Here is a 72,089-nt window from a genome sequence, read left to right as displayed (position 1 = left end):
TGGAACTCAAACTGCTGTAGAAGTTAATACTGGTTCTGATGGAAAGGTGCATAGCTACACTGCACACCACAGTGTCTTATAAAGAGGCGGAAACAATGGGGGACCTACATTATGTTAGGCAAGATGTCATACTGCTTTTGGGATGAGTGCATTTGTATTTTGGGAACTAGGTATAGTGTACCTCTCCACAGTACTGAATACTTCTTCTGCTTCTGCATAAAAAATAATTCTTAGGTATTTTTTCAAATAAAAGTTGTTTTTTTCTATTAACTCATTTACATATGTGTTTTTAGATATTCAGAAAAATATATATTTGTTTGAGCTAAATCATATGCCTTGCTTACCAAACACTTTTGTAAAAATAATAAGCTTTGCTCTGATCTAACTTGTCAGTGTCAGAAAATTACACGACAGTTGATCTTTAGTTAGATAACACTCAAATGCATCAACAAGGGATGATCCGGGCGAGCTAATTGCTTAGTTGACTAAAACATGTTTTATTTGGACTAGTAGTTTGGATTCATTTTATATGGTAAATGGATTACACTTATGTAGTCATTTCATTGTCACATACAAACACACCAGTTTTGAAAGTAGTAAGCCCATGTCTATCTGTCTATAAAGAGCAATTTGGGGTTCAGTGTCTTGGTCAAGGGTATGTCCAAATCTGGAAATGAAAAGACATGGGATTGAAAGTTTAACCTTGCAGTTGAAAGACAACCCACTAACAACTATACTACAGCCATCCCATAACTTCTTACCAATCTTAGTAGGTCATTGTCATGATGAACTGTGTTATTTTCTCAGGTTGGACAGTGTCAAAATGTCTCCGGTCAAAGAGGTCGGATTGGCCTGAATGTGGTTTTCTAACATTCACTCATACCACTGCTTTTGTAAGAGAATATCTCCAGTTTTTAAAACTGCGAGCTAATCCAACAGGAAGGAGTACTCCTGTCTGACACCAGTCCAGAACTAAGGACCATCTTAACTTTGGTCATTAGACAGGCTGCTTCAGTAATACCTCATAAAAAAACATTTTTACTCATTGGTTTTCAAGTCAGCATGTGACTTTGCTCTTGCTTTTTGTCATGTTGTTTGTGTCTTTGAGTCTTTAAAGATCATTTATGTACTGTAACCTGTTATTAATGTACCGCACTTTGTTTTCAGAGGTGTGTTAAAACACAAATCCCAAACGTTCAGAGATACCTACAGCGATAGAAGGAAAGAAAAAGTACAACCCCATACAATGTTTGACACAATAAATGACTTTTTAAAAATGATTAACTATAGCAAAGGCCTTCTGACATTTCTCAAGATTGAAAAATCTCTAGAGATTGAGCATTAAAATCCTTAAGCTCACCCAAGAGAATCAGCTCAGACAGTTTCAGCTCCCATTGGAGTCGATTTCTGGGTGATGTAGAATAAGTTATAGAATAAGATAAATCTGTTTTTCCTCATCCTGTACCAACACAAACAGCGATGGTATTGTGAGCCTTGGTTTTCAGGGGTGTCTTTAAGCAACGTGTAGGTGGATGAATATGTGGGCAGTATGCCAAGAATTGATTTATAGAGAAATGTAAAAGTGTGTGTAAGGATAGTGATGGCTAACTGACCAAGGAATACAAGGTGCAATGATAGATTGATCCTAGGACTCTCTAATAATCTAATAAATGAAAAGAATATGGTGGGGTATTTAAGTATAAAATATAATCATAAACGTAAACAAGGAGAGAGATGGCAGCAACAAGCAGAAAAACAAAGACATGATTTGTTTCTGAAAAAGAAACATAATTTTAGTCTCAACTTCTTCAAAAGATGACCAACATGAGCATTAAAGGTCACGTTTTCATATTAATACTTCCAGCTATTTGTGGGAAACTGCATGACAATAAATCAACACCTAATACATGAATGAAACACAAGTTTAACCGATTAAGGCCCTGTTTAGGCGACAACGTTTTCAAGTGAAAACTAAAAACTGTTGTTGCGTTTTGGGTGTGACTCAAAAATTTTGCAAATGCTCTGTCTCCATGTAAACAGGAAAACGCAGCTATTCTGAAATGCCGCTATTGGACATGCGCACCACCACTGTGGTAAATAGTTGTCACTTTTCCATGTAAACAGGCATTGTTTTCAAAACACTGCAGTGTAAACACCAAACCTTTCAGAGATGATACATTTTAACTTGAAATGTAATCAGGCCCTCATATGGTTTATTTGTTCAGCCAACTTATTGAATTGATCTTCAACCGAGCCGACAAGGTGGAGGAGAACGTTATAATTTAGGTAATAGTACCAATAAATCCCCTGAGCTTACTGTTGAAACGGAAAACTACAAACCATTCATTCAAGTGGCTTTCAGTAGTTACTGGAGTTGGACTCTACCACCACTTACAGTTTCTATGGGACTAAATAATCCTGACAATGGTCTATTATGTGGCCTGACAACGTTACCATGGTACACGATTAAACTGCAATTTCAAATATAGATGGACATATAATTCAAGTATGAGCGAGTAAGTGTGTGCAAGTGTTTATAACAAGGCTTTCTCTGAGATTGCGTGGTTACAGAACGAGTCTTACAGGCTTTATTATGTAAAGTAAAAATTTTGCATTTGGTCCTAAGAATGTGTTTGGGTGAAGGTCAGTTTGTTTTTTGTAATACTGTGTGTAAATGTGTGCACTTTGTTTTTCTCTCCCACCAACGTACATTTCATTCATGGCCATGATTAAATATAAACACAACGTTTTAATCATTCACGTCTTCACTATTAATTCTTTAGGATTCCTCGCAAATCCTCAGGGAGAGAATTAGTGGCAGCAGATGTCCTGTGATTGTAATATCCAGGAACCTTTCTGAAATAGCAGTCATCTTGGCCTTGCTGCAATGTTGGGAGAATCCCAAATTGCAAATTTACTCATCCAATGATTCTAGGTCTTTCCAGTGCACAAATTAACATTTGAAAAAAATAAATACGTTCCACTTGTGGCTCACTCATAGTATTGCTAAATGTGGGTTTCTAAGAGCTTTGAAATATCACAAAAATCCATCCATCTTCTTTATCAACTCAGATCATTGGGGACTAGAGCAATCAGCTGACGATAGGTGTCAGTTATGGAGGACATGCAAACGCCACACAGAAAACCTCCAAATCCCAGATGTGATACTTAGACCTTCTCCTGGTTGTGTGGGTCTCAAATGTATGATAAAACCAAAAAAACAAACATTTTTGCAGTTGGTTATGACACATAGATTACTGGAATCACTTTCCCTGAAAGCAGCAACGAGGCACAAACTCACCTCCATTACTTTGGCAGCAGTAAACGATAACTCCAAGCTGAGCAAATAAAACTGTAAATGACTCAACATTTGTGCCAAACACAGCTGGACCTCAAACAGAAATCACTGATCTCCACGATCTATGGCCAGTGATCAGCTAAACAAAATATAGGGGAGCATTTACAAGGGGGCGGGGGGGAGTGGCTGTTGATATATTACATGTATATATTCAAACCTGAATATATGAATTGACCAATACTGACCACAGCCCTTAGCAGTTATTACTCTTTAGTGATGAAACATTTCTTTCGTTTGAGCTGGAACGAAACACAGAACTATTGGATGTGTTTCGTTGATGCAGGAACTTCGAGGAAAAAAAAAATGGGATTCCACTATTATGAAAGTAAACAATATGTATCAGGTGCTATATTTGGTGTTAATATGACTTTCCTTGACTAACATGTTAGAAAGTTTGAATATACTGTATTTCACCTTACTTGTTTATAGTGTTACAGTATAAATCATGATATACTGAAGCACAACTTCTGTACAATTTCACTAGATTGATACTGAACCCTGTTGACAAGGCACTGAAATAAGTCCAAAGTAGAAGACTGGTGTGTCACACACCGAGGCTGTCCGTGTAAATTTACTCATGTTGTAAATTCAAGAACATTTTTTGAGAGAATGTCAGAAAAAACCTTATTTGTTAGTTTATTCAGCTCTAGTTGTCATATCATGAATTGTCCTGTCATTATTTATGTTTTTAATACTGGACTGACAGAATACATCTCCCTGGTATCCCAAAATGAAATATGCATTAAGAGGAGTGCCCTAAGGTGGAAAGACTTTCCCTTATAACTACAAATAACAACAGGTAACTTAATCACAGTATCAGAAATAAAGATGTTAGCACTATCAGACTGTTTCAATTTGATCATATTGAAGGCACAAAAACTGGTACATAAACAGTAAATAAAAGTAGACAAAACCATTCAGATTTGTGACATTTATATCACAAATTACTTTTTCCATTTTAATCGGGTCACTCCCTTCTGCAGACACACTACTGAGGCTGTTGTATTACTGCAATGTGAAATACATAGTCTCCCACCTCAAAATGCTCCACTGCCTTCTCAATATTTGCTAATTTTGTGTGTCAGTCGCTTGTCTCTTTGCAGGTTGCATGCTTTTATAGATTTCTCTCTTCTTCTTCTTCTTTTTTACTGAGATCAGCTGTCTGAAGCTGGAGGCAGAGTTGATGAGAGAGGTGAGATTAAAACAGAACAATAAGTGACTGAAGAGTTGAGCAATACTCTGAGTGACTCCAAATACTCTTGATCGGGAGTTATAAAAATAGCCTTATAGCTACAAACTGAAAAAGCCTCTGCCAATCATCACCTGAATAGATCAGAATCACAAGGTTCTGTCTGAGGTCTTTATGATCGTTTCTATTGGTGAGTATAGTTCTCACTGACACAAGGTCTATTCCCTGTTTTTGATATTATGAAAAGTTTGCATGAGCTAGTTGAAACTGGAACAGTTGGAAAGGAAATATTCTCCATTACTATTAGGTTCACACTTGATCATTTTCAGTTTTAGAAGAAATGTAGTGGAGAGAGATACACTTGGCTCCGGTTTCCATGGCCTTGAACAGTTGCCGATAAAGCAGCCTGTTGATTGTGCAAGCAGCAAATATGACATATATTTTGTACATATATTCCGGTCTTCAATGGTCCCAGTAATTATTACGAAAGGAAAGAGCACTTGGTGAGTTTTTTCGCAATAAAAAGTGAGTTGAAATATATAAAAGAAGTCTATGGTAGTTGAAACTGGTGTTTGAGTTCTGCGTTGAATATACTCAAGACTACTTCGACAAAATCTCCCCAGATTTGAAAAGCTCCTCCTTTCTGTCCAAGGCTACACTGTCTGTACAGTGGAGTCTTTTACATTCCTGGCTTCCTTCAGCTGGCAGGATCTAAAATGGGAGTCAAATACAAGTGCCATCATGAAGCACACGCTGCAGAGGACGTACTTCTTGCGCCAGCTCATGAAGTTCAGACTCCCACAGGAACTCAGCAGGACATTTTACAGCATTGCTGCCATGAAGTCTGTTCTTTGCTTTTCCATGATTACATGGTTTGAATCTGCAAGCGTTAGAGAAAAAAAATGAGACTTTAGTGAACTGTGAGGAAAGCCAAAAAGACATTCAGTGTTCCTCTTCAATCTTTTCAAAGCCCCATTGTTTAGGAAGCGTGCAGGTAAAATCCTTTCAAACCCCTCAGACCCTACACATGATCCGTTTAGACTCCTCTCAGGCACACATCGTAGCTCTCTAAAGATCTAAACTATGAAACTTAGAAACTGCTTCCTCACTGTCGATCCGAACAGGACCATCAATCCGAGGAAGGTCACTGGACCCGACGGTATACCTGGACCGGTACTGAACAACTGCACAGACCAGCTTGCTGGAGTCTTCACCAGGATCTTCAACCAGTCCCTGTCCCAGTCCACCATCCCTCCCTTCCTGAAATCCTCCATCATAGTCCCACTTCCCAAGAAATCCCACATCACCAGTTTTGCACTCACGCCTGTGGTGATGAAGTGCTCTGGTCCAGGGTCATATCACATCTTTCCTCCCTCCAACCTTTGACCCACACCAGTTTGCATACAGGGCAAACAGGTCCACAGAAGATGTGGTAGCTACAGCCCTCCATGCTGCACTGACACACCTGGAGCAGCACGGGAGCTGCGTGCAGCTGCTTTTTGTGGACTACAGCTCTGCATTCAACTCCATCCTCCCTCACAAACTGGTAGACCTGGGTCTCCCTCATGCTACGTGCCTGTGGATCATAAGCTTCCTGTCTGGTCGCAGTCAGAAGGTGAAAGTGGGCCCACACATATCTACAGCCTTTAACCTCAGCACCGGCTCCCCACAGGACTGTGTCCCCTGCTCTACACCCTCTACATCATAATCTTGATGTACTGGTGATACTGGTGATAATAACATTTCTATTCTATTCCATTCTATTCTATTCTATTCTATTCTAGTAGTCACCAACCTGTAGGAGTGGCCCTCTTGAGCTGCCCTAAAGGTTTTCAAGATTTGTCCTTTGAGAATTAGTCTTTCAAAGTTAAAGAAAACCATGAGAAGACATCTAGGAAGGGGGAACCCAGAACATTGATCATTGAACAATAGATCACAAAGATGGTGATGGCTCAAATTTCTTAACTGATTTGTGTCGAGTGTTTGTTATATCACAGGTATGACAGAGCCAGTGTTTCATTTGTGCTGGTTTCAGTATGATCTGCTCAACGTCTTCAGATGGCTTCGGTGACTGCTACATGTAGAAGCAGATTTTAAAGACAAGAGGAAAGCAGTAGTACATGGACAGATAATTTCACCAGTTTTAAGTAATTTACTTCTCAAATTTAGTGTTTATATCTTATATTTGTGCTAACATTTTGTGCAGTGTGAAAACCCAGGCAGGCACTGCAATATCTTGCAAACTCACAGCAAAGACACATCAGACATTTTAGTTAAAACGGCATTAATATATAAATCCCCCATTACAAACAAATTAATATAAAATTAATCCTGTCTGTAAAGCAAGTAGTAATAAATAGATAGATAGATAGATAGATAGATAGATAGATAGATAGATAGATAGATAGATAGATAGATAGATAGATAGATAGATAGATAGATAGATAGATAGATAGATAGATAGATAGATAGATAGATAGATAGATAGATACACTGGTATGTTTCTTTCTCCTAGTGGTGGTCTATCATGTAATTCCTCATTTGTGCTGTGATTATTGTGAGCTGGCTGAGAAGCAACTTGTTTAAACCATTTATGAACAGTGTTACAGCTCACACAATGAGAGCAAATGCATGTGAGGTGATGTAAGGTAAATAATAAGAGAAAACAAAAAAAGAAACACATTTCTGTAATGCACAAATGTGTTCTCTGTTGTTCTCTAATCTTCAAATATTTTTGAGATGTATTACACATTTGTCGAGAATAAACTAATAAAGATGTTTGGTAGAGTTATTAAACACAGGTTTTATTTTTGACGTCCAATCTTAGGCTGTAGAAGCTCTTTCAAAAGAATGTTGTTGAGAAGAGGGAAACAATGTAAGTACGCCATGATACAAGATAGACATAGTTGGGATAATACAGGTACCGGTAAAAGCATTTATATCTGAGACCAATATACTGGACTGAATGTATCTTTTTACTTGTTCCTTTGTTGTCTGGGTATGTGGTATGCATCTGGGAGCTCATTCATGTCTCTTCCCTGTTTGATCTGTGATGTACATTCATCAGGTCAACAACACAATCCTACATGTTGCCAGGCAACATCAAGGCCACGGTGCGAGCTCTGAAGGCTGCCATGTACTGCAGAGTAGTCTAGTGTGAATGAACTGTCAGGGCTAAGGCTGAGCCGAGTATCACACGATTTGCATCCTGTCATGAAGATCTGAAATGGTAATGTTCATAGACTGTGGTACTCGACCTGCTGTCATCATGCAATGAGATAATTTCATTTTGCCGTGTCACACTAAGACCTTTTCTTGAGCTCCACTGAACAGACTGTGCTTCCTCTAAAGGCACAACTCCAGGCTTAGTTACTGCAGTCTGGCCTTAAAAGACCACCAATAGTTTCCTTTTTTATTTCTCTTTTCCTTACTATCTGCAACTTCCTTTGACACATTGACACTCAAAAGCACTGAATTTGCATATCTGTTCCAGAAGTAGCTCTCATCTCTCTCTCTCTCTCTCTCTCTCTCTCTCTCTCTCTCTCTCTCTCTCTCTCTCTCTCTGTATTTTCTCTGTACATGACAATTTAGAGAAATTCAAGGTTTTATTAGATTCCTCCCCTGCTATTCAGCCTCACATGTGGCACTGCACACGCTCCACTTCACCAACTGCCACAATTGCTGCTCTGAGGGAAGGAGAAAACTACTGTGGCCAGTCAGCGGGCAGAAGAAAACCAAAATAGCATGTGATGAGAGTGTGGACTATTTGATTGAACTGTAGCAAAAGCGTGTAGACAGTTTGATGTCCATCAGTTCCTTTGGTCTGAAGATAACTAGTGTTAAATATTACTAATATTGTCAATCATTTTTAACAGCAGCACCTTGATTAATTTTCTTTTACCAGACTTTTCATTGTTGTTATGATAAAAGGTCCATGACAATGCTACAATGACAGATATTCACTGGGTCACATAAGATAATATGATAATACCAATATTGCCATTCAAAAGTCATGAATATATTAACCTACCTTGGAATAACCCCAATGATTATTACCTGTGCTGACCTGGGATCATTTAAAGCTCCCTTTATCATCTGAATTTGATTGTGTTCGTATGTACAACCAAGCTTGTGTGTATGAGGAAAACCGACAGAGCATACATGTGCAGCTCGCACAACCGTGCATCTGATCTGCTCATGCAATAAATGTTGAGGTGAGGATATATGGTTAACGTTTCTGAGGGGAGGGAGGGGGGGATTGTGAGCCTGCGGGGAGACCAGATACCCGGGATGTACTCTAGCATCTCATCCGGTATGGGAAAAAAAGCTTGCTCAGGGACTTGTGGACCTTTCACCTTCCAGTTCACTTCCACAATGTGTGTGTGTGTGTGTGTGCGTGCGTGCGTGCGTGAATGTGTGTGTGTGTTCTCACAGGCTGCAGTTCAGCCTGCTCTACATGAGCATGAGTGGTGTAATAATTAAGCGAGGCCTGGCCCCTCCAGTCCTGGTCAGCGTGTCTGTTATTGGTCCAAGCTGTGAGTTATGTCTGTGGCAGTGGACTAGAATAAGCGCTGATTCAATCAGACAGGAGACAATTAATCATTTCACTTTGATTTATTATTTCACACAGATGTTTTTGCAAAATTAGGTTCCTGAGATTTTGAAGGTTTCAAGTAAAGTCCTTTATTTATTGGCTTTATAGTCAGGCCTTGATCAAAATGCTTTCAGCGAACCACTCCAAGTCAAGAGGTCCTATTTGAAATGAATACATTATTCTATACGAGGATGCAATGACAACAGTATGACATATTTCTACTGTTTTACGATGTAATGCTCCTGTTTTTGCTAGAAAATGCTTTGTTTTAGTTCAAGTCCTGCATCACTGCACCAATAAGTCCGTCAATTAAATTGTCCTTATGACCATCAGTATTTTGCAGGATGGTGTGGTGAATTGTCTCAGAGTTTTAGGCCCCGTTCACATGACAACGAATACGAGTGTATCCTCAAAACTTTCTTTACTTTTGGGGGGTCCGTTTACACCTCACCGGTGTGCGGATCCACTGTATCCGCAAAGTTTTAATCCAGCTCCCAAGGTGGAAAGATTCTTTCACAGTCGCTATTCCCTCCTGCAGAGACTGCTGGAGGCTATGGAGCCTGTTACTGCGCATGCGCATCACTCCCCCTCCCTCCCTGTTGAAAATGGTTCCTTCTGCTCATCCGCCTGTAAACAAAAACGGCGGACCCGTTGTGGAATGACTCGAGGTCCATATTCTAGTTTTCTATTCCATATCAGTAGTTTTATAGTTGAGACTCATCCCTGATAGCATCCGATTCATCATCAGTCCATATAAATGTCGGGTACTCTCGATTTTGTTTACGTTTATAGCGTATCGTTCACTGCACACAAGTCTGTGTGGTTTCATTACAAAAACAAGCAACAGCGCCCTCCCGTGGCCCGGCATACTAACCTCAGTTGGACAAAGCAGGATGTCCGTTTTTAACAACCACAACACTTTCAACGTGCTCCTATCATGTTAATCAATTACATAAAACCATCATTCTATAGGCTTGGGTTATTCTAGATCAGTTTAATTAGGTCTTTGATTTCAAGTATTAAATATAATAGCAAATGTGATCTCTTTGTGTATGTAAATGCACAAACAACCTTTACAATTCTATGTAAAATCTTCCAAAGTCTCAGATATTTAAGGATTTTTGGGGGAATTCACTCCTATAAAGACTTTCTTGCGACTTTATTAGTCTCCAAATGCTTTGCATGGACAGCCACAGTCATGTTTACATAAAAACCTCCAAAGAGCTGCCATACAAGGTGCTCATCCCCATTGGGAGCATTAACAGACTGATAGAGATGGAGCTCAAACCAACCTCTAAATTGGAGGACACCACTTTGAGCTCTGGCCTGCCCGTGCTCTGATTAAAATGTCAGATTTACATTTGGAATACATTCAAATATAGGCTCATTTCATTACCCTTCATGTTTTGTTTTCTGCCATCTTTGGTAGATTTCTGTTTTTAATGATCATCATCAAGGGGGAAGGGTCACTTTTTAGTTTGCTGTCAGCTCTCAGGCAGATATAGCCATATTATGCCCAAGCTCTCTTTGATATGATGCAGATTTCACAGTTGAATGAATGGCATTAGGCTGCCCAGTCCCTGAGGCACTGAGGCAACTCAAAGCTTGAGTCCTTGGTGCACCATGCTTCACAGCTGGTATGAAGCCCTTTTTCGTGACAACTTTTCTTTGGTGTGCAGCAAACATGTCTACTGTTACTGGCACCAAACAACTTTGTCTCTATGATTCATGTGTCCAGGGCAGGCGGTATTAAACCAAGGCCTGCTCTTTGTGTCTGACAAACTGTAGTTTCACTCTGGTTTTCTCCTTTGACATAAAAAGGTTTTTCCTGACATGCCTGTCATCTAGGTCAGATTTATGCAACATCTTTCTGGTTATGGATAGATGCACTCCGATACCAAGAGCTACCTGCAGTTGTAATATTTAAAATGGTGCTTCTTGCTGACTTTTTGTATCACACACTCTTTTTGGATTGAATCTGGTTGGCACTTAGTCTCAGATGAATTCACACCACCCACCGATCATATTTCTTACAGTGAAATGAATCAGGTGTATGAACAGCCACATACTTTCTTTCAAAGATCAAATAGCACTATTTTAAGCATAATGAAACTTCAACAGCAAAGAGAACAGAAATGATCTGAGTTTTAAATAGGACCACTTCAACCTGTCACCCCCTGACCAGATTCTATCAATTTGCATCTCACCAGTACTATCTAACTCTGTATTCAAGACATTTCAAACATGTAGTACTTGTAGTATTCGGAGTAGCTCCCAAAGGTGTATACATTTGTGCTGTTAGACTCGTGTAGTGTTTAGCATCCTCCCCTCACAACCAAAATCCCATCCCCATTTCACTTTCCAGCATCACACTGTGCATCTATAGGTTTTCTCTTGTTACTTTTGGGTCAACCCAGATTTAAAATTGTCCTTCAATTTCAATGTGAGTGTCTGTGATTGTCCATCTCTCCTGCTTGGTGACAGGCAACCTGTTGAAGATGTACTCTGTAATATTCAGCTGTGAAATTACCTTTAGCTGTTCACCACTTATCTTACCATTTCAAGCTATTCATAGGACTTAAATGACTTGAATTCAATAAATAGCTGAAATTGGGGAGTCCAGAAAGTTTTGACCAGTAGCGTATATATTTAAAATTTACAACACATAATGGTAAGCTAAAATATTTCAAGCCTTTTCTATAATTTTTGTTTGGAGGCCATAACTATCAAAATAAAACCCCAAAAATCTCTTAAACCTACATGTTATGAGTGTAGAATTACGAACAAACCAAATACGTTTTTGGTCATGTTTGGGACGTTCCTCTATTTATAGCTGATTTAGTCTTTTTTATTTTTGTGCAGATGCATGCAAAATAAATGAAATATGACATTTCACAGAAGGTAAAATGTTTGATATCAAGCCAATCTGTCAAAAATGGCAGTGATTTCCTTTTTTTGGAGGCATACTTTCTGATGCCTTTATTTTTCTGCAGTACTTTCACTTCTAGTTGTTCCTCACATTGCAGAATTGGTATTTTTACTGACCTTTACCTCCTTGGGATCATCATTCAAACTTCGATCTGAATTCAAACTTTTCCAATCCTGGCCTCTAAACTCCTAAGTACAGTTTATAATTATAAAGTCTCTGCACACCCACAGAGGTATTTTCACTTATTCCAGCTGATTAGATCTCTGTTTAAAGTTGATTGAAGTTAAACTGATGAAAATGAGGTCACCAGACTCCATATACCATTAGGAATGATACGGGTGTAATTTGCTTCACCCCGAGGTGCAAAAACACAGTGTGTGTGGTGTGTGTGTGTGTGTGGGGGGGGGGGGGGGGGGGGGGGGGGGGGTGCAGACATGTCTATCAAGCTCAGACATTTGTCTGAAATCTCCCACTACACCATATATAATGTACTTTTCTTGTTGAATCATCATTAGCAGGTGTAAGTGTCTCACCACTGTAATGTCTGTATTCATAAAGTGTGACATATTATAGGATTATCTGCCTACATGTCTGCAATCCAGATTACTGTTGAAGAATCCATCTATTTTGTGATTTGACTATTATGTCAGATTTGGCACGGACACACGGGGTTATGTTGAAGGAAAGATCAGAAGGTATTTCAAAGAAGAATAGTCAGGTCATAAATAAATGGCTTCGACCATCATTGTTCCAATTACAGTATGTCAAGGCAGAAAGCCATTGTGTTGTGTTGTGTGTTTTGAATCCACCGGTTACTTGGGACATCATATCCTATATTGTGTTAGTCTACTGGCATCATGCAGATGAGGTTTATTGTCTCTCGGTTGATGACAATCATAATTTATAAAAAAATAAAATAAAAGAAAGCAGCATCTTGAGATCTCCTGACATGAATGACGAGATGTTGGTGAATGACCTCTGGCATGAGGAGTAACATCAAAAGAGTGATGGTAGAAATTACTGCTATTCTAAATGACCAAGAACTGAACCATACTCTTTGCTGGAAAAATAGCCTGATGCTATCTTTTTATTGCTCCATCTTCAGTAAGATCAAACTCATCCTCATGTGTCGTCAGAACTAAAATTGGTTTGACAAACGCGGGCCTTCATAAAGGCCCGCGTAATTTTGCAATCCAACTATATTTAGATAACAGGAAATAGAGATTTACAGGATCTTGAATAACACAGGCAGTTACATGAATTATACAGAAAAGCAATGACAAAAAAACTGAAGACTGGGGGATTTTTGACTGAAAGGAAGGCAAATCTAATGAAAAAAAATGTGCATATTTGTTTGTGGTTAAATTTAGACAGGCCATTACTTACATATAAGCTTCCTCAAGACTAATTGTGGGAATCCTTCGTCTCGAATTGGAAAAGGATGTTTTCTTTGCCCATCAGTCCTCAAACATCACCACTCTTGAACCAATTTCATCCTTTATCCGGCAACTAGAACGTTTTTGATCCACTAGTAATCCCCTACATTTCCCACAATGTACATTTCTTCCCCCGAGGGTTTGTGCAATTGCCTGGAGTTTGAGAAAATAAGAAACTGTGTCAGCAGCCGGCAGTCTGCTGCACATGTTTACCATTTTTCATCCAAGCAAACTTTGAAGAGAAGTGTAAACGGACCTACCAACCATACATTCATGATGTCCACAGCTGTCCATATATACATTTACCAGAAAGTAAATTCAAGCCATTCCTTTACTGTCCTGTCAGTGTTTTTCCTTCATGAATACACAAACCCCCAAAGATGGCTTTCTCACTTGAAATTCAGCAGGAAGCTGGTGAACAATTACAACTTTTGGTTTGGTTTTTCAGAACATTGTAGTGTAAAAAACCCAAAGGAAACCATTTCTGGAGTGATGTGGTGGTTTATGGGTCTAAAGGATGCTGAACTCTGTTCTTGGAGAGTCCCCGTCCTGCATGTTTTAGCTCTCCATGCTTCAAAACACCTGAATCTAATGGATATGTCATCATCAAGCTTCAAACAAAGCCCAGTCATGAGCCTATGCAATCAGGTGTGGGGGGACCTAAACAATGTAGGACAGGGGTTCCTGCAGGACTACGATTGGGGACCTCTTTTTATGCTCTAATGATTTCTCCTGAGGAAATTATTGCACGCATTTTACCCATCCTATTTCTTAGAGTATGCTCAATGAGCTGATGGGGTCAAGGGTCTTGCTCAGGGACCCACAGTGGTGACCTGTCCACTGACCTAGATGATGAAGCGAATACACCTACAAGCCCCGAACCCTTGTCATAGCCCTGTTGTTTCTCTCTGTATTTTGCATTCAGAGTTAGTTTCAATTATACTTTACTTCATCACAGTTTCTTGTGATTTTCTCTTGATTGCCTGGCCGATGCGTCTGTTCCTGTCCTGGCTCATGTTTCATGTTGTGTTTGATCTGCTCCTGGCTCCTCTTAGGAGGCGTGTTGCTTGAGACAGTGGTGGCCTAAAGATAAGAGAAGCAGTCTTCGAATTGGAATTCCACAGGCTCATATCCCACTGCTGAAAGGTAACCACTGTGGGTCCCTGAGCTAAACCCTTGACTCTGAACACTCTCCAGGTGCCATACTGTGGCATCGCACTGGTCATAGTATGTGTAGTTAAGGGTTGTTGTTTTTTTGCCCCTGTGTCTCATTCAGTTCAGTCTGGGTTTAAATCCTAGTTTTTGAAACCCTGGCTTTGTGACTGTTTTTGGTTGAATACCATCAATAAAGACCACTTTTGTTTCCATGTCAGTACTTGAGATCTCTGTCCCAGCCCCATACGACCCTCGATTGCCAATGGTGCTTATCAAAAGTGCAGATGGTACCTCCTCCCCGCAGAGCACAATGACCGCTCACAGACTGAATTGTTGTATCTTGTGGTGGTACGCTGTGTCCAGTAAATCACAATAATTAATGTTTCTACTTTGATTCATGAGTAATCATTGCTCTGATTAAGATGTTGCACACTGATTAAGTATTTGTTTGCTTCCCACTTAGTTTAAAAAGCATGAGTGAGAAATTTGATTACAGACAGAAGCTTTGCACCCAGCTCACTGTGTGACGTTGAAGTTATCAAATACGGTGCGGAGGAGGTCCTCCTCGGTAGAACACAGCGCTCACAAGAAAGTACTTCAACTTCATCAGAAAATGTTTACTGAACTTTGGCTGTATGCAGACATTTAGCAGAGGTGGAAGGAGTACTTAAATGTGGAACTCAAGCACAGCTACTTTTGCATTGATTAAATTGTACTTGGATAACAATTGAAAGTTTTGTGAAATAAATATTCAAGTACAAAGTATATCAGTTCAATTGATTTGGGTGAACTAGACTCAATCATATGTATTGGAATACATTTCACACCCTTATCCAAAAGTTTATATCAACTCACTATAGGAACAGCATGAACTGATGAAGCCACGTGAATAGTAAAGGGGTAAAATGTAATCCAAGACATCTGACGAAGTCCAGTTAACCAATTCAGTTACTTTGAGGTGTCTCCTTCTTGGACAAATGAGAAGATGCATGGAAAGGTACAAACGACTGTCTTTGTTTGTTTGTCTGAAACAACTGAATGTTTTATAAAACTGTCAATAGCAGTCAATTTTATTCTATAAATCTTTATCAAGTAACATTTTTTAAAAAGAATACTCAATGGCTTATTGTACCTTTTGTTCTTTTGTTGTATTTTATTCCAAACATAATTAAAAAGCAAATGGTGAACATAATTGAAACAAAAACTTAATATTCTCGACCTTTATAAGTAGCAAAGTAGATTCAAATTCAAATTTCACCAAAGTATGAGTAAAATATAAGCTTGAAGACAATACTCATGAAAGAACAAATACCACTCAATTACAGTATTGTGAGTATTTGTTCTGTTCAACACAGATGTTTCAATCATTAGACACTGATTTGGGACGCATGCAGTCTGTCGGACTGTAGTAATCAGATAAGTAAACTCATGAGTGTAAGACGGCAGCGGGTGTGCAGTCTTCTTGCACAGCATGGTCTCTCTATTAGTCCATGTTTTCTCTGCCTTTTTCTTTCATTTATATCTTATATTCTACTGAAGTCATTATAGCTCTCTTCAAGCTTTTCAGTACAACTTTCTTTACCAACTTGTTCACAGTGGACGGAATGTAATTATAAAGTTACTCCACCACTACTATTTTTGACAGTAATGTGTTTGTAACTGATTACTATTAAGGAATTAGGAAGTTACACTTACTGAGGTTTCTGTGAGCCTACTAATCATCATCAAATCTATACTATCTATATAAAAAATACTGGACTTTAATAATAAACAGTGGCCACTCGGTGAGCATTGATTTGATACCAACAGCTTGCTTCGCTTCGGTGAAATGTAAATTCTTTGTTGCACATTCTTACACAGTTGTGCTCTTCTTATCCACACTTACCTTCTACAGATTTTTAAGCTGTAACTTTCTACACACTGCTGCTGTTCTTAGTCGCTTTCCACAAGGAGGTTTTTGGTTTGACGCGTCTGGTGTACTGGCATTTTTAGTGTTCCCATGCCACGTCTCGAAACTCTGACTGGACACACAGGTAAACCGAAGTCACTCAAGACGGTCAGAATAATGTAACTATTTACTGTGACAATTGGTAATAACTGCGCTACAAAAATCTGAAATTAAAAGGATTTTAAATTCTCAGCTCAATATTTTTGATATAAAATGTTAAACTTTTATACAATGTAAAACGTTAAATACTTGAATGACAATTTTCAGAAAATGTACAAAAAACATTACAGAATCAAAACACCAATATTGTGAAGAAAATAAATGTAATCAGGCAGCGTGAGATTCATCTTTTTGAAGACATTATTCACCTGGATTTCACTTACGCCATTGCCAAAATCTCCAATTCAAAATATTTGAACATTAATCTATTTGGGAAAGGAGCGAGTGTTGAAATTACATCCTTTGCTTTCGCTTTCCTCATACACTAAGCGTCGTTTTTGATCGGCCCTGAATTAGCCAGGAAGTCTCCAGAGAGAGAAGAGAGAGATCCTCACCAAGGCTGCTTTTTCATTTAAATAGATTCCATTTCAATTCCTGGTTGGCTGTGAAAAGATTCATTTTATAGATGCTCGCTTGAACAAAATGGGTGTAAAACACTATTCCAAGCAGCAGGGGACAAAATATTAAATTCACCGGGAGAGAAAGATTAGCTTGGAAGCAAAGAGCAGGCTCAAAGAGAACTCACAAAATGTGTTGCAATGACTGAAAATGGAGGGAAAAGTGAAAAGGAGCCAATAAATAAGACAAGCTGCAGCCATAGAAGTTGCAATAAGCCCAAACCGTGAAACACACACATTTGTCATCGCAAGATAATTTTCTCCCTCTTAACCGCTGTATTAGATGATATATTTTGCACTATATATCACATTACATTTTCGACAGTGTTTTTAATAAGTTGAACCTCAGCTCTCAGATATAAATGAGGACTCTTACATTTTCCTCTGCATACAACTGTGTGATATCCCAGTAAAACACAATCTTATTTCCCGTTCGTCTCAGAACTGCACATGAAGGCCACGATGTGTCGGACGTCAGTTTACTGCAGAGAATCAATCACACTGTTCAGAGTGCGCCACAAAACTTTTTACATGCATGATTGTGCATTTACAACAAATTTAAATACTCTTATACAGGCATCTGTCACAAGGCAAAGCCAGGAAAGGATAGTGCCACAATGTATTTCAAACAAACTCGCCATCTCTATGTAAAACCTTTATTATTGTTGACTTGCAACAACAACATAGCTGAGAAACTTTATGCTCACATTATTTTCCGTATTATTTGGTTGGTTTGGCTCAGATGTGACAACTTCATACAGCAATTTTTCATCCGTCTCTCGAGTACTACTGTTAACACTTAGTATTTCTAGTTCATAGTTGATCATCCAGGACATATTTATTTTTTTATTTATCTTCTATATTACGCACTGATCAGCCAAAACATTCTGACCACTGTAAAGTGAAGTTGATAAAAGTATACCTTTGCCATGGCATTGTTAGTTTGTGGGGTATATGAGGTAGCAAAGAAACTCTTTGTTGTCAAAGCGGGTGTGAAAAAGCTGGGAAAATTGACAATCTTGACAATGTGAGTGAGTCTGACAACAGCCAAATTGTGATGGCTGGATCGGTCAGAACATCTCTAAAACTGCAGATCCAATGTGGGGTTCCCAGACCGCAGTGGCCAATATTTATCATTAGAGATCCAATGAAGGAATAGCAATGAACCAGAACCAGGGCCATGTATAGCCTAGTGACCAGGGCTCATTGATTCACAGGGTAAGCAAATAATGGCCCTTGAGAAGAATTTACCAGAAGTACAACCTCCCCACCTTGGAAATACCCGGATGTGAATAATCTACTGCTAACATCCTGCGACCAGATACGACAGCTTAGATAGTGGTGTGAATAGAATAGAATAGAATAGAATAATACAGAAATATGTACGTGCATGCTTGTGTGAGGGATTGTGTCTTCACATGCATTTGCACCGCAAAAAAATAGAATCCTGCTTTGAGTACCCTTTAACCCTGACCTGGTAAAGCCGGTCTATAGAATGGATGAATACACTATATACCGGCAGTGACCAATGAGCCACAACAGTGAAAAGAAACATATATCTTGCGTCACTGAGCTCCTCACACATAGAGCTAACACAGCAATTCTTGAGCTTTTGTATGTTTTATTGTATTTCATATAAAAGGAATTCAGTGATGAAAATGCTGCAGGCCTGATCATCATCCTGAAACACACTTCTACCATCAGTAAGTACAGTTCCCATAAAGGTGCGTACGTGGTCTGCAGCAATGTTTAGTTCTGTGCTATGTGTCACAGTAACACGCACACGAATGCCACTTTTGTGTGCAGAAACTGACATAGCCCATCAGACTTTGGGTTCTCCTTGCCACCGTCTTACTCTCAGAGAGCTTTCTGTAGCCATCTTTTCCTTGGCTAAAAGATTGACGCAGAAAACAATACTCATTAGACCTGGCTACCTTCCTCTGCTGCGTCATCCTTCATTTCTGACATTCGTGTGCCCAATTTAGGAGCTTTCTGCAGCAGACTGACTTTAAGAGGGACACTCTGACTGGTGTGCTGCTGCAAACTGTGATGTACGGTGTGTTCTGAAGCATTTTTGTCATCGGCAGTGAAAGTTTTCAGCTTTTTGTGTTTTTTTGCTGTTACATGGAGCTGGACAACACTGACCATCCTTTTAACTCCCCACACACATCAATGTGCCCGAGGCACCCTTGATGCTGTTTCTAGTTCACAGTTTTTCTGCATTGGAAAACACTTGCTGAATTATAACTACAACACGTATAGTTATAGAGATACTGTGACCGAGTTGTCCAGTCATCACATTTTGGTATTTGTGAAAGTTGCTCACGACATCACACTGCCAGACTATTACTGGACACATGGAGACACATTGAGTTTTTGCCTCCATAGCACCCAAACACACTTACTGCCAATTCTACAGATTGTCTGAAAAGTCACACACATTTGCATAATGTAATTTCATTTTCTCTCTATTTGTTGTTTTTGACTCATTTTTAAATATGTATGTCATTGCTTTCCTTCCAGCTTATCCACTTCAAGAACAAACTGTTCTATTGTAACCTGAGACATCATTATGACCGCCGATAGGAATATTATTGATTGTCTCTTCACCTCAGGTAATCATGTCTCTAGTTACACATACGGATCAGCCTCACCGCAAGTGATTTCCTTTGCAACGATTATAAAGGCTGACAATTGCTGGATTCTTTTGGATTAGGCCCCATTCACACAACATTTTCAAGTGGAAATGGAAAACTTCCATTGCCTCTGAAAATGCAAATTATTTAAATCAACTCCCAAAGTGGAACTTTTTGAAAACGCTCAAACTCTGTCTGTCTGAGAACAATAAATGGACGATAACAGAGGATGATAAATTAACAGACAAACAGAATTACTAAATATAACTAGAAACTAGAAATGAAGTCCTGGGAAGTAATGTCCGTAATCCTCTGCGCTGTCCTCCGACGGCTTTCACACACTCCACAGCCGCTGCTACGTTATATTTGGTAGGTCAGGCTAGTTAGAGCATACAATGGCAAGTCAACAACGGCTACAGAGACACTTCAGATATGTGACACGGAGCAGGTATGTGAAGAAGTTGGGAGTTAATTGATGGATTAGATGCAGACACAGTTACACCTGCTGAGAGCAGCTCGGTAAAGTTCCGCCATCAATAACTCTTTAACGAAATGTTATCAACACACAGATGAAGAATGCTCATTTTCCTCAAAATTAGTTGTCTTCGGAGAAGCAGAAACAACATTGTTCGCAGCTGCTGTGTGACCACAGTGCAGGAACCGTCTGCAAATTACAAACCGCTGCAAACGCGAAGACGGATACTACAAAAATACCTAATAACGTGACTGGTGTTCAGTGGTGTCACCAAATTCACTGCAGCTTTCACTTGAACATACCACAACACTTGGTTTGATGGTGATAAATGGTTTGTAGTGTCTGTCTTCACTGATTTACTGGTTTTGCAATTTGCAGACAGTCCCTGCACATATTTATGTATTTCACTTTGTCATTTCATGTCTGTGTGAGAAAGGGAGTTTATTTGTCAGCCCAATTTGTACGATGTGGCTCTTTGTAGTACCACCGTAATTTTTGTGGCTTTTGGTCTCTAACTGGTTGGCCACCCCTGGTGGATGGAAGATAGCAAATACGAGACCAAATGAACAGAAATAAATCACAATCAATCATGTTGCTGCTTCTCTTTCAGAACTGGAATCTGCAAACAGAGAGTAGCTCTAGTTCAGCTTCATTCAAACTAAATATGGCAGCATGCCAGCAGTGAAGAGAGTGCAATCATTAGAGGATGTTTGATAAATGATATTTCAGAATCGCCGCACTATGAGGCCATCAAATCTCATTCTATAGATGTAAAACTCAGATTGAGACTCAAATGCTGGTTGAGCTGCTATGCTTGAGGGCTCCATTTGAGAAAGACAGATTGGGACTTTAAATTGAGAAGTAAAAAAAAAAAAAAAAAGAGCCTAATAGATCAATTGTGCAAGACGGAAGAATTCATAGAGTTTGGAGCGAGGTGAAGGTGAGGTTACCTCAAGGAAACAAAAGAACTAGCGAGATTTTCAAAAGGAGACCCACAAGGCTTCAACAAATCAATACATTTTACACAGCGCTAATAAAATCATGAGCAAGATCTTGTAATCTTGTATGTAATTATTTCATCCCTATCTCTGGGCTTTAAATCACCAATTTAAAAAACATTCATTGATTGGATATTCCCTTTTTTGAACTTCACACAGCTCATCTTGCGGCCAATGACCTTTTGAAAAAAACTTTTTTCTCTGATCATTTATTTTTGTCTTGGTTTCTTCCCTTTATGTGTTAATCATAGAGGGATGCTGCAGTGTGCGAGAAGCTAATATATGAGGTGCAAGGTGCCAGTGTTTCCCAAACACAAAAATGTGGCGAAAGAAATGTGGTGTTGAATTAAGCTAGAGTTCATAGCTGTAGAAATAACAAGTTATTAATATAGACAAAACCAAAAATAACACAACTGGGTGACAAAAAAAAAGATTGCAGTTGTCACCATAGCAAGCAACAAAGTTATTTTAAGTAAACTATTAATTCAAGTTGATAGTTAAGTTTGTTATTGCCTAAAACTAACCGAATGTTATAATAATCAAAATTTTCTGTCCATTATTTATCAATACTGCTTTTATCAGATCATCCGTCATGGGACAAACACAAAGAGACAAGACAGTCACACAAACTCACTGTTACATATGAGGACAATTTAGGATTACCAGTTAGCATCAAATGCATGTTTTATTGGCTGTCGGAGGAAATTGTAGTACACACTCACAGGGAAACCAAGCAGACTGCACACAGAAAAGCCCAACTGACTTCCATTAGAGCCAAAATCCACCATGCGTTTCATTAACACTCTCCAGTTTATCAATATAACAACAAAGCATGTACAAAATAACAACCTACTGTGCCACTGCTCTAAAGTGGAGTTTATAAAACACCGTATCAATGGGACTGTTAAAAACTAATGATAGTGTCAGTTCAGGTGGTGCCATTGGAAGCAGGCCACTGAGATATCATGGAAAGCAATTCATCTGTAAGAGTTTTCAGTCTGAACCAACTGACGGGCCCGCGGTACTATCCCTGAAGCCATGCCGCAAGCATAGCTAAAAAATGATCAAGTAGCTGTCTGACTGCGTGTCTTTTTAACAGATGAAGTAACTCACATCAGAGCAAGTGGCTCTTCAACTACGCACATGTGACTGACTGACGCGTCGACTTCCATCAGCGCGAGCAGCCGACTAATGCCCCGTGTGGGACGGCGCTTGTCCGCACATGCGGTTGCACCCAAATAGGACCGCACTCTGCAACAACTTCTTTATCAACTGCAGCAACTTCCTCATAAATAATGCACAGTGTTTTTATGTTAGTGTCACTCTCCTGATTTTGCCCACGCACCAACAGGAGACTGCGCTACATCACATAGACAAGCCTCTGAACTAAACAAACTTGTGCCTCGCTTGTAGGTTTATGAGCAGAACATGCAAGGTTCATTAAAGCAGCGTTCAAACACGCAGCCTCTGTCTTCATTATGAGACATATCTTCTCACAACTACAAACCCAGGTTTCCTGATGAGTTACTATCCACCCCCAAATCATGAAGGCATAATTGACCAAGTGAAAAATGTTGAAATGCTGAGCAATAGTTTGACAATAATCCAACTGAGGCTTCATTCTTAGCTAGAAATCTCAATTTCAATAGCAATTTCTAATTAGCTTAAGGTCGTAGCCTTTGAATTAATGACATGGAGCCTTCAATCTTGTTATCAAAGGGCAATTTAGGCTTGTTTATTATTTTATCTGACTGTGACACTCAAAGTTTTCCAAGCGTTTTGCGTCACAGACAGCAGTCTAGCTGCCTGATGAGGCATGAAATATAACGTGGATGACGTAGATGAGTCATATATAAACTGTATATAACCTTTGAGCTCAAGGTGAAATTTACTCAAGTCAGAGGGAAAGACTGTTGCAGTGCATGCGAATCCAGTCAGTGAATGTCAGCTTCCGCTGGCTCGTCCATGTCCACAGATGGCAGAATTTGTCCAGGCTGACACTCTGTGTCGATTCAGATCCAGATTTTTATAGTGTAAATGGATGAAGGAGGTTATGGAGCCAGAATGGAGGCCACAACGGCAGGGAAAAGCAAATTACCTCTTAATTTGGTACAGCTGAGCAATCTATTGCAATGTGATGCCAAACTACAGCTACAAAACCGGCGTCTGTGAAGCTCCTAATCGCTTTCTCTTTGAGCTTCTAATGCCCAGTTAATGTCATGAGGGATTGATGGGAAACAGGAAAGATTCCCAGGTTTTGTCAGCATTAGCATCACGAGACGACTTGATATGGGTGAGTGATGACAGGGTTAGCCGTGTGAGAATGATGTGTGCCGACAGTATGCACACGTTCGGGCCCCAGCACACGCACACAGGTGTTCTCAATTACACTGACAGATTAGACCTGTGGTCAGGTGAAAGTATGCGAGGGATTGCATCGTCTCAACAGACCCCGTGTGCTAATAGTGATGAAGATGAAGGCTGCCCAGCCATAGCAGGTGAGTGAAGGATAAGCCAGTGAAGGATAAGCCAGTGAAATACGCGTTCAAATGGTCTTGATAAAGAGATCTAATCATCAATATAGGTGAGAATAGCTGTGGGAACGTGTGGCGAACTTTAATTTTACATTCAACATACAAAAATGTTCATGCTGTGTGTGTGTATATGTGCTTTTTTGTAAGTCACACTTTAGCAATTTGTTCACATGCAAATCAAAGCAGGTTCCAGTCACAAACATTCGGCACAGAGCTGACCTATGTGGGGAAAAGAGACCTGCAGAGAAAGAAAGCTTTTATGGTGCATTTAGCAGAAAGGCTTTATTCAGTAAAGCTCCCTTTATGTGGTATGTCCTTTTGTTCTCAAACAAAAGGACATACCACACTCAAAGGACAAAAGTTGCTGTGAATTGGAGTCTTTGAAATAATTCTTCATCTAATCAAAGATAAAACAATTTCCACATGCACAATAATGTGCTTGTTTCATTGTAAATGCTCCAGAGACATCCTAGTGAGGTATTCAATCTGTTTTACAGCTCAGGCTGACAAGAAACACGTCGAAGCATGATAATTTAATTTAGAACATCTTTAATTTGGATTTATTCTCATTATGTTGTTTATGCAAATCTTCACACGCCTAAATCTACACCCCAAGGGCAGATACTTAATTTCACTGTTGGGGGGACAATAAACAGAGAAATTTCTCAAGGGGACTCTGAAGGCCTGTGAAATATACTGGTGTACTAAATTCCCTTAATGGATACACTCAATATTAATCTAACAGAATTAAAACGAAAAATAGAGATGCAGGTTTTTTACAGTAGTGGATAACATGATCATGCAATAACTGAAGAAATGATTCTACTTGCCCAATTTATAATATTTACTTATCTGTTATGTTCTGTTGTGTGAAAGGTCACTATTACGCTGTCAGATACTTATTGATCTTTTCATAAACATATTTACATCATGGCAAAACCTTTCACATGCGGTAAAAGAAAATCTATGTGTGGAATAATTACTACTAATTATTAACAAAAACAACCATTGTGCAACCGATATAATGCAACGTTGTATTGATTGTAAATGTGAACTACAGCTCTTGAATTTGAATCAAAGTGCATTGTGGTCACAACTGTACCAACCAGTAAATTAGCTGTACAATTGTGCTGTTTTAAAAAATAACTCCTGATGGATCTTAGGCTTTAGTTATTGGAGGTCAGCTTCCACTGTTACACTCATTGCTCCACAAGCATTTTACCACATTTAGCTAGGAAGTTGGATAGTTAAGTTTGAAAGCTCCAGGTTCCTTGTTGACTGTGTTCACATGGCAACAAGCAACATAGCCGTCTCCAGGAGTGCTGATTTATTGCTGCTGTCCAGAAAAGAGACACGCTGGTCATCACACAGATCAACCAGGAGGGGGATGAAATGAAGCTCAGCAGGCAGAATTTGTCTTCACACTAAATGTATGCACATTTGCTCTACAAGGTTTAGTTTCTCCTGTTAATATATGTAACCAATATTCTAACACGTGGTAAAAAGCTTTATAGTTAGAAACTAGAAATGAGACGAAATTATTAACACACACACACACACACACACACACACACACACACACACACACACCCCACACCCTTCTCAAGGTGTCCTTCAAAACCTCCTACTTTCTCAAGGTGAAGCTCCCAGTTTGATTGAAAAGCATTTTTCCTTTGGGAAGTTAGATCTTTCCCACCTCCTAGTTTAATTGTACATTTTCAAAACCTAAATACTTTTGCTTTGTGTGATCTCCTCAATAGTAAGCTTGCATTCCATCCTATTTCAATAAACGTCATGCTATCTTTATAAAAACGTGTTAAATCATATTTACTCCAGCCCCAGCATTTTATGCCTCTTTTCTAAATTCGTGCAATTCAACAACAATTTGTCATGCGCAACCTGTCACAATGTTTTTTAAAAGTATCAAACACTATTTAATAAGATTTTCCAAGCCTGTATACCAGCTTCCTGCTGGCTCTCCATGCAATACTCATGATTGCAGCAAGGCACTAGAAGCAGCTTTTTTCCGCAAGGACACTCAGGTCATCTGCTTCAAATGATGTCAGCCCAGTGAAAGGGCCATTGTTAGCGCTTGACAGTCAAACAGATATGGGATAGAGCTGCAGGGGCAGACTGGACATCTGGAACACCAGGGCTTCTCTTACGGGAGATTTGGTTGTTTTTTTTAACACCGCGGCCTGTGCTGGGGACGAAGGGAAGCAGCATGATTCCTGGACGCTCAGTAAAGATGTGCTGTCAAAACTGCGGGACACGAAGTGGGAATGCTGAGAATAAAACTGGAATACTGTGAAATCAGCTTTCAGTTTCGACTTGTGTTCAAATTGCATCTGCCAAGAAAAAAAATAAAAATTAAGACAGGGATCTCTTGAGAAACTGTGCAAACAAACATAATTTATTGACGCTCACCTAAATCAGAGCTCGACACAAAGATTAAGGCTATCAGCTTCATGTCCTCGCTGTCTTTTAAGCCAAGCTGTCTCATATGTTATGTTTGAATGGAAAAACTGATTAATTTATCAAGTCTATCCAGGCAGAGCAAGCAAGATATCTAAATTCAGCTGTCGGTAAAAAAAATAAAAAATTCAGTTAAATGAAGTGGCAACACAGAAACCCGTCTCCATCTCTGTGGAAATATAAAACAAACACTCCATTTAAACTCTAAATGTTGGCTGTACAGTCAAAGGGAAGGCGTGCAACCATCCTAATTCAAACAAACAAAACCTGTAATTTTAAACCAAACATGTTTTTCGGAAAGCCACTCAACTGATTCACTCTGAAATAGCCCGGTGTCCACTGTGTGAAGCGATCTGTAAAGCTAGAAATGGCGTCATTGCAAACTGTTCATTTATTTAAGGGAAGACCAGTTTAAACTCACAGGAACTACACAAACTGAATGGGGGTTTTTTTCTTCCAAAAAAAGGATTTAACGACAGCAGTTAATGCAAAACACGTCCTTCGTCGTGACAAACTTCAAAGATCCTCACAGCTCATGATGCATTTACCATATTTTCTGGACTATTAGTTGCACCTGACTATAAATCTCATCTGAGGAAAAAAAAAAAGCATCATGAAGAAGTAAAGAAAAATGAAAATAAGAGATGCATTTATTTTTCCATGCACAGATGAAACTTGTTCTGTCTGAACCATCTGTGAATTTGTTCCACCAGCTCTTAGTCCATGATTAGTCTTCTTTGTTTTCTTCATCATAGGAACAGTTTTTCTGTTTTTCTCACAAGTTTCTCACACATGATGAACTCTTTTTGCTACTCTGTTTCCATTTGCTGCTGCATATTTGATCATTTCCATCCATCCATCCATCCATCCATCCATCCATCCACCCACCCATCCATCCATCAATCAATCATTCCTGCTTAGTTTGTATGGGGTTGCATTGGTAGTATAGAGAGAAAAGAAGCCAAGACATCTCTTTCCCCCACAACTTCCTCAACCTCTTCTGGTGGGACACCAAGCTGCTCCGAGTTCAAACCAAAGATATAATCTCTCCAGCGGGTACTGGACCAACCTCAGGGCCTTCTCCCAGTCATACATGCCTAGTAAACCTCTAATCGGAGGCGACCAGGGGGCAACCTGATCAGATGAACCACCTGAAATGGATCCTTTCAACGTGGAGGAGTAGGGGATTGACTTTGTCTTTCCCGGATGGCTGAGCTCCTTGCTCTATCACAAAGAGGGACGACTGCCATCTTGCGAGGAAAACACATTTCCCCTGCTTGTATGTGTGATCTCATCCAGTTCGTGCCCATATTTTATATTTTTCAGTTTAAACTGTGCTGAGTAGCTTATTCTTTCTGAAAACATTAAGTTTGCGCTCAGTCGAACACGGTACGGTACGAGAGGTTATACAGCGGCACTGTAGCAGAATCCTGTTGTCATATGGTGCCAACTCGTGGTCCTATTAGTATATTTTGATATTTATAAGTTGCTTTTTTAATATAAATCACAAGACATTTAAAACAACAAAAGAAAATACAACTTATAGTTCAAGAAATACGGTATGTCTGGTTTGGGCTTGTTTTCACTGTTTTCATTGATCATGTCTAACCACAGCTGGATTAACTACACAATAAAGTTCAGTTAAGATAGCCACAGAATAAGCAGCAAGAGAGATACTAAATAGAGATCTGGAATTTTCCCTTTATAAGAGACTAAGACAGGTTCTAAAAAAAACTGCCAATTATGATTCACATGACAAGAGAAATTCGAAAATCTCTTAATGTTTTACCAAATGTGTAAACAGTCAATTGGTTGATTACACATTCATTCATGAAACAGTTTGATGATATCTGATTTAATGTTGTGTTCACAGATTATCTGCTACCCGAGTTATCAAAATGATATTAGGCGTATTAATTTTTTTCACGTGTGCAGGGATTTTCCGATTCTTTCACCCCGAGCACACCAACTAAAAAGACACTCTGCTCCTTGCATATTCACCTACAGTTTGTAATCTGAAACGGCGTAACACAATGTAATCCACAATTAACCATATGAATTTATTCATGTTTTTCTTGTTGTTGATGCTATTGTTGAGTTGGATAGAAGGCATCAATAAAAGATCATCCACAATTCTCATCCTGCTCTTATCTTCCAACTTATTATGTCATTGTTCAGCATTAATTTGCATCTTTATACTTTGTAATATTAAAACACACAACAAATAACATACAAATGTTTACAATTTGCTTGGTGGTTTGGTGACACAGATTGTGACACTGTCTGGTGTGTTCACTGTTTCACTGTAGTGTCTGGCTGTATAGTGAGCATTCATATATAGCTATAGAGTGATATAGGGTTCAAGACATCCCACAACGCATCATGAAAAGTAATGAGGCCCTGGTGGTCACTACTCAAGCTCATGTATCCAATCAAGCCTTGTGCAGTATGGAACTATTCTATGAAGGTAATTAATGTTCATGTTTTTAACAACAACCATGAATTAAGTTTAGATGTGTCACGCTAAGCAACCTGGCTGTCTACCAATTGATAGTCATGATTATAGTAGTTGGCATCTGTGATGTGTCTCAATCATTCACATGACATTTTTCGTCATGTATTCAATAGAGAAGTATTGTGATTGTCTACTTTACTTTCTCTATGGGAACCAATTCACTGGCCTGAGAGCAGAGAGAGCGGGGGACCCATCTTAGCCCCACCTTCAACACCCGCTTCATCCAGTTCATCCACTGGAGTTGTGTAGGCCTGGAGCTAGAGAGTACGTTGTCAGGAGAAGGAACTAAAAATGTCCCTTAAACAATCTTTGCTCCCTGCGGTGCAAGTATATCCTGAACTGCTAGTGCCCACCAAAGGTTTTTCAGGACCACAGAACAGATCCGTTGGTCACATTTTTAAATGATCTAATTAACTGGGGGCTAAAAGTTCTCAACATGAGGAATTTAACATTTATTACTTCAAAGAGAACACACACATGCACAGTAACACACACATACACACACTTACAGAGCGCTGAGTGCTGGATGTTGGTAATCTCAGCCTGTGATGGCATTCACTGCCACAGTAATTTTATGACTCACTTCCAATTTCCCACTCCTCTGACTCTGCAAGAAATGGGACAGTTACGAGTTCTCACAAAAAAAATAGAAAATCCTGTTATCCATACAATGTCCAATAGGTCTGACAGACAGACTAATTATTAAACTCTCTTTCATCAATCAGCCGCGTGAAAGCTGTAGAAGAGATCTTAATCTTTCCATCTGTCACATGCACACAGCCCATCATGCAGGTGCGCACCTTGTAACAGCTGGCATAGGATACCATGGTTACTCTGATGGAAATATAAATAAAGCTCTTTGTGAACGCCTAATGTGATTCATATCGATCCATAGCAATACTGCAGCGTCATCTGCCTTGTGCTTTGCAAATGGTCGAACAGAAACTAAGCAAAATGAAATATGTCATCCAGGGAGAACAAATTCAGCTGCATCAGAATCTGGGATCATCACCTTTGTCCTTTTTGGTTATTCTTGCCATGCTTTAAGAATTAGGCTTGTTTTCCATGGTTTTGTAGGCATACACGATATGAGACGTTATCCAGACACATTTTGAGCCTCCAATGATAGCATTATGGCGCTTAAATTGGCTTTGACATTGCAGCCACAGTCTCCTGTGGCCATGTTATGTCACTCTGTGTTCTGCTTGAAATGAAGCCCAATACTAAATAATTACAGCATTTAACACTTCGTTGTCCGCCGCTCGAGTTTGAGTTGCAACAAAAGCAGACACGTAGATGCAATTATATGCTTCAGTTTGACACAATGTCTCTACTAAAAGACTTTATGTTTGAGACAGGAGCAGAAATGTGTGCACCTAATCTTCCCTGTTTTTTGTAAGTCAATGGTTTTGGAATATTTTCATCTGATTATGCAAAGTCACATGCGATGCTTCTCATATGAACATGGCAGAAGAACTTCTAATTGCTTGTAATGACAACAGATGAACGGATGTTATTTGTTTGTATATGAAAACATTACAAAAAATGCTCATTATTTTAGAAAAATAATGAGATTAGAAATGTGATCAGCGCAACAAAGAAAGTTAATAGCCTCTAAACCATACTAATTACAGAAAAAAGGAATAATTTCTCTCTGAGGAAAATAATCTGTTACACTGCATGTTACAATATGTTTGTGTTACTGCATAACATCTCCCGAGATACATTATCTCATAATGCCCAGTAAACATTTTAATATTAAAGCTTACATATAACCTCCGATCAGCACAAATCCCTCTTTTAATAAAAAGGGACATACACATGTGCTTTAATAGAATAAATTGTACGGAGCTGCTGGAACACTCGAGGGGCGCCGAACAAAAACATTCAAGGCAGCAATAAGGCAAAGCTGCCAGGCACAATTCGTACTTCAACTTTTTGCTTATCGTCTTACTCAACAAATCTTAAAAGAATATAATAAAATCCAAATCTTCACCTTGCACAAATTGCATAATTTTTTGTGGAGTCTCCCACATTATTTCTTGCCAAAGAGAAGGGATGAGAAGTCGACTGATCATGTTGTGTTGTGCAAACATGCATGAAAGGCAAATCTGAGCCGAGTTGGCACGCTGTAATATATGTATGTTTAATATATGTAACAGGAGAATTGACATCAATATTCATTGACTGTAAGACTGGATTCACCAGAGTATCATGTTACATAACTAAGTTAAAGAGAAAGTGCATACCTCATTAGTCCGAAAGTGACAAGGCGGCTGTGAACAATCCAACAATCTATCCACTGATTCAAGCCAGGACCGAGCTGAGATCAATGGAGAGAGGCCAATCTAAAGGACAATTGCCCAGATACATAATCATAACTATTCATCAGTCATTGGGTCATCTCTTGGGGTGCCTTTTTTTTCATTTTGGGAAAGAGCTGGATTACCCAGAGAATCCCCCACCCACCCCCCCACCCCCACCCCCACCCTCCACACAGACAGACAGAGAAATACAGGTAAAAAAAACCCACAATCTAGAACAAAGACTTAACTTGTTTGTTTTCATTTATGAATCTTTTCCCATGTATTTTATTATTTACCTGACTTAGAAATTTAAAAAAATAATTTCATTATTTTAATGCCTCATTTTAGTCATTATTTTATCTTTGTTTTTAATCTTTATTTAATTTATTTTAAAGCCTAAAACCGACAAAGTGGTTTAGAAGATGAATAGATGAATGACGATTCACTGCACTGGTCAATCCTACTCTGCAAAAGCAAATCAGCCATTAATATGTGAGTCCGACAGAGGCCTTGCCCTTGTACTAAATAATGAGTAAGCTATATGTTGTTGTCTAAGCGCATGAGCTGTTGAGTATGTGGTTGGTGTCAGTTCGCAGTCACACTGACAGCAAACAAATGGGAAGTGGCTGTAATTTTCAGAATGAGCCACATCTTTTTGATTAAGTGCTGTAATTTTAGTATCCAAAATGTTTTAAATTATGTCATTTCTCTCCATTAAAGCGATGGAAATGAGTATATAAATTCAAAGGCTCACCTCAGAGAGTGAGACTTCCTCCTCCTTGTCACCACAGCTGAGATTCACTCCAGCTCTTCCTTTTCATCCTAGTCAAACCCTTCATCCTCCCACAACTTCATCTTTAACAAAGAGCCAGACCAGCGTCAGGCAGCCGGCAAAGCTCCTCTTCCAAAATTGCCATCAATTTATTCTTTGTTCTTACTTATCTGTTACACTTCCACAACTCTGAAAAACTTTCATCCCTCTCACATGTCTCTGTTCCTTTCCCCGTCCCCACCCTGCAATTACAGTGCGATAAACCTCACTTATTCATTCCTCTATTTGGCCTGAAAGCAAATCAGTTTCTATTCACTGGGAGACCAGTGTGCGTGCGTGTGTGCGTGCGCGCGCGCTCGCGCGTGCGTGCGTGTGTGCCTGCGTGTGTGCGTGTATCATAGGACATGTTAATGGCAGGTTTTTTGCTTGTGTTTTGCCACCCAATCTCATGCATGATTAGGAGAGCAATAACACGACTGTCTGAGCAGGTTACACAACTGTGAGATCCCCTCGCTCCCTGCATGTTTGCATGTGTGCTTTTGTATGTGTGACAGGCGGGAAAATGTTTATTGAACCATGAACTGTCACATTAAAACCAGACTCTTCTCTCCACACCTGTGCTCCTTCTGTTTCTCCTTCTCACCTCCTGGATTACAAATCCCCGGCCCTAACCTTCATCCAATGTTCTCAATTTTCCCTCTTCACCCGCCCCCCAACCCCCCCCCCCCCCCCCCCCCCCCCCCCCACACACACACACACACACACACACACACTTCAATTGCTGAGCTGTAAAAAAGGTTGATTGCTCAGATGTCACGTTGGAACGGGAAACAATGGACACGCTCACTTGACAGATGCTAATGGTCTCCCCTCTGCGTGCTTTTTCCTCAAAGGACCCTTTGACTTATAGATCACTAATGTCAAGATATTTTTACGACTCCGGGCTTTCTCACATTTTTCAAAAGGCTGTATGAGGATTGGCTATCTGTTTCATTGTTCAGGGTGCAAATAGATGCAGATGAACGTTTTATTGAAGCCTGGGTTCAAGAGTTATGTTAGGGATGTCCTCGCAAATGTAGGCATTCAGACCTGTGTGGGTCTGACAGAAAAATCTAAACGTCTGGAGGGCAGCGCCCTCCGGTGGTGGCTGGGAGTGGTTTATTAACAAATATTTCATCAATACGTCCATCCTCTGTTCTCCTTAGTCCAACTGAGAAAGCTGCAGATTCACACCAGCACTAACTCATGTCTAGATTGTGAGAGGAAACCATAAAAAAAAAAAAACACACATGCAGAAAGAGCCCACAGGCCTCGAATCAAAGCTGGGATACTTCTGATGTGAGGGAAAAGTGCTAACCACTACAGCACCATGCAGCCCTGTATTTAAAAATGGATCAGCTTAGCCTATTTCTACCTTGTGATGAAACAACATACATTGCTTAAAATTCAGGAGAGAAGAATTATTCAATAATTCACAAATGGAACAGGGAAAGACCCTATTTGAAAATGAAACTTGTGAACATCAAACACTCTCATGGAAAACAGAACCTTATATTTCTATTTTTCATTCCTCATGAAAATAGCTCACAAAGTGTGCTCTGTTTTAGTTTTGGGAGTAATACACTGATCACTTTTGTTCAGTTAAATACAGTCCAACCGAGATATTAGTGCACTGATGAGGCAAACTGCATAACTGGTTTTAAACTGTCTGTTTATGTTTATTAAAGACAGCTTCAATCAAAATGGTAAAAATCGACGTTTAAGAATTGAGGTGAGTGTTGTATAAATAATAATTAGCTCTATTTATATCTGTTTAAAATGCAAACTGCCAAGGAGTCAATCAAGTCCAGTGCTGAGACCACACTGAAGATCACAGTGTTATGATGATAAGCCAGGAGTCCTGCTGTGCTTGAACGTTAATCTAGTTAATCCTGATATCTGTGAAGACTCAGTCTTCCTGGTCATGGTGTCCCTATTCCTTAAAGGAAGCTGGACTTGCTCACGATTTTGAAGACACCCAGAGTCTGCATGTTGGCACTTTTTGTTCTGTCATTTCAGAGTTTTTAGAGTGAAATTTAAAGTTTGACACAAAGCTTGAAAGTAAAGCAAGCTGGATAGAGTTTCATGTTTCCCTCTTCAGCAGAAAATATCAGTGATGTGAAAAGTGATTTTGGAAGCGTTTACCAGGTCTTAAAAGGCAGATTAAGTAAGACAAGTGATGAAGTGAGAGTATGGAGGTACATCATCACATAGAATATGAATTCTGTTGTGGGGTACTGGAGTCAACCCTAACTATCTCTGGATGGGCTGCAAGTCCATCACAGGCTAAAACCAGGGAATCAGACACAATCACACACGCTCACATTCACACTTCATCAATGAACCTCAAATGCATGGTGCAACCTCGGTGCAACTCGGGCCCAGTGCAGATTAGAACCCACAACTTCCGTGCTATGAGGTGAGAGTGCTAACAAAATCAAGCAATTGTATTTAGGATGCAAGAAGTGGTGCCTAATAGTGATTAATATGTTTCCGCACAAAATTTATATACATCCATCTGTCAATCTTCAGGTTGCCAGTTCATCAGAGGACAAACACAGACAGACAGACAACCACACTAAGAGTCAGGAAATATACATGCATGCATGTATTTGGAATGTAAGAGGAAATTTTTAATTAGCACATGCAAGGAAAGACCATGCAAGCTCCACACAGAAATGATCTGATATGTCATAACAGCGCTTGAATTTCCGATGAAAAATAATACTGAATAGAATTTAAAAAAAAACTTATTAAAATGTATATCATAGGTGAAAATTTATTCAACATTAACAACATTTTTGAACATTAAAAAGACTACGTTCTTCAACTCCAAAGGGCAATAAATACTGTTGAATTGCATATAAATCACCAGAATTTTGATATCATAAATATTCAGGCATACAATTTTTCCTGGAGGTGAAACTGTCATAAACATAGTTTTCCATGTACACTTATCCAATTTTGAGTTACATTCTGAAATAAAGCTCAATATCTTGCATTTTGTACATTTTCCTAATATAAGCAATGCTTGTTTGACGTCTGCTTGCAGTGTGGTATATATTTGATTTGCCTGAGTTAGTGATTATCTGGTCATTATCAGGCCAGGACATTATCTCCTCATCAAAAGCAGAACAGTCATCATGTTGTAAGACGGTTGTAAATATGATTTAGCGCCATGTGCGATGCTTGCAGAGACTTTGGCAGGCTTGCGGGCTTTTTGGATTGAATTGAGCTCAACAGTTTGACAGAACAGCAGACTGAAGATTCCAGTGAACTGAAGGCAATCTGAATTATTATCAGCCGTGTGAACGGCACCGCCTTTGAACAGTAATGAAACAGCTGAGCTGTGGGGGTGGAAAAGTGAAAAAACGGCATAGTCAGCGACTCTTTAGATTGAACTGAACTGAATGAAGTGATTTGAATCAGCAAAGTGATTCACTGAAGCACTTTCAGTGTGAGGGGATAGGGTCAAAATCTTTAGACCTCACTCCATATGAAAAGAGTGTCAAGTTTAGCCCAAGCTAACAAGAGCAGCCTCAATCTGTCAAATGTGGAATTTCTTTTAAAGCCGCAGAGTTTTCAGTGCGAACACTGTGTCCTGCTTGAGCCAGGCAGATAACAACAGGATGAATACTGATCCAAAAAGTTTATATTGAAAAGCCATGCTCATTCAGATGAGATCACAGCAGATAAAGCCAAATCTGTGGTGAGGTGACTAAAAACTCTCATATACCGAGAAAAAAAAAGCTGATCTCCGGATGAATGTCAAATGAAAGGAATGATAATGCTTGACGCCCACAGTGAAGGACTCTGCTGCACTGCAGGGGGCATTTCACTGCCTGCTGACATGGTTCAAGTCCTTTAAATACAGAGTGGCTCTGAGACCTTTATGCCAAGATAAAATACTTTCATCTTCATGGAAAATAGCTCAAGGCAGTATGGTGTCACAGTTGCCGTTGTCACAGAGCAGCATGAAGGGTCTTGATATGAACTTGGTGGCTGGCAGGGCCTTTACTTTGCCTATTCTCCATGTACCTGCTCAGGTTTGCTTCCAGTTCCAGGACATGATTGCAATATTTTTTTCTCTGGCACAGGGGAAACCAATGCAGTGCTCACAGGTGTCATGAGTGCGTGCGTGCGTGCGTGCGTGCGTGCGTGCGTGCGTGCGTGCGTGCGTGCTGCAACCCTGAACAAGACAGAACGCTCTAGAAGATAGATTGACAGTTCAGGAAGTAATGCTTAATATTACCTGGTATCCTTGAAGTCACTCACAGTTAATGACCACTGCTGTGTTGTGTTTGCTCGTCTTGACTGTCCAGTGAGGAATGAAGTCCTTACTGGATGAAGTAGGAATAGAAGACGAAGGGTCATTGCATAGTATCATGAGCGCGTAGATGATATGATTCACATGCAATGGCTCTTTCACTGTCAACATATCCCAAAACCTGATTTGCATCTGACATGTCTGATGGCACACAGGATGACCATCACCAGGTACTCAAGGAGGAAACATGTTTAAAGAATCAACAGCAAACTGTTGTGGTGACTCAGCACTCTATGAAACACTTATTGCTGCTTTTTTCTTTCTTTCAAATTACCACCTGTCAGTAAACACTGAAGACGAGCTACAGGACCCCTCTGACTGACAGAAAGGAGCCAACTGACACTATCATGTAAGCTGTCAGGTCCTGCACCTGTCACCTGTTATGCATCTCAGATTGCGGAGATTCAGAATGTCTGGAGTGTTAAAAGGGTAGATAATAGTCAGAGTCGAAATAATATCCCTGTTCTTCAGTGTACATAGGATTCCTGTTTGAAATATCACCTTTATCGATCAGGGTATTTTTTAACAAGGTACTTTTTCAATACTGTATATATTAACTACTCTTTTAGTTCATCTGTCATACATTTTAAAACTTTTACTATATTTGAATTTATCATCGGGTAGAAATGACTAAAACACAGCATATGTCTGCTATCTGAATGTACAGAAGGAAAAATTAAATCAACTCAGAACTATATCATCACAGAAGCCTTTTGTCAATGTGTCAGCAGAAATCTAAAGTGTCAATTGTTAATATTAATGGTAATGCTATTTAATCTTAAGTATCAAAGTTACCTGCAGTGGTGACGTCTATAGCACTCTCACGTCACTGTGAGAATACTCCAGGTTTGAATCAATTCAAGGAAAGAAAGAAGAATATTTTACCTCTGAAGAACCAGATGTGAAAGCTTTTCAACTGCACGGGTCAGGATCGGGGTAAAGTAAGAAAATAAAGGAGGAAGAAAGAGGTCAACAAACAGTTGACATCAGACATCCAGCTCTTTCACTCGCTGCGGTAGAAAGCAAAGATGACAAACTTCACGGCAAGTGATACCTGCAAGAAGGTACAGAGAGGAGAGAGCAGAGACAACAGGAGAAAGACACATCATGTTGGCAACATGCAATGGGGACATAAACGTATCAAGAATGAGAAAGACAGAGAAGCTCTGTTCAATGAAGAAGGTCTCTTGGCACTCTACACCTATAGCAGCTTAACTACAAAATGGTCCAGAGTGGCCTGAACCAGCCCTGACTCTAAGCTTTAAAAAAACAGAAGAGCTTTAAGCTCAGCCTTAAAGGTGGAGACTGTGTTGTTCTTCTAGTGTCCAATGGGTAAGTTCGGTTGATTGTTGATCCCAAATCTCTTGATTGTGTGGGGGTGATTGGGATCGGCTCCAGTTCCCATTAACCCTCTGTAGAAAATAGATGGGTGGAAGAAAAGCTGACTTCACACCAAAAAGCTGGTTTTCTTTGAGAAACTGATGTGTAATGATGTGTAGGGATAGGGACAGTTTGTCACAGTTTGTTTAGTTTTTTTCCCCACAGAACTGCAGTAACCATTCCATGTGCAGCTGATCCGCTTGATGCGACATTTCTGATCAAAGACAACAAACCACATGTGTTATTGTCTCACACTTTACAACCTGTGACAGGAAATGGGAAATGACACCTTAAAGGTCATTCAAAAATAGTTATCGCAGTCATCACAGGTGATTCATACGTGTTCCGCTCAACTGACAGCACACACATGCTCTCTCCCGTTCTCATGTTTAGTTATTTCACAACCCAAAAAAAGCAGATTTTGACTTTTGCTCTTATGTAATAGCTCGTCAGCATTCTAGGCTCTTAGATTAATTTTCACTCTGATACCTTTGTGAGTCATCCTGATGTTTGCTCTAAAAAGGGATCTTTTCATAGTGTGATCAGTGTTTGATCACAGTCACAAGGTTTGTAATTATGGTTTCTACTTTTCACTGTGATTACATAAATATGTGATTAAATTAAATATTGTGTATTGGCTTTTTCAATCCTAATATGATAAAAACTCTGCAAGCATAAACAAACAAAATACAGCTTGTCAGTAGACAAGAAATCTGTGGGGTGTTTTTTGGAAAGATTCTTTTCTGTCGGGTGTTTAAACGCTTCACGTTTGGTAGCTCAAAGAGACTTGGTATTTCACATTTGCAAGATTCTGTTCAAAAACAAATGTAACACCGCAGCTTTACATCCCAGGAGAAAAGTGTACGTATAAAAGCTGCAGACTTTCCCTTTCTCTCAGTGTTTAAAAAAGAGTTCTTGTCCACACTTTGTGAAATGCCAGCTTTGCATTTCAGAGAGAGAAAGCACGCTCCACCTTCACTTTCACCCCAAAGACATTTTCTCTAAGAAAGACACATTTTGAAACCATCTCCCAATACAAAATGTGGATAATAATTGCAAAGAACAGACTGACTTCGGTTACCACTCTGCAGCACAAACATTGGTAATGTAGCAGATACAATTAAGAGCGAGAGTGCCAACCTTTATCCATTAAAATCTACCTTAAATTCAATGCAGCACCCCCAGATCCAGGTGGGTGCATGGATTGAAAGGTTTGATAATGTTATCAAATTGAAGGGTTTTGTTCACCTATCAGTCTTACATTTGAATCCATTTTTGGGCAAATTACTGATTGGATGTACTGGGACTATGGACTGAAGTGCTCCGCCGCTAAATCCCAGACAAAGCAGTTATTCAATGCAAAATGTTCAGAAGAAGATGAAAAAAAAATGCATCAAATAAGCTGAGAGTCAGATCAATTAAATTTTGACCATAAAACAACCCCAAAGAGATGCCTTACAACATATAAAATGAGACAAGTCAGCAGCAATGTAAATCAACCAAATTTGGGTCAGAAAACCACATCAAAGAGGTACAAAACAATCAAAATAACAGCAAAAGAACCTATGTGCCACACCAAATGACCTCAAAGAGACATAGAATAACTATAAGATATATAATTTAATAGAAAAACATGACTCATAGTGAGCAGGAAGGCAATGCAACCAAAATGGGCCACAGAACAGCCACAAGAGATGTGAATGCAATACAGAAATAGCTGAAACGGAACAATATGGAGAGAGGATGCAAAGTAACCGTGGTCTAACCTATAACGATTCAAAACATTTGCAAAATGCACGCACAACTCATCCAAAAGTTTTGTCTGTAGTCTCTGATTGCTTTGTGCCTCTTGATGTGGGCTAAGAAAGAGTGGGTGGGTGTCCCACATACAGTATCTTACGTGTGCCCAGCGGCACCTTCTTTCATGATTCCAGCTCTGTATAACATCCTGCAGGATCAAGAAACAAAGAATGTGTGCCATGTTGTTTACATGGGAGAGCAGAGGCATCGTGAAGTTTGCAAACTTCATCTGAAAAGACTGCTAACACTGTTAAAAAAAAAAAAATATGTATATACTGGGTTGAACATGGATAACAAGAAAACAGTAAGAACAGCAAATAAAGCAACGCGGAATATTGTTAGCACAAGGAAAGTTAGTCATTTATACCTTTTCAAATTTTACTCTGAAGACTCTCTTCAAATTAAGAAGCCCATGAAATATCCTCAGGACTTGAACACCAAAAGGATATATGGAGTGTAAATGAAGAATGACTTGATTTTAATAATGTTTTATATGGATGTTGATGTCTGGAGACCTCAAAGGATGTAATCTCAGTGCCTGCTCCTTTCTATCTTTAATTTTGAATTGTTTTAAAACATTAAAATGCTCCATGAATCCATCTTCTATACTGTTGTATTACACACAGGTAATTTTAGAGTCACCAATCAACTCCAAAAAATGCAAGCTTTTGAACTGTGGGATAAGACACACAAACACAAGAACATGCAAGCCCCACACAAATAGGTCCACTCTATTTTTTTTTATTTTATTTAAATGTGAATGTGACGTGCTGCTGCTGCTATTAGTGATGCAACAAACGGAATTTCGTTGTACTTGAACAATGACAATAAAGCTTCTTAAATCTCTTAAAATCTTAAACTCTGAACTAAAACCTTCTCCCTATGCGGCGGGACTTACCCATGATCAATAATGTGTGAAATCAGAACCAAGTGTTCATTGTATTATTATTATTATATACGCATATAACATTTAATTTTCAAAATGTGTCTTAAAATTAGTGTGAGACATTATTGATGAAATCACATCACGTTGGTGTTTTCGGGGTCTCGCGGACGGCTCGTGGCCCCGGAAGTGTTTGAAACGGTTAAAAGCCAGCGGCGGAGGTAGCTAGCGTTAGCTGTCAGCCGGTTCAGTCATTGTGCAGGGATGGAGGTAACACGCAGGAGTAAGTAGACACACAGCTCTTGTACACTGCGGTTGTTTAGCTCGCCATATACGTTCTGACGCCGTGCATCCCTGCAGCGGCGTGTTATGCATTTGAAAGAGAATTGGAATTTCCTCGGTGTTTGTGTCGCTAGCTAGCTGCAGGCTAACACGCGCCTCTCCTCTTCTTTCCAGACTATAAGGACTGCTTAAACACGGTGTACAGCGCCATAGAAGACGCAGACTTCCTCGCCATCGATGGGGAGTTTTCAGGTAATCGCGTCGGACGTTTTGCCGCGCAGGGAGTTGTGTGATGCATGCTGACATGTGTTCGGTGTTTTTTTTTTTCAGGCATAAGTGACGGTCCGAATGTCAGCGCGCTCACGAACGGACTGGACACCCCGGAGGAGCGCTACACCAAGCTGAAGAAGGTCAGTGGGGCTGAGGAGTCGGTCATACGCCACCTATTCACTGTGGCTGCTGCTGCTGGTGGTGTTAAAAATGTTCTCTATCCAACAGCACTCGATGGATTTCCTCCTGTTCCAGTTTGGGTTGTGCACATTCAAGTACGATCAGACCAAGTCAAAGTGAGTAAAATGTGACTGAAATTATATCCTCTAACGATGTCATATGCTTCTGCGTGGCATTATAGCTTCAAATACTAAAGCCAGCAGCTGATTAATGTCCCAAATGGCTGTTGAGATATTCACACAGCATGTAATTGAACATGCAAACTCGGGAGGACCGATCAGTGAACAAATGTCTTCCAGTTTAATGGTTCCTAACAGTGCTGCACAATATCAGGAAATGTACATTAAATAATTAAATGCATCCAGTTCAGTGATATGTGTTCAGGTCTTTGTGCTTTGAGAATTGTTCTTGATTACGTTTCTCCTGCCTGGATGTGGCGAGGCGTTTGTAATGTTTCCACCGTCGCCCATCTGGTATGTCTTCATGTCGATATTATGAAATTAAAATGTCAAAATAATGTAGGGCAACAGGGCTCTGTCTGATTGGTCTAATATTTTAAAATACAGTTCATTGAAAGAACTTATTGGCATTGCACCAACATGAATTTGCCATATAATGTGCATCCCGAGATGCCTTTTTTTTCTTCTTTTTCCCCCCTCTCTTAGATGCTAGATGCTAACCAATGCTGTGGACCCTTTCTCTGTTTGCCCCAAAACTTTAGTGTGGCAGAATTTTGTGGACACACCTACATGAGCCTTTTAAAGTAAAGGCTAAAAACAGTTTCACAGCTTTGCTCGAGATTCCAGAAAGTGTCTTATTACAGTAAATCTGACAACCTCTGAGCAAGCCTCGGACAACTCCTGTGTTTTCCTTCTCCCCCGGACCTCCCACTGTTCTACCTTTTATTATGTAGAGAGTCAGAATTCCCATTATTTGGTGTAAAATAAAGTGGATCTTTGCTCCGTCCATATTTTCAAAACATATGACTGGAGTATCAAACAGGCCATTTGCCACAGAAAAACCTAACGTCCTCCCAGCTTTCCAGAATTCAATGGAAAGTTTTTTAAAAAATTGTAACATAAGCCCATATTGAAGTCCACCACTGTGCTAATCTGTTTATTTACTTGATATTGTTGATGGTCTAAAGGAACCTAACACAATATGTTAATTTCACAATTATCTTAATGATGAAATTTGTTTCACCCCCCCCCCCCCCCCCCCCCCCTCTCTCCCAAAAAAAATAATATACTGATCTGTCAGTCTTTCACTTTAGAGCACCTCCCACCTTTTCAAAAGCACACTTCCTCCTGATGGCTGGGCTCCAGGAACAAACAGCTAACTGCACTGAGTCTCCTGTGATTGTACTTTGACCCTGCCTCAACGTCTTGTTGGCTGCTGCTGTCTGCATGAATTATTCTGTTGTATGTGCTGTCATCTTCTCAGCCAAAACCAATCCTCACAGTAGTCTGAAACAGAATTGGCCATTAAAAGAACAATAAGTGTTTGCTGTTTGAGGTTGTTAATCATTTTAAATGATAAATGCTAATGTACGCCATGAAAAGGCCGATCAATAGACTTTTTGCCTTGAACCGTCATTTAATCAATTTGTCCCCTTATGTTCAGTTATAAAATGTACACTTTGAATGAATGCAACACAAACCTGGTGCTCCTCCAACTTTGGAAAATAATTGGATTGATTGGGTTTTTTCTTTTTTCACTATTACAACTAACTCAAACTCATTTTTGGCAGCTTTTCTGGTCAAAATAGTCCAAACAGAAGCAATTTACTTGGTTAAACACATTATTATTATTATTATTAAGCTTTTGGGTAATATTCAAGCTCTTTACTAATCATAAAAGCCATCAGTTTTTCAACAGGAACTTGAGTAGTTTCCACTTTTCTTCACTGTTTTCTTCCTTCTTGTTCTCTTGTCGACAGATATATCACAAAGACTTTTAACTTTTATATATTCCCCAAGCCGTTCAGCAGGACTTCGCCTGACATAAAGTTCATCTGTCAAGTAAGTCGGTGTGGGGTTATGGGGTTTATGTCTTGGAAAAAAAGTTGACAGAAGTGACTTTTGGTGCTCTCGCGGGTTCAGCTGGTCTACAATGCTTTTGTTGTTTGATGCCTGGACAGCTGCAGAAAGGTGAAAGAAAATGTGACGTAAATGGCACTTTGTCATTTCAGAGTTCCAGCATTGATTTCTTGGCCAGTCAGGGATTCGACTTCAACAAGGTGTTCCGTCATGGTGAGTGTTGAAAGACTCGGGGAATTCTTCCTCCTTTCAAGCCCGTATTGAAGGCATAATGCAGGAAACTTGAACATGTAATTAAGATAAGTGCAGGAGAAGAAACTTGTGTGAAGTTTAGAATGCCTCTGCTTTAAAAAACAAACTGCTACTTCCGCATAAATCGACCCCTCGCTCTAATTGGCTGGCTGTCCAACTTGTCCTACAATGACAGCAGCTCATATGGGATCTAGGAGGATCCAAAATGTCTTGGAGTCTTCCATTGGATCAAAGTACAATGAATAAATATGGAAGATTTAATGTGATACGGAAAGTAATCAACCAGTTGGATATGTTCAGCACTGCAGACCTGACCCATAAAGATTTAGAACCTTTAGAAAGTACAACCCATTACATGGGCTTTTTTGATTTATAAAAAAGATAAAACTGCAGAAACAAACATGGTCCCATTGTTGTTAAAACTCACAAATCTTCTTGTGACGGTTACTAGTATCCGTGTAAAATTCATGCGATTGAAACGGTCCTTTTTATTTTTGGGATATCTTGTGTGTTGCAACATGTTTTAATTTCACAATTCTGCTGAAGCTTTGTGTCTCCCCAAGTGTTTCAGTGTTGGTTTTCGATTGGGAGCCGTAAAAGTAGATTTTTCTGTATAAATGTTTCATGGTGACAGGGGATCTCTAATTATGAAGAAGTTTCTGTTACAAAGTGTGTCTCCTGCACAAGATTCAATACAGCTGAACGTAGTGCCATGAATACAGAACCAGGTTTTTGTTCTGAAGTTGAAGTAACTGCATCATTGTGTCCACAAAAAAAAAAATTAGCCAGGTGTTGCAAAATTTTAAATCTCTGCAAAATATCGATTTTTTTTTTTTTTTTTTTTTTTTTTTTCTTTTCTTTTCTTCCCCCCCTTATTTTAGATTTTAATATTTTGCAAAAAAACGTTGCAAATAAACTCCAGATGGAGATTGTTGCTGGTCACTGTTCAAAATGTAATCACTAATAAAAGGTCATCTTTATAGCGCTCACACAACTTTTCCCGGTTAGATTAGTTTCTACTTTGTTCTGGTTAATGCGTCAACCACATTCTGTAGCTTCTCAACACCAAAAAAGAGTCATCCTGAAACCGATGCGCTAGCTCCATCTCATCACACAGTTGAATTCCCGGAACAAGAAGTCCCTATTACAGATAAGCATCACTTATCCCCAGTATTTAACATGATATCCATCTGAATACATTATCTCAACAGTGATACACAAGCCCCCGAGCCTCTGCATTAACGGCAGTCATTAAAACGTCCTCGTGCCATCTCGGCGCTCAGTTTAATTCATTGTAGGTATGCAGATGAGCTCGGCACAGCTGGCTGACTTGTTGACAAACAATGCACGTTCCAGATTAAAGGAAGCATTGCAGTCATTTCTGCTCAAACATCATGCAGTTTTCCGTTGGCTTACTTCAGAACAATTGCATTTCAATGATGTCACTTCTTCAGAAAGGGCAAGTTGTTGTTGTTTAATGTATAAAAACACAAAGTAGTCGGCCTGTAAAGATTTCATTCACAGTGATTGTAATGTCATGTTGATGCCTGATTAAGTATATTTTGGCAAATTGATAGATGCTAACTAGTTGGATGAACACATTTCATAAACCTTGTTTGTTTGTTTTATTTGTTTTTTAAAGGGATCCCGTACCTAAACCAGGAGGAGGAAGCCCAGCTGAGAGAGCAGACCGAGGAAAGGAGGAATCAACAAGCAAACGGTGTCGGGACGCCATCCTACATCTCCCCCTCGTCCTCCAAAGGCCCTGCACACGTACCCGACGAGCATAAGGACTTCATCAACAGAGTGGTGTAAGTGCAGTCGGCTCAGAACGCAGCTCCTGCGTCATCCAGATGATCCTAAAGGCCTCTGAGTCACTCAGACAGATGTTAACGCTTTCACATGGAGAGCAGGTGTGTTGGTGTCTGCATGCGTACCAAGATTGCAGCTTGGGTGAGATTATTGCCTCAGACTGGCACAGGAGGAGCACTTAGCCTTGTGAGAACACTCCTTCATTCAAAAGGTGTTGGGTTTTTTTTGGTACATTTTCACCATTTGTGTCACTTTCGCCTACAGGGAAAAGGTTGAAGCACTCTTCAGTAACTCAGAGAAGACTTTGGACCTGGACCCATGTACCGGGTAACTACAGTTCTGTTAAAGTAATATTTACAATATGAGTCATCTATCTAACTGTTTTTTTTTATTTTTGTTTTGCTTACCAGTTTTCAGAGGAAGCTTATATACCAGACGCTGAACCGCAAGTGGGTGTTTCTCTTGCCTGCTCTCTTTTCCATCATTTTTCCTGTGTTGGTTTTGATTAACGATTCTTTTGCGTCGCAGGTTTCCAAAGGGTCTTCATGTGGAAACGATAGAAACGGAAAAGGTGAGCGAGTGTTTTTAATTTTCACCCATTTTGTGAGTTTGTGCTTGTTTTTAAAAATGGGATATAAATTGTTTCTGAGCAGAAGGAACGATTCATCCAGGTCAGTAAAGTTGATGAAGAGGAGAGGAAGAGGAGAGAGCAGCAGAAACTGGAGCGAGAGCAGGCGAGTTCATCCTGGAAACGGACGTTGGATTAGTTCACTTCGTCGTTTCTTCCTGAGCTTATTGAAACGTCTGTGAACAAAGTCTTACTCTGTGATAACGTGTCGCATGTTTTTCCTCTTCAGGAGGAGTTAAATGATGCCGTCGGCTTTTCCAGGGTCATCCACGCCATCTCTAAATCCGTGAGTTGACATTTACTTTGTTCCACATGTGTTTAAAAAAAAAAAAAAAAAAAGTTTGCATAAGGGCACCCATTTGGTTTGTATCGCAGTGTCATTGTGTTTCAGTTAGAAATGGCAGATTTTCTGTCTTGTAACGCTGAATCCTTCTATCTTGTGCACAGAGTAAACTTGTGGTCGGCCACAACATGCTCCTGGATGTGATGCACACCATCCACCAGTTCTACTGCCCCCTGCCAGAGGTAGGTCGTTTTTAAACCTGATGATCACATGAAGTATGGGGGGGGTTGAACGAATAATCCCTGTGTTTTACTTATGGGAATCTTCCTCCCTGCAGGATCTTCAAGACTTCAAAGAGGTTACAATGTGTGTCTTCCCGAGGTAAACTTTATCTTTAAATGTGTTTACAAAAGGTGGTTGTTGTTCTTTTTCATGTTTTAATGCTTTTTTTTTTGTTTGTTCAATTGCAGACTTCTGGATACGAAGTTGATGGCTTCCACTCAGCCATTTAAGGTTAGTCATTTCTATCAGTGCCGTAGCTTCAGTATAGTCGACACTCTCTGACTTGTCTTGATGCAGATCTGCAGGTGAACTAATATTGAAACGAGGTGTGCTGCCATGATACTGCGAGCGACCGCGCTCCAGTTTCTCCTGTGTCAACATACTTGAGCAGCAAAGCTGATTATGGTTTCAAGTGGGCTTTATTAAAAGCTTTTATACAATTAATCATGATTATGCTGTAATGGTGCAACTCGAGGGAGTAGCTGGGGCTCTCCAAGATTTGATTTGTGGTATTGTTAATAAAGATGGATGACGTTGACAGACACTTTTGTAGTAACTTTGCAACTGTAAAATAATTTAAAGATCTTAAATCCACAATAAAGTAATCTGCAGACGAAGAAAGAAACATTTCTGGCCTCATGTTAAAGCACTCTTCAGATTTCCAAGATGTGTTTAAGGAGGTCTGGTATTAGTCTGGTTTGATTAAATCCTGTGAAATGTTAGTGTTGGAAGCTTTCACTCCACCTTGACAACAAACTGTGTAGTTCCTCTTCATCTTGTGACAGTGATGATGACTGAAGGCCGTTTCTTTACAGCTGATCTTGATTAGTACAATCGGCCTTCACCAAGCACCTCTGATAAGTGAATTAATTCTTGGGACACTTTTGCATTGTCACAAAGGATCAAAAAAGAATGAGAATTGTAAATTAAAGAAACATTCATGATATTGGAACTTTTTTTTTTATGCCATAAATCATGTTTTGGTATTGAATTGTTGACTCTAATCACAGGTTGTTGTAAAGCAGTTTTTTTCCTTTCTAGATATCTGAAGCTTCCTCATTTTCTTGGCTGTAACGTCCATATTCACAAAGTTTCTTCAGAGCTTTCACTATATGATGCCAGTCATGTTTATAGACTGCTACTTGCTGTCTCGTTGGTGATGGCGCCTCAAAGTCAAATGCCTTTGTCTTTCAGGACCTGATCACCAACACTTCTCTGGCAGAGCTGGAGAAACAATTGAAGGAGACTCCATTTAAGTCGCCACAAGTTGGTGAGTAAATGCACAGTTAATTTGTTTAAATAACCTCTGAAAGCCTGCTGACACCTTATTTCTCCTGTGTTGCTCTGGGTAGAAGCTGCAGAGGGGTTCCCCAGTTATAACACAGCGCAGGAGCAGCTCCATGAGGCGGGGTACGACGCCTTCATCACTGGCCTGTGTTTCATCTCGATGGCAAACTACCTGGGTAACGGTCTCATTTGGTCCTGTACAGTCATGATGTCGTTTCACAAGTTGCCACTGCGTTGGTTCTCCAGACCTAAAAACAATTGGATCTTTACTGCTGTTTTGGGTTGTTTAAACAACAGTTTCAAAGTTTTTCTTTTCAAGTCTAAATGGAATCGGTAACAAAATGCTGACTGAGAAATTCACCAAACATACTTTTACTTTTCGTTAAGCTCTTCAATAAGTCTTGGGATGACCAGGGGTCTCAAACATAAGGCCATGAACCAAAACGAGCCCGCAAGAGGCTGAAATCCGGCCCACCAAGCAAATTGTACAGATTTCAGTTTTATTCAGAGTAGCGCACATTTTCACTTTATTTTGCACCCTTCTATTCCTATCAGGTCGCTGCTGACAAGACTGGCTTAACGGTTTCTGATAACTCCAAAAATTTGAAATAGAAAACTCGAACATTTCTCTCAGAACTTATATACTCGTCCTTATAATGGCCTCCAGGACTTCCTCACACCAAAATCAAGTAATAAAATAATTGTACAAGTCCATGATTGTAATTTAAAGAAGAAACTTTGGAGTGTTGCAATGGAAGTAACTTTTCAATTTCAGCACACAAATTATAACCAAGTTTCCTTCTGTATCTCCTCACAGGTTCTTTCCTGACTCCGCCCAAAGCTCACATCCCGGCTCGCTCCAAACTGATCGAGCCTTTCTTCAATAAGTAGGTGACGCTCTAAACTTGCTCCTCTCTCAAAAATAGCGTGAAGAAAGGCATAACAAATGTCTTTTCTCCAGGCTTTTCCTGATGAGGATTATCGATATACCCTACCTCAACATCACAGGACCAGACTGTAAGTAGAAATATGTGATTACGTTTCATGAATATTAGATACTATTGGACTATTTAGTTGGGGGGGGGGGGGGCAAACTGGTTGAGCTGCACAGCAGGTCTTTATTCTCATTTAGATTTTTCCACTGGGTGTGGAGAGAAAATCTGAACATTATGAGAAATTCAAATCATTTCTCTTTCATTACAGTGCAGCCCAAAAGAGACCACGTCCTGTACGTCACCTTCCCAAAAGAATGGAAGACAAGTGACCTCTACCAGCTCTTCAGTGCCTTTGGTGAGATAAGATTGTACATGTTAAATCAAGTAATCATTTTGTTTCGTAATTCACACTCCCTGTTTTTGTCTCCTGCAGGAAACATCCAGGTCTCATGGATAGACGACACCTCAGCCTTTGTGTCCCTGAGTCAGACCGACCAGGTGCAGATCGGTGAGTAGGCAATCATTAGACCAGCCGCTGCACAAATAAATACTGGCTGCCAGGCTAACCTCTCCCCTCCTCGCTGCAGCTATGAACACCAGCCGCTACGCAGAGAGCTACAGAATCCAGACGTATGCCGAGTACATTCAGGGGAAGCAGCAGGAGAAGGAGAAACTGGGCCAAACCCCCAAAACCTGGGGAGACGACAGCTGGGTGAAACCCCACTACACCTCCTCAACCGCCTCTGGTGGCTTTGGATATGCCAGGTACACCAGTGTGACTCCACACTGATTCAACACAGCATCCAATGAATTTGGTTTATTCTGCGGATACGCACACCTACCATTTACATTCATGGATGCCATCCCCCTTTTTTTTTTCTTTCTCTCTCCCTCTCATGAGGTTCAGGAAACGCAGCATCAGTCCCATTCAGGGCGAGCCGGGATCTGAAGAGGGTTTGATTGCAGATGGCTGGAGTCACTACTCGTACCCGGATAGCACAGCGAGCAAGAAGATTAAAACCGATGGTGTGTGAGTGCACGATTGCATTTTGTACTTCTGCTGCTGCAGAGTCGCAACATGCAGCAGGTTTCCTGAGGAAAGTACTTAGCAGTGAGAGGTACAGCGAGCCCTGAGGGAGCAGGCAGGTGGCATTGTGAATAATCATCACAACTATGGAGTTAAACTTAAGCAGGCCAGCCATGTCTAACATCACGCTTTTATGTTTTACTAATGGCCACCTGCTTCAGAACAGCTGGGTCACATGCAGTTGGAATTGACAGCCGTGTCCCAGCAGACATTTAAAACTTCACTCAAGGAGCAAATTAAGTGTTTCCATTCATGGGTCTTTGTTTAGTTTTGGGTGTCTGTCCATTTACAATTTGGCCCTAAACAATACTGAGCTGTTATCCAGCGCGTTGTCAGGGTAAAAAACAGCTCCTGAATTGGGATTAAAGGGAACTAGTCAATTTTGAAAACCCTATCAAATGAAAACTACATTTGCTTTAATGTTTGTTTACTTTGTGTCTAAAGGCTTATTGTTCGTTTATCAGCCAAATAAGGAGACAAATGATCAATTTGACCATTTGCTAACTAATTCTCTCCTTTGCACCATGAGACCGATGTTTATCAGTTTTAGAGCACTCAGTGGTTCACTCACATCAGATGAGAATAATATGACTGTAATGGATGGCGATGTGTAAACGCACATTATCACAGCAAGACGCCATGGAAATTGTCACTAAAATCCTCAACGTGGCAACTTTAGAATTTTTATAATAGACAGATGTGAATTTCGAATGGAACTTCACAGAGACTTTAAAAGCTCTGGCATTTTAATTTTGCTTCATCTTTTGCTCATGTTCCGTCTCTTCAGTGAATAAGGATATATGCTGCACAAGGAGTTCCAATATAAAGTCCTTTGTGCCGCTTTTTTCTAGATATTAGCGGACAATCAAACGCTGAAGCCGTGGAGAGCAAGACATCCGAGGGATGGCTGAAGACGACGTGAGCGAAGGAGCAGGGATCTTTTATTCCGTCACCTGCGTTGTCTGCTGCCTCTCACACTCACTGTGTTTCTGCAGAGGAGCATTGGATTCCCCCGGGTTGAGTCCCGACCCCGATGCTGGCGACGATAGCCCTGAGGGCATGGATCCAAGTAATGATGCAGGAGGGACGGTTGCCTGGCAACGGGCCTCAGCCGTCCAGGCGAAGAAGGGTCAAAAGAACAAGAAGAAGGCTCAAGGTGTGTGTTCGCTGTCAGGATTGTTGGGGATTTTTCAGGCTTGATCCACTTTGTGGATTAATGTCAGTCACTCTTGGATTGCTAAAGTCTGAATCAGCTTGACTTTGTAGTTTTGTTTGTCTTTGTCCTAGTACTATCATTCCCAGAACTATGTGACTGCAGATTAGATCCTTGGTTGATTCTTATCTGGCTTTTAGCCTGTAGACAGATCTGTATGTCAAGTTGGTTCCTGCTCATTTCACTTTTCATTGTTTTTATTTTTTTGTTCATTTTTGTTTTAGTAATTATCAAGTCACACTTGGATGCACACAGTTGAACCTTTTAGCTCAAACATGCAGATCACACCAGGAGTGAACCAGGCCAGCGATCAATAAAAGATTTACCCTTGTATCTATAAAGTAAAAGTCTAAATGTTCAGCAGTAACATTCATAGCCAGGGCACCAGAGGCTCTAATATAATGAATCACAGCAGATTGATTCTTTTCAGACTCATTACCTATTTGTCACATCACAAAGTGTAACTGATGTGTTGAAATCTTGTTTCACCTTTTAATTTCATGAATCCCGGATTGTAGTTTTCTTTTGAAGATATGAAGCAAAAGGAACAAAAGTCTGATCGCCTGTTGCATTGATAGTGAGCCAAAAACCAGCGTTGGTTTTAAAATATATGCTCTAAAATTAAAAGATTGAATTTCATGTTGTCCGGTGAGTTACTTTTATACAGGTCTTAATGTGGACTAGTTCTAAAGACGAGTGCAAATTGTTTTAAATATGAGAGAACCAAAGTTAATGTCTTTGTAGCTTAAAATCTGATCTTATGTCAGAAATATAAGGGCTGCCATCTCACTCACCACACAGATTGCTGATAATAATGAACAAATAATCAGAAGAAATGCAGCAGAAGTATGGTGAGCAGAATGTTGAGGAGATAAGCTGATATTTCCTTACACATAAATGCTATTTGGAACTCAATTCTGTCAGCCAGACGGCTCCAATGAACTTTGATATGAAAGTCAAATTGTACGGTGAACGTTAACTGTTTATTATATACTACACTGCGACATAGAGTTTATTTTATAAGATGGCTAAAATCACAGTCTGCTAGAGTCTTCCAACGTGTTTTGTACCACTGAGGCTGTGATTGCCTGCTGAAAGACTCAAGTCGGTACCAAAGGAGGTCGAGTATGAAACTCTGAATCTGAAAAAATCCAGCTTTTCTGGACGAGCACACACTTAACTCTGTGAAATTTTGACATGTTGGATGCATTTGTCATCCTATGATTGACGTTCAGCTTTTTTCAAATTTAATAAAACCTTTTTTTTTGGTTTTGTTCTCCCTCACAGCTGAATCCACGACCGCTCTGTTTGAAGTCCCAGAGCTCTGGTAGCGAGCGGAGCGACCTCCGTCCCAAACAGGCTCTTCTTTCCTCAGCACTCGTCTCTGAGCAGCAGCAGCAGCAGCAGCGCATGTCCCACCATTTCTCCGTTCACTCAGCAGCTGTGGACAGCGTGTCCGACGCTACCAGCCGAACCCACCCGACTGGACTTTTTAAAAGAGAGAACACAAGCCATAACTGCAGCTGCCATATTTTGATCCGAATCCCAGGGGAGCAGGCAACTCTTCTGGGTAAACCCACTCGTATACATGTGCACAAACACACTAGATCTCGTGAGGTGAAAAGATTTCTTCTATGTGCTGTGACTGGAGTCTGCCCCCACAGACGTGCTCTCACTCTGGAATCACTCACACGTTTTAAGGAGGCTTATCGACCTCGTCAGTCTTAGATTAAGAGCGCAGGTTTTGTGCATGAGAGGGTAATGTACACTTTCCTCTGGTCTTTGTATCCCTGTGAATCCGTTTCATCAAATGTAAGATCCAATCGGCACTCGACGGGTCCCATAGTTTCCAATGTCAGGGTTATTTAGAATTTTAATGGCGTCAATCAATTTGTTTTCCCCATTTTTAAAAAGAAGTTGGCAACTTTCTCCAGTTTTATCAGATGTGAGCTCCTCAATGATAATGTGATATTTATTATTGGTGGCATTTTGACCTTCATGGGGTGCTTGTCTTTTTTCTTTTTCCTTTTTGTACAAAGTTGTTTATTTACCCTTTTTTGTGTTTTGTAACTGTGTGAACCTGCGACATTGTCCGAGTATGATCTAATGTAAACGTTAAAACAGATACTGTTTTGTATAAGATAAAACTTTAAAAATCCTTAAATATTTCCTTGAAAAAAGGGGGAAAAAATTAAAGAATGTTTCTTAGTAATTTGTTTGATTTGTCCTTTCTTTAAATCCAAAATATTTATTGTGCAGTAATCTAAGATTAAAATTAGTTTAATTTCCATGTTAAACAGCAACTGGTTTTCACCTAGCTGGGAAAAGTTTCTGAAAGGGGGTTTTGAGTGTTTCACTCAAGGTTCTCTTACAAAATTAGAAAGGTAAATCGGCATGTTTAACAGATTGGGCCGCAACCTCAAAGTTGGATGGCGCTTTAAAACTTTGTTCACATTGTTCTAGTTCAAACGACCCCCGGTGCTGAAAGTCTGAATGCTGGAAGCTGTTAAAACACCAAACACAAGTCTTGTCTTATTACCGTACACACAAATCCATCTGGTCCTCACTGCATTCATTTAAATCTGAACGCAATGAACAGTAGAAGATTCAGGTGTTTTTTTGTTTTTTTTAACTAGAATTAGTTTTGCTGGATGAACTGGAAAAACTTTGCAGAGCAGGAACACGCACCACCCTGCACCTGCCTCATTCCAGTGTCTCTCACCCCCTCCTTTAGAAATGCCCCCATATTCAGAGAACTTGTACATATTTTTTTACTCTTTTAAAGAAACTACAAATTTCATATTGAACAGATCAAAAAAATCTCAGCAAATTCAGTGAATTATCTCTGACAATTTTTGCATTGTAACATGAAATTTGAATGGCTTTTAAGCCCCAGTAGAGCTCTGAAAGAAAAACCTGAACACGAGCTATATAAAAGCAAACCGGACTCGTTTGGTTTGACAGGTTGGGTTGGAGATTCACTGGCCTCTAAAAAAAAAATAAAAAAAAATTATTGGTCAAGCCGAGGTGTTTTACTGAGTTGTGACAAAGTCGTATTAGATCGAGTTTGAAATGCATGGCCGACAAATTTGGCAATATACAAATGGAAAAAGTCAAATGTCATATAGCCTGTTAACTTCAGTGCAGTTCATTTTATTGCATATGGATGGTTCAGGATCCCGTCTTTTCCAGCCTGCCCAGTTAGCAGGTTCTCTCTCCTCGAGAGTCTCGCTTGACTTCCATCAGACACAAACCGGGAAGGAGGCTGCTCCCACTGAGGAGGAGAGGAGGGAACAATCAGAACGGTTCAGTGGAGATCAGATGGTGAAGGAGATGCTGCGAGGGTCTTTACCTGCTGAGTCCAGGCAGCAGGACCACTGACAAGGTGCCTTCTGGGAGGGATTGGAAGAGTTTCCCCAGGCGGTGGTCAAGCTTCGCTAGTATGGGGATCAATTCTTCATCCTGCAGGAGTAAAGAAAAACAAAGACATGACTTTAGAATGTTAAGAGTAAAAATCACACACACACACACACACACACACACACACACACACACACACACACACACACTAAAGGCCCCAAAACGTCAAATATGTCCACAGTCTGATTCAGAATATGTGATTACCTGAGAACTGCTGTGTCTGCGAGTCGTCTCCTCCGCTGCTTCGCCGTCCACTCCGGTCGATGTTGCCATAGCAACCCATGAGGCCAAATGTCGCGGGGTCACAGACGGACAGATGAGGTAGTTCTCCCTCTGCAGGTCAGCGGAGGAGCTGAGCGCTGCCTGTTTCCCCTCCGAGCTCTCGAACTCTGCAGACACGCTGGGGTGAGAGACGAGCTCCACGAACTTCACGCGGGCAAGAAAACTAAGAATCAAGCTTTTTACTCACTTATGTTGGCATGCTGTGCTTTTATTTCAGGTTTAGGCAGCAGGACAACATCTTCCACGGCCCCAAAGCGGCTGAATGTCTCTCTGAAGGTTTCCTCTGTGAGCTGCAAGTGTTCACAGTCTGTTTCAGAAGGTGGGAGTCCGTTCGCCGATGTACCGGAACATTTAACTTCCGGCGTGTGCCTATTAATCTCTGGAGGGTTTCTTATGCGTTCAGCCTGGCTGCGCCTCAGTTTGACAGCATAGAGGTCGCAGGTGTTTGAGGTGTCCTCCGTTAAAGTGTCCAGTGCCACGTCCAGGTCAAGGGTGGATTCATGTACAGGCCGCCGCACCTGGAAGAGGAGAAATAGGTTTTTCAGCATGAATGTGGGCACATCTGTGACACCAAATTATGAAATAATGACTCAAAAGAGAAAGAGGGGAACACCTTGATGGACTGCCCCTGCACGCTGAGTCCATTCAGTGTTTTTACAGCCAGCGTCGCTCCTTCCAGCAGCTGAAACTCCACTCGGGCATGAACCTGCCGATCCAAACAGTTCATTCATCACAGCTCACCCGGGAAAAGTTGCTTAAATTAAAGAGTGTGAAACATACTCTGTTTAACGTCCGGATTCTTTGAATTGGTCCGCAACAGCGAAAAAGCCTCCTCACGTCCCTCTCGGAGAATCCGACAGGAAACGGCCCGGCGAACACGACGCACATGTCCCGCAGGTCTGCACACGCCTGCAGGGTCAAACGCAGCGCTTTGCAAAGCCGTCCATGTTCTGAAAGGAGTGAAAGAACTAACAGACGACCGACTCACGCTCTCATGCTGCTGCTCCTGATGGAGGCCGAGCAGCTTCAGCTGGTTGGAGAAGGAAGAGAACTGGGCGACGGAGAAGAAGGGCTGGTTGGTTTGTCTCTTGAAGGACGCAAGAAGCTGAAATGTTGAAGGACAGACAGGTCTAATCCAGCCTGCTGACATCATTGCATGGTGAAGAATTACAACAAACACAGACGAATGAGCCACTTTGTTTCCCACCTCCTTGTCCGACTTGTGCCACTGCTGTTTGGACAGGTCCAGTTCCACATGGGACCGCTTCCCCAGGTAGGCTACGGAACGGCCAAGAGTCTGCAGGATGTCAGAAAACCTGCACCCGGTCACAACAAACAGTGAGTCAAATATAACAATGTCTTGATAAAACAAAGTAGAACCCAGATGAATAAATAAGTTGACGGACTCAGACTAAACCCACTATGTGCTGATATCCCTGAAAACTAAGAACCACAGCACAGTGAGAGCATCTTAATTTGATTCCTGAAACATTTCTTAAGGTTTTTTTTTTTTTTTTTTTTTTACTTTTATAATATGTGGGACTTTATTTCTTTCATTATTTCACTATGAAGATTGTTTTACATCAATTTTTTTGATGTCACATGATGGTTTTCTGTGTCATGCGGTAGATAATCTACAATCTAAATGTAAACTTCTGAATCCCAAGCAGTTTCTGATTGTTCTTCTACAGATTCAGGACAGATGTGGCCACAGGCTGATCTAACTGGATGATGTCATCATGCAGTGTAACAACATATCAAAGTTATAAATCATTAGAAAAAATAAAAACACTTTGCATTTCTCTGATTTTATCATTTAACAAATAAGTAAATATTGTATACAACATATTTTCAGCTACGCTCGAGCGCCAAATTGAATACAGCCACTTGCCAGATAAAGGGTAAACAATGCTGACATTTTGAGTGTCTCAGTGTGGAAGTGAAACTTGTCAGAGCTGAGATGGGATTTAATTGGAGAAGTATGAATAAGAAGTGCGTGACTGACGGAACACGTCGTACCTGTTAATGGGTGAAGGAGCAGGTTCACAGTCGGAGGGCGCCGTGTCTACTACTGTGTACCCCCACAGATTCTCCAGATGAAGCTCTACAACCTGACAGTACACACACCACACACATCCCTGTTGTATTACTCTGTTTGTGTCTATGTGTGTGTGTTTCAGAATAACTTATTCCTACCTGAGCAGGTCCTTTTTGGATGAAGTACTGAGCCAGCTCCAGAGCTGCTAAGGCGTCCTCCAGAGGATCATGACCTTTCTGCTTATCCGTTTGTATCTGCCTTCTAATGGTGCGACAGAGGAATTATATCTGTAGCTCACAGTGAGAGAGAGACAGAGAAACATAGAACACACGCACACAAAAAGCAAGAGCTCACTTCAGCACCGCCTCAGCCAGCATCTTCAGCCTGAACTTCTGACCATATTCTCTTTTGTAGAGCAGCGAAGTGTCGATCACGTGTGGATGGATGAGCTGCAGCGAGGACGAACACAATCAAAACTTTTCTTTAACCAGTGTTGGGAATAGCTGACTCGTGCACATGCATGCAGCCTGTTGCATGCATCTTGCCACACACTGGAGTCTGCTAAGATGCATGCAGCTTGTTGCAATCGCCCCCATTTCCTTTTTCTCTTTTTTGCTTTCTATTAACTGGTTTCCATCACTTTTGGTTTCCTTCGTCCAGGTGTGCTGCTGAGCTTTTCTCCACACTGTTGATTGGGCCCTTTTTTCCATCTTGTTTAGTTTCCTCTTTGTAAAGAGTGTTTGTTGTGTTTGTCTGTCAATTTCATTATTTCTATTCCTATATTAGTCACGTTACGCTTTGTACATATACTTGTACATGTACTTATTAAATTTTTTTCTGTCTTATCGATATTTTAACTTTCCATTCTATTTATTTAGTTATATTCTGTGTCTAATGACAGTGCAAACAATTTCCCTCTGATAGTAATAAAGTACTTCTATTCCATTCTATTATTTAAAGATATGTTACTGTAAGGCCACTAGTTAAGTAAAAGTCAGCAAATGTTCCAAGGTCCATGGAAACGGTTGAGCTAAAAATGACAAATGCAAATACACAGTAACAAGAGCAGTAACTCCACTAACTTGTAAAACAGCAACGAGTCGCAATAATTAATGTCTCATTTTCTGTAGCAATTTCTGTCTTGCAGAACACTGATACTAAAATACGGTTCCCGCTGACAATATTGTCTTTTTCCTTATTCCAAACAATGTCTGATAAAGTTCAACTGCTAAGTTTTCTTCTTGTGGAATATTGGATGTTTTCACAATGACCTACGGTAAGTTATGGATATCTACCCAGACTACATTCATTAAAAGAGGTACATAATTACATATATACGAGTTCAATCTGTGTAATTCTCATCCAGTAAAAAATTTGCTCTTTTCTCATCCAGCGGGCTTCATCTGACTGACGGTCAGCGGCTTCATCACTCACCTTCAGAGCGGCGAGGTCACAGTCGATGGAATGGCCCACCAGGACGGCGTCGTTCGGCAACAGCATCCGGAGCCTCGCTTGAACATCCCGCAGGGTGGTTCTCACTGGGTGCAACATGGCCGCAGTGATACCAGAGAAACTGCCAGGGAGGAGGCGGCGGCGGGAACACGGTACATGACTCTCGGAACTCGTCAGGTTGGATTTATTTACACCATCTTTTGTCCAAAAGTATGTGTGCATGCGTGCGTACCAGGTAAGATAGTCGATGATCTGGTTTCGGGGCTTCACCAGCTCATCCAGCAAACACGTCCCACTGCTGTCCACCAGAGAAACATGAGTCAGCTCATGTCCATTCACGGTTTGACACTGTAAACACAACACTAACAAATTAATAAGTATTTGCAAGGGATTTGCAGTGTTCGGCTACAACAGTAAGATTTTGGTGGCAGCATTTGTGCTTTAATAGACAATGAATTTCAACATTTTAAAGCCTGATTTGCTGCATTTAGGCCATTGGAAAGCCACTGCAGTCATAGTCGGTGTACTTTATCGCACACTCTCCGGGCACATTATATAAATTAAAAAGACATCATGTAAGCAGTTGCTATTCACACACCTCATTAGGAAACTCCTACACTGAATTCCACTGTGGAAAGCAGAAATAATCTGGATGATTTAGAGCTTCTCACCATTTCACAGTCGATGCCAAACAAAGGGCTGTGGTCGGTCACAGAGTCGGAGCTGTCTGTGCACACAAATTCCTCAAAGCCGATCATTCCTAGGGAAGGGAACATGTATTGCAAATGATTAAGGATTTGATGTTTTTGCCAATGGAAGGAGTGTTTCACATCACTTCATTTGTGGTTCACTGGGGCTTTTGCATGTTCTCTTTGCATTTGAGGTTCATTTTGTTAAATGTCTCATAAGTTTGAATATGAGTGTGTGTGAATACCTGGCTATGGGTTTTTCCTGTGATGGACTGGAGACCAGATTTGAGCTTATCGGCATACTTTAAATGAACTGACTCTGAATTCGTGTGTGATTGTGTGTCTCTGACTTAGCATATGATGAATTCATCCCCTGTCACTTGCCAAGTGTTATCTTTGCTCCAGTCATCCACAACCCTGTCTTGCATAAGGTTGCTTTGCCTCCTTCTAAGTTTTACTTAAACTGTATAAACCGAAAAGTATTTGCTGAGAGTTAGCTCTTTTTTTGGTGTAATTCATAACATTGTGAGCAGAAGTGATTCGTTCATATGAGGCGTTCAGCTACAATATTTCTACCGGATTTCTTGTGCGCTCAGCATACAAAACCACTGCAGTTGAACATGTCAAACCAAATGCTGAAACTAAACTTGAAATTGTCCTTTGTCTTTTATGACGGCAAAAAAAAAAAGATCACATTTCACTGGATTTGTACAAAAATACACTTCAAAAACAAGCTCTGTCACCTTTGACGGGGTAATGCTTCTTGATCATCTCCTCCTTGGAGAGGACGTACGCTGTCAGTCCCCGTTTCTGTTTCCCAAACGTTTTGACCACTGGGTGTTGGTTCACGACTGGAGCCGTGTACAGTAACACAGAAGTGAGGAAACATAAAACATGACTAAACACTAGTTCCATGGTCAGGACAAAAACAATAAAAGCATGTTTCTTACCTTTCTGCAGTGGTGATTGCAGAGAGGGAGCAGGAGACCAGTCTCCTTTAGGTACTTCACTTCTAAAGATTCCTGAGGCTATGGTCTCCGATGATGGTGTAAAGGTGACTCTCTGTGACGGACGAGTAACAACGACATTTCTTCTGACGTTAGATGACCTGCGGTGGTCGGTTTGTGTCCTCCTGGTTACTTACAGTGCTGTAGTTTGTCCTGAGGTGTTGCAGCGTGAGGTAATGTTTATAAAAGTGACTCTGTGTCAGGCCCTCCGCAATGGCAACATTTACCCTGTGAACCTTTTTCTGATGGTGAAGACGACACCAACTGGGAAAGAGAAGCAGAGCGATACAAATATAGAGGCAATAATGTGTGTTTATGATTATGGCAGTACAGGGACACAGCAAGAGCTACTTGCAGAGAGTCATTTAATGAGAACTGATAGAGGAGATAACGCATTCCTACCACGGTCGTTACCTGGGCTGTTTGATGCCACATGGTTTTCCCAGAGCAGCATAATGCAGTAACTCTGTCAGCTCCTGTAATGTAATCGGCTGCTGAAGGCGGTCAAGCAGCACCGAGACTCTCGGTGGGCCAGAGGCACGTCCACGCTGCAACTCTTCATCTCCCACCTGCTCGGTTTTTAACCTCTTGGCCTTCTCGTGTGGAGCACTTCTCTTTCTTTTCCTACTGTGGTTTGCTGCTGCTGCTGCTGATGATGATGATGATGCTTGTGGTGCCAATGAAGCCTCCATGGCAAAGTTCTATTTACTGAGTTAGAAAAAAAATAGCATTGTGGGTATTTATTAAAGCATGAGTATTTGTGTACAGCTAATATGAAGCCTCAGTCTTAGTATCATCTTTGAAGATGTAGTGTTTGGACACTTTCTCCTTGACTGATTTTACTATTTAGCAGAAGGCAAAACTGCCTCATCTCACAGGGATTTGCAACTTTGATCAGTGGGAAGGAGTCAGAAAACTCATCCTGGATACCAGAGGGCTGATTTGTGAGTATATTACAACTATAAACTAGAATGGGCACTTGGCCTTTTATACCCTGTGTACTTCCTGATGTTTTTGAACTGTATTGTGAAGCACTTTGTGACGTTTTGTCTGTGAAAGATGCTATATGGATAAACGTTACTTACATATTTACTTACTTATTAGTTTTGCGGAACTGAGTTAGTATCGCCAGCATGATAGCTGTTCACTCATATCGATGCTAACTAGGTAAGTCAGGTAGTTACATCACTGTGTGAGACACTGAGCAGGGAGCATCTCCATGGCAACAGACACTGATGTCCTTTGGGATTTATTTGGGAATGGTGTGCTGTTAACGTCCCACAATCAAACTGATTGGCCCTTGGATGATGACAAATCATCCCTGAAAATTTCATGCAATTCGGGTAACAATTTTTTTTTGCGAAAAGTTGGTAACATACATACATACATTTGTACAAAACAATAAATAAATACACGCAGAAGAAAACATAACCTTCTCGGCAAACTTCGGTGGTCACACAGCTTTCGTTGGCGAAGGTAATGAAAGTAGGCTACATTCTGGACAGTCAACCAAAGGGCAAACACAAAGAGACAGACAACCACACACATTCACATTTGCACCTTGGGGAAATTTAGGTTCACGAAATAATCTCACATCTATGTTTTTGTGTGTGGAAACCGAGTTACCTGGAGAAACCCCCATGGGGAACTCCACACAAAAAGCCCATTTGAACCCACAGGGAAGTCACTGCACCACCATGTGACACACGTATGGAATTATAGAAACACTTTTGGACAAGGGAACACTTTCAAAAACCACTATCTCTGAATACAGTTACCGGTAACCTAGAAATCTACTACTACAAGTTAAAGCTGTATCATAAAAAAAAACTGAACTGAATACAACCCAAAGCTGCCTTCTCAAGGCTAAAGCTCACTTAAAATGTAGCCTGGTATAAAAGACAACTGGCTTTTAGTGTAATGGAGCAAAACTATCAAAAATGCAGACACTGAAAGTTACTTCAACTCTAGTTATTTGAGAAAAGACAAGGCAAGTTTATTTTAAAAGCACCACTCAGACACAAAGCAATCCACAATGCTTTACATAGAAATAAAAGAATTACATGAAATCAAGGCAATTAACAATCTTAATCTTAAGCAATTATGATCATGAAAGACCTAAACTCTAAAAATAAAGTAAAGTAAAGAACAATAAAGCAACTGGAATATTTCTTATGTTAAAGGTAATTAAATAAGTGAAATCTATTTTTTATATGAAGGCCTGAGTAAATAGTGTTTTAAGTCCTGATTTAAACTAAGTGAGTGTGTCAGCAGTCCTCGGGTGTTCAGGAAGTTTGTTCTAAATGCTGCTTCCCCTTGTTTCTTCTACTCCGACACACTTCAGTATGGTCCTGAGCATCTCGGTAAATCTGAGATGTATTTAAGCTTAAAATCATTCAAAGCTTGATAGACAAGAAGTAAGATATTGGAGTGGATCCTTTGACACACAGCAGAAATTGTAAGATAATTTCCATCAGCAATTTAGATAAGAGTGTTTACTACAGATTTCCACTAAAGATCTGTAATTGGGGTTAAAATATTACGCAAAAGCTCTCATTTATTTAACAGACTGAAAGCAGACGCAGTTTTTAGATGAGAAGGGTAAATACTTCCATTAGGAACAAAGCATTATGAGTACATGATGTTATTACTTTATTATTAACAATGGCAAACAAGGGAGGGCAAACGCAGCTATTTTAACATGAGGAAACTAAAGATTTAAAGATCAATATAATCCCATTCATATCTAATCTCTGGAACATTTGTAGCTGACGCTCTCTCTATTCGACTCCTCTGATGTCCTCCTGCGGAGACTGATCCTTCAATTAGCATGCAGGACTAGTACTGTGGATATAAAGATGGGTAAATACCAGATGTTGGGGCTCCAGACCCGCGTGTTCCCCTCCTCAACTCCACGTAAACATTGAGGGACCACGTGGGTCCGTGATCGACTGAGCGGGACTGGCAGGCAGACTTCACCAGTCGAGCCCAGAGCGACAGATGGTGCGTTTGAAAAAGGTGCGCGGTCTGCGAAGATTACAACTCAGTTTCATAAAAGATCGTCTGATGGGTTCACGGCGACTCTCCGACATTTCTAACAAGCATTTTATGGATTCCGATTGAATCAACGACAAGTATGACGACAAAGAAACTCGCAAAGTGGGTAAAACTCCTCATTTTAGCTGGATTGAACTCGATCTTGAGCAACAAAAGTAGTGATGCCTTCGACTACATCTAAGTTGATTATTCACAACCCTACTCCTCAAGAACACTCTTCAGGATCAGCCAGAACTTGTTTAACCGTTGCTATCTGACTTCTTACTAAAGATTGATACAGGGAATTCAAACATAAGGCCCGAGGGCCAAATCCGGCCGGCTCGACGCTCCAAGCCGGGTCGCCAAACCGCCAAGCAAGTTAGGAAAAATCAAATGTCAAGAAAAACATTGGTTTTCTGTCAAATATCTTGAGCTTTAGTCTGTTATGCTGTTTTTATTATTGTTATTTATCCTTGCTGTTTGTGATGACTATGACCCAATGTTAAGAACAACTCAATTTTTGTACAGGAAGTAGTTTTCGCAACAACAAAGAAAAAAAGATGTCCTCATATGTGGACAGTCTGGCTTTTGTAATAATAAAATGAATCCTGTCTGTTTGGAATCAGAAAGGCCCAATTACTGTAAAAACTAAATTTCAACGTTCTTCAATATGAAGTTCTCTCAAAAATGACTTGTCCTTATATGACAATGCAGGGTGTCGGGAGGTTAATAGTAGCAGACACAACACAACACCGAGACCTGAGCTGAGATATCGATGATGCTGCCATGAAAGATAGCCGCCTCCTTGGAAAATGCTAGCGAGCGTTGTACTCAATGCCATGCTGTCAGGGTGAGTTTGTAAATACAACAGCGAAAGGAGAAATTTACTTGATATTTCACTGTATTTTGCATGTGAAGGCATCATGAAAATGGGCTTTATGTTGATATTGTAGTCATTTTGAGTAGTAATTGTTTGGTTTTGTCACACCATAGACATTTTCATTACGTATAATCTGCGCCACGACAAACAAAAGCTTCAAAGTTCAAATTCAAAGGTTATTATGGCACTGTTTTATCAGTCCGGCCCACTCAAGATGAAATTGAGCTGTATATTGTACTTGGATTTAAATGTGTTTGACACCCCTGACCTAAAAATACTGTATAAGTACATTTACCTCTATTTACACTGCCCGCCTGGGAAATATCAAAGTTTGTTGATTGTCTGTGAGGTTTGAGTTTGTTGTTCTTTCCGTCATTTATACTACTTCATCCAGCTTAGGGTTCAAAGCAGGTCATGCTCTGGGCAGATCTCCAGCACATCAACAGTCACATACACTCACAGTGAAACTAATAATACAGGCGATTTAGAGTCTCCAATTAACCTAAGGTGCATGTTTTTGGAGTGTGAGAGTTAAAGGGAGAACCTGGAGGAAAATCCTCACATGCAAGAGAACATGCGAACCACACAGAAAAGACTCTTAACCCAAACTGAACCGTGCTTACCACTGCTGCTTTGGCTTTTACAAAGTTGTGTGAGTTTTGAAAAACTGCATCTGCTCTGTGAAATTTACAAATAATTGGGTAGAAACCTGTGCAATTAACAAATTGCAGTTACTCTCATGGTGAAATCCCACTAAAATGTGAAATCCAAATGTTTTCAACACATGCATGTGGTATATTCACTGAATCTTGACCTTTTCTGTCAACTATTAATTAGTTTGTCAAACGGGACGCTGAAACGTCAGTGTCAGAGCTGACGGTTGGGCATAATGGACAGAATTGACGTGTAATGTATTACAGCTCGGTTTGATCTCCACGGGACCAGAGCAGGGAAAAGATTAGAACCTATGAATGATGAGAAGAAACAATGCCTCAGCTTTAGTTTCAGTGCATTCCCAAAATGTGAACATTTGTATGACATTTGATAAAACCTTCTATGAGCAAGATGGAATTTATGCTGTTGCTTACTTGGCTTATCAATTTCTTGCAGATTTCTCAAATACCAGGGGAGCGAGCTTTAACCCAAGAGTCTCATATTGTGTTATGTCTGGGCAAATCAGTACGAGCAATTACTTTAATGGAACAACTGCTGTCTTCCTTGTACTCTCAACACATTGAAAGGCCGACCTCCAGGCCGCACTGTGTGGTTTATGTCCATAGGCAGCATAACTTGCATCCCTGTATTACTGGGACAGCTCATTTGATACCGTCTACTAGGAAAAAGACAAGGTTCATATGGTTTGGTTATGTAAGTTGGAGAGATGATATTTTTGCATGGAAAATGATAAGGAGAATGGAGATACAAGGTAAGGATTGAAGAGGTTGAAAAGTGAAGATGTTCATGGATGCAGTGATGTTGGACATGCGGACAGCTGGTGTGAGGTGGAGGAGTACGTCACTCTCACGTGCATTAACAGGGAAATGCAGACAGAAGAAGATTATTAAGACATCGTGAAAACTGATTGAAAAATAAATGTCAAACTCTTCTCAGTAACTGATATTTAATTGAAGAACTTTTTGGAAAAGCTTTCTCTTTTACTGGCAGAAAGTCCTTGATATATTTACCTCCGCCAACAGGGAGCTGGGACTACTGAGGCAGCGGAGTCAGTCGTCCAGGTCAAAGAAATCTCTTGTGTCAAGTCAGTGTGATTGTTTGATTAAGAGCCTCATCCAACCATCATATTTAGATGGAGCCTCTTTGGAACTGAAGGTTTTGGTTCATGTTTGTACCATATTCTTTTTTCAGATCAGATTTTCTCATACTTGATTGTCATTGACTTTGAGTCCACTTGCTGGAGAGACAAAAACAACCATAGCCAGGAGATCAGTAAGGACTATTTGTTAAATTCATATTTTCCGTTATTTGTCAGCTTTGCTCCTGCTGACACCCCGCTGTCTTTCTTCCACTCTATAGTTGAGTTTCCTGCTGTTCTGCTCAACACGTCCACGGGCGATGTTGAGTCTGAGTTTCACACGTACGTTCAACCTCAGGAGCATCCGGTTCTGTCGGAGTTCTGCACTGAGCTGACCGGGATCACACAGGTATTCGTGTACATCATGTTAATGCACTTTTTTAATGACGGGTCCGTGTGGATATCGCCTGAAAATACTATGTGTTTTATAGATGCAAGTTGAAGCTGGAATCCCCCTTCAGATCTGTCTGTCGCAGTTCAGCCGCTGGCTGCAAAATCTGCAGCTAGAGAAGGAGGTGGTCTTTCCAAACACTCAGCCAAGACAGTCAGAACCTTCGCCTCAACAGAAACTGTGCACGTTCCTCACCTGGTCAGGTAAAAGGTGCTTGTATTTGTCTCTGGAAAATTAGCAGTTACCTGAAGCATGATTCTGTGTGTACATTGGAGACGATATGTGCTGTGATTTGTTACCTTGTGTCCATTTCTGTCCGTTAAAATGATTCTAACTAAAACACCTAATTTCTTGGGGCTTTTGTTTCTCTTGCGTATCAGACTGGGATCTTGGAGTTTGTTTGCAGTATGAATGCAAACGCAAACAGCTTCATAAGCCTGACGTTCTCAATAGCTGGATCGATCTGAGAAGCACGTACAGGGTAAGAGGCTGCCTGCTCACTGGCTGCTTTTCATCTCTTGGCTTTCAGTTTGTGAAATATTGAAAATATAACGGTGACAAGAGTAGTAGACGTTTGTGTTTGACACTGAAAGACCAAAATATTTGAAGCAGCACGGAACAAAGTAAATAAATAAATCATGGAGTCACTTATATACCACCTTTTCGCTGACAACAACCCCAAAGCGCTTTACATAGCTCATCACATTCACCCATTCGCACACACATTCACACACCATTGGAGGCTGCAGCCGTGCAAGGCGCTGGCACTCCAATGGGGGCAGTTTGGGGTTCAGTGTCTTGCCCAAGGACACTTCGGCATGTAAAGAAGCAACACTTTTGTCTTAAAGTTGCCAAACGTCATCTGGTGATGCAACTTTATAAATTCCTGTCCTCTGTCTATCCAAGCACAGTCTTGGGGACCACAAAAAAAGTAAAACCTGAGAAGAGCTCTTGGTAGAGTTATCGTTTGTTTCCTGGCTCATTTCTGATATGTTTCACAGGAGAGATCCAGAAAAGAGCTCATTCTTAGGTCCTCCACCATCTTTTGGCACAAAGGACAGTTTTTACACCACGTCCCGTGTTTAATGATTCTGAGTATCTGGACTCGTCCAGTGACCGCTGTGATCACCCTGTAGCTGGCCACCTTCAAGGAGTGTGTCTCGTGTTGAAAGGGCAAAACACACCCTGATTCAGAGGTACACTGCTGATGTGTCTCAAATTGACATCCTTCACAGCTCCTAGGCCACTCTCAAATGGTAAACCTCATGTGATTGCCGTCTTTTGGCACAAAGGACAGTTTAACATCACGTCCCGTGTTTGATTCTCAAATTTAAAGCTCCGTTATCCTCCACGTTTCCTTCCTCATCCACAACGTGGAATTGACGTTCCAAAGTGAGCTGTGTGGAAGATGCTGTGAATGCAGACTAGTAATTGAATATTGGCACTTGTGTCAAGCTAAATGGACTACAAGATTGACATTTTGCAATAAATCTGAAGTGAAAGCCAAAATTGGAAAGAAGTGAGTGCGACTTTAAAGGAGGGAGTTGAGCAGACCAGAGGCAGTGCAAATGAATACACTGTGTTGTTGCATTTCTTCTATTGAGACCCCTAAATCATAGACAAGTGTCACGTTGTATTTATATGTTCATTAAATATTGACCATTTATGAAGAGAAAAGATTGAATATCGTTTCGAATTTGGTTCTTTTCCCATCTCGTCATTTTATCTCTGTTCTAGCTCTTTTACAGCAGGAAACCTAAAGGGCTGAATGGGGCACTTCAGGATCTAGGAATACAGTTTTCTGGTAGAGAACATTCAGGTAAAAATAAATGAACCTGGTAACATAATTTCTAAAGCATTCTTCATCGTCAGTGCTGTTTTATTTATTTATTTTTTAACTTTCATGTATTTCCTCTCTCATCAGGTTTGGATGACTCCCGCAACACGGCTAAACTGGCAGCACGGATGATGAGGGACGGGTGCATAATGAAAATAACAAAGAGCCTTGACAGGGTGAGTGGCCGCCCGACAGCGTCCTGAATCAACCCCAGGCCCTGAGTTTCCAGCGTCTCTCATCACCTTCCCAAATAGACACTGAGGACAAAGCGGACAGTTGTTCTCAGTATAGAGATTTTATATGTAGAGTTGTTACATTTCAATGTGAATACTCATTTTATATTAGTTATTTATTGAAATAAAGACGCAGCAAGACTGCTGCAAATATCGAATCACCTCCTCTTTGTGTAGAATTTAGCTTGAGCACTCTGGCACAATGAAATTATGAGGATTTTTACTAACTGCTCTATTTCAGTTGCTTTCACATTTATAATGTTGAGAGTTTATGCTGAACACAATGTAAGTGTCTGATAATGAGGCGAGCCACATCTTTTAAACTCTTGAGAAACGGATTTGGGTGATGTGATGTTTCTTCATCACGGATTTCTGCACGACTGTATGCATCAGCAGTCTGCTCGATGATGAGGCTGGTGGTAAATTACAATGCCACTGGTAAGCAGGCTCGGCACCTTTTGAGAGAGAAGCATCTTGATCAATAAGAGACTTATGGGCTTTAAAAAAAAATGACTATAAAACATCGGTTTATTTATTGTGATGAAAGAAAAAACAAACATAATAGATCAATCTTGAAGTAAAAGGGTCAGAAACATTTAGCGCTGTTAGCTGCTTACTAAGCACATTAGTCAACACAGTTTGTTAGAAAATCAAACAGGATTTATTAGTTATTAGTTACAATTACCGTGTCCTGTCTTCCTCTCATAGAATCTGCTAGTGGGCAAATCTAAGTTTGGAAAATCACCCTGTCTCTTCGACAAAGAGAATCGCACCAACACAAAAGAAGATGCATCAACAACAAGTAAATCTTCCTCCTCCAAAGCTCCACGCAGAGCTTCTCAGATGCAGCCCTGTTCAGAGAGCGACACAAAGGATTTGGACACAAAGAAAAACTCTGGTTCTGCTCAGCCCTCACTTCCAGCATGTCAAAGCCTGATCTCTCCGAAGACGCTTCTGAACGGCTCGGCGGGACCTCTGTGGGGACGCAGCAGGAGATCAGCTGCATCTGACGGTGGCGCCAACACTTCATACTCTGTTACCACAAACTCTACTTCAACTGGCGCTCACAGTAACAATAGTAAGAGTCTTGTTCTGTGTTCTACAACTGTGAGCTTCTTTTCAAATCCACCTCAACGAAACCAGAGTGCAGAAACGGGGTTAACGTCGGGACTAATGGAGGTGGGGGGTGCACAACTTCTGGTGGAGACAGAGGAGAGGTGTGGCTCCTATGATGATGTGGTGTTGGATGAAGGCGACAGCCGTAATGGCTCAGAAGTTCGATGTGGCACTGAGTTCACATCAGACTTTGATCGTGGGTGTTACGAGTGTGTGGAAGCCAATGATTTGCACTCCCCAGTGCATCAGTACAAGTCAAAGGAAGATCTAAGAGAAGCGTGGAGTGCCAGAAGAAACTCTAAAATGCAAAATATTACCGGAGACTCGTCTGCAAAGACAAGAGCCTACGCTAAAACCTCTGATCACTTAAATGAAGTGATGCAGCATGCAGGTACCTCTGCTACATACTTCACTGTAGCAAGGAGAAAAACTGAACTAAAAACACCAGTGACGCTTAAAGAAACATCTGTTCGGCCCCGTGTGAGCTTCAAAACAAGCATACCCTCTTTAATCACACCGAAGCCTTTTGTCCCAGAAAAGACTTCCACACCAAATACCTCCTTTGCCAGACCTGAACCGGTTCTCAAGCACCTGAAACACCACAAGACTCTGAAGTCCTCTTTTACTGTTTTCACCGAGCCAACAAAACCGGCAGCAGCTCCGCCACGGTCCTCCTCACGAGGTTCTCTGCGCACGCCAAACAACATCCTCTCCTCTCTGTTGACCAACACGCGCTCCTCCTTCAGCACTCATTCCTCCCTCGGTACGACAGCTAAAGGAGTCCAAAGGGTCACCTCCCCACTGTGTGAGTGTGGCCGCCGTGCAAAGCGGCAGCTCGTCTCCAACGGGGGCCCCAATCACGGCCGGGGGTTTTACTGCTGTCCGGTGCGCCGCTCCGGTGGAGGCCGGGTGGAGAAAGGGTGCCAGTTTTTTAAATGGGAGTCGGCTGTGATGAAGAGCAGCTCGGTGCGAGCTCCTCCTATCAGATCGTCTGTTTCACTCTGTCAGATGAACTCCACTCTCTCCCTTCAACAAGCCCACCGGCCAACGAGGAAAAGTTGCTAATAACGGTACTTTCGGGCAATTTTGCAAACATTGAAAGTCTTTTTTTTTGGGGGGGGGGGGGGGGGGGACTATAATTGGTACATGATGATTAAATGTGTTTTTTTTATTTAATCTTGACAACAGCTTGTCATAATTTAAAACCATGTCAAAATGAGCAACACATTGATATGCCATAGGTGAATCTGCAGCATGGATCCAGTTATTTTACACAACTGTAGGTTTCCTGTTGTCTACGATGTTTGCGTGTCTATAAATTGTGTACTTCTATGGCTAGCGTGCGAAAGTGATCATGTGACTTGTCAGGGGAGGGGGGGAAAAAAGCATCTTTTCAGTTGTCTGTTGGTCGGTCATAAAGGATATGCTATCCCTGTTTCTTCTCTTTTCAAAAGCTCCTGGATTTCCTTTGGCTTTGGAAGACATTGCCTTTCATCCGAGAGGCTTCATCAGTTCTGATTGTCTGCTTTAACAGCGAAACCAATATTTACAGTGTGGAGTTATTCTGTCTGGAAACACACACTTATTTTGTTATGCCTATATTTATGTTGTTCTCTCCTCCAGTGAGGTGAGGGTCATTAAAGCCACCAGAGATCTCTGACTGGCTGTTCCGTCGTCTCAGGAAGACACTAAGGTACAGATCTGTGCATTCCAACGTAAACTGCACTGCTCTGCATGTCTTGCTCCGTCATTGCCGCAGACAAGTTTCTGTCTCGGGAGATGAAGTTTAGGTGAGTTGGATATTTCCTGCAGAGTATCAATCAACAGGGTTGGGCCTTTATTGCAACAATGAAATATAAAAGTTTTTAAGAGACGGTAGCTCCTGTATCATTTTTATGGTGAAAATTTTCGAGAGGATAAAATCCTTTATGTGATTTTAGAGATTTCGAATTTGTTGAAGTAAAATTGTGCTGAAAAGTAAATGCACAGGTATCGGGTAACATTATGTTGGTCATTGTTACTTAGAACCAACACATTAATTGTGAATTAATTATTTTGGAGTTTTGTTCAGCATACATTTGTACTAGTCTTTGTAGTAAAGTATGTATATGATAACCAGAAAATGAATTGCTGAATTGAAAACTTGTCAAAGTTTCTTCCAGATGTTACATTAGTCCTGCTTTCCTGAGTCTGTTTTTGTGTTACCTCATGTTAAATCGTTCTTTGTTGGGTTTTTTTTAGACCGTGACAGTAACACCTGCAATGTACAATAAGCTTTCAAAAATGTTACTAAGTTTTTAATTATATGTCTTGTATGTAATATACAAAAGACGCAATAACAGGAGAGAAAAGAAGCTAAACTATATTTCTTCTTTTTTTTAAAACATGGTTAAAAAGAAATATTCAGGTGTCAGATATTGTGATGTTGAATAATAGACTAACATGTTTTCACCATGTATTTTGAAGATGATCTGTCCTCCTCTTTGTAATAAATAACTTATATGATCACCAAGAAACTGGTACCTGCAGTTGTTGGAAGGTTTTTTATGTTGTAAAGATCAGACCGAGCTTTTACTCATCTCACACTCATATATTACAGTCGCTCACAAGTCAAGAAATATAAAATAAGTAATACATAATACATTAGTATCCAAAAACACTAAACATTAAGATGTTGCTACTCTCTCTCTGTATGTTGTCCATCAAATGTTTCAGCTTGTGGAGAGCAGAGATCCACTTCTATCCCTCTCGCTTCACCTGCTTTCACAATTCAATTCAACTTTATTTATATTGCACCAAATACAGCACCCTTGATAATTAACTTCCATCCACCTTCTCTACCCCTTCATCCATCGGAGGGTCACAGAGCAGGTCACCAGTCATTTTTTGAAACCCAACATCCGCAGCGCTTCTCAGGATTCAGACGAACGTCGAGTCCTTCCAGTGTAACGTGGTCTTCATTTCTAACTGCAGGCTCCT

At 40.5% G+C, this 72,089-nt stretch overlaps 3 protein-coding genes across 4 annotated transcripts; 2 read left to right on the top strand and 1 right to left on the bottom strand.

Moving 5' to 3' along the window:
- Positions 1–40,554: 40,554 nt before the first annotated feature.
- parn (poly(A)-specific ribonuclease (deadenylation nuclease)) lies at positions 40,555–53,126 on the top strand. Of its 2 annotated transcripts, none has more exons than XM_080464108.1 (26): positions 40,555–40,649; positions 40,823–40,900; positions 40,979–41,058; positions 41,147–41,214; positions 43,038–43,119; positions 43,290–43,350; positions 45,032–45,200; positions 45,466–45,528; positions 45,612–45,650; positions 45,730–45,772; positions 45,855–45,935; positions 46,059–46,115; positions 46,277–46,354; positions 46,450–46,493; positions 46,583–46,625; positions 47,589–47,664; positions 47,747–47,857; positions 48,499–48,568; positions 48,643–48,698; positions 48,885–48,971; positions 49,050–49,124; positions 49,204–49,381; positions 49,524–49,642; positions 50,555–50,621; positions 50,699–50,859; positions 52,204–53,126. In XM_080464108.1, the coding sequence occupies exons 1-26, from the start codon at positions 40,631–40,633 to the stop codon at positions 52,245–52,247; spliced, it is 2,049 nt and encodes a 682-aa protein (XP_080320234.1). In that variant the 5' UTR covers positions 40,555–40,630; the 3' UTR covers positions 52,248–53,126. The 2 variants fall into 2 exon arrangements, with proteins under 2 accessions (XP_080320234.1, XP_080320233.1); XM_080464107.1 differs by having other exon boundaries at positions 49,518–49,642.
- An 808-nt stretch (positions 53,127–53,934) lies between these two features.
- On the bottom strand, positions 53,935–63,087 carry rexo5 (RNA exonuclease 5). The gene is made up of 19 exons (XM_080462798.1): positions 62,675–63,087; positions 60,219–60,512; positions 59,942–60,068; positions 59,748–59,859; positions 59,541–59,648; positions 58,780–58,868; positions 58,341–58,456; positions 58,091–58,229; positions 57,011–57,105; positions 56,815–56,917; positions 56,638–56,729; positions 55,826–55,934; positions 55,607–55,723; positions 55,399–55,527; positions 55,232–55,324; positions 54,806–55,136; positions 54,541–54,725; positions 54,269–54,378; positions 53,935–54,190 (listed from the first exon to the last, which is right to left on the bottom strand). The coding sequence occupies exons 2-19, from the start codon at positions 60,494–60,496 to the stop codon at positions 54,118–54,120; spliced, it is 2,406 nt and encodes an 801-aa protein (XP_080318924.1). The 5' UTR covers positions 60,497–60,512; positions 62,675–63,087; the 3' UTR covers positions 53,935–54,117.
- On the top strand, positions 62,785–71,614 carry eri2 (ERI1 exoribonuclease family member 2). The gene is made up of 9 exons (XM_080462799.1): positions 62,785–62,963; positions 65,418–65,479; positions 65,587–65,667; positions 65,755–65,882; positions 65,965–66,127; positions 66,305–66,405; positions 67,662–67,743; positions 67,849–67,937; positions 68,703–71,614. The coding sequence occupies exons 1-9, from the start codon at positions 62,941–62,943 to the stop codon at positions 70,173–70,175; spliced, it is 2,202 nt and encodes a 733-aa protein (XP_080318925.1). The 5' UTR covers positions 62,785–62,940; the 3' UTR covers positions 70,176–71,614.
- Positions 71,615–72,089: the final 475 nt, after the last annotated feature.

The sequence above is a fragment of the Lipophrys pholis genome (assembly GCF_963383615.2).
Source record: "Lipophrys pholis genome assembly, chromosome: 5".
Classification (NCBI taxonomy): Eukaryota; Metazoa; Chordata; class Actinopteri; order Blenniiformes; family Blenniidae; genus Lipophrys; species Lipophrys pholis.
The sequence above is the reverse complement of the archived record's forward strand: the minus strand, read 5'-3'. Positions and strand labels throughout refer to the sequence as shown.

What these genes read in the sequence shown, in the direction of transcription:
- parn (XM_080464107.1), top strand. An exon ending in TCCACGCCATCTCTAAATCC is followed by an intron (nt 46,116 to 46,276) that starts GTGAGTTGACAT and finishes TCTTGTGCACAG; the next exon opens with AGTAAACTTGTGGTCGGCCA. An exon ending in GGTGGCTTTGGATATGCCAG is followed by an intron (nt 49,382 to 49,517) that starts GTACACCAGTGT and finishes CCCTCTCATGAG; the next exon opens with GTTCAGGAAACGCAGCATCA.
- eri2 (XM_080462799.1), top strand. Translation starts at nt 62,941, where the DNA reads ATGACGACAAAGAAACTCGCAAA. An exon ending in ACGACAAAGAAACTCGCAAA is followed by an intron (nt 62,964 to 65,417) that starts GTGGGTAAAACT and finishes CTCCGCCAACAG; the next exon opens with GGAGCTGGGACTACTGAGGC. An exon ending in CACGTTCCTCACCTGGTCAG is followed by an intron (nt 66,128 to 66,304) that starts GTAAAAGGTGCT and finishes CTTGCGTATCAG; the next exon opens with ACTGGGATCTTGGAGTTTGT.
- rexo5 (XM_080462798.1), bottom strand. Translation starts at nt 60,496, where the DNA reads ATGGAGGCTTCATTGGCACCACAAGCATCATCATCATCATCAGCAGCA. An exon ending in GGCACAAGTCGGACAAGGAG is followed by an intron (nt 55,724 to 55,825) that starts GTGGGAAACAAA and finishes TCAACATTTCAG; the next exon opens with CTTCTTGCGTCCTTCAAGAG. An exon ending in AGCACAGCATGCCAACATAA is followed by an intron (nt 54,726 to 54,805) that starts GTGAGTAAAAAG and finishes GCGTGTCTGCAG; the next exon opens with AGTTCGAGAGCTCGGAGGGG.